The sequence below is a fragment of the Lepidochelys kempii genome, chromosome 17 (genome assembly GCF_965140285.1).
Source record: "Lepidochelys kempii isolate rLepKem1 chromosome 17, rLepKem1.hap1, whole genome shotgun sequence".
Classification (NCBI taxonomy): domain Eukaryota; kingdom Metazoa; phylum Chordata; order Testudines; family Cheloniidae; genus Lepidochelys; species Lepidochelys kempii.
Genome location: NC_136396.1, coordinates 20,882,167 through 20,954,255, shown reverse-complemented (window position 1 = coordinate 20,954,255; position 72,089 = coordinate 20,882,167).

Genomic DNA, 72,089 nt, shown 5'->3' with positions numbered 1-72,089 from the left:
AGGGTGCTGGGGAGCAGCTGAAACCAAAGCACTGAGACTCAGGAGCCAGGCCCACTGCCAGGAGCTTTCTTGACCACATCTGCATGTGAGGCGCTCACTGAAAGGAATTTGTCCCTGGAGTGGCTCTGAGGCTGGGGGTGGGGGTGGAGTGGGAGGAAGCAGTTTCCTCCTCTGTTGTTCAGGAGCAGCCAGGAGCCAACTTAGTTCCTGGTATAAGTTAGAGCAGCCCTGGGGTTACTCTGGAGCACTGCAGGTCTGCCTTGGCCACACTCCCTCCTTCCTTGGGCCTACCCTGCTTCAGCCGTCCTCTGGAATCCCCTCGGCATGCGCTAGGGTGAGGGACGCTTATAGGAAGGCCAGCCAGGGACCTGCAGAGCGAAAAGCAATTCAGTTTCCATAACTGGAAGGCTAAGCCACCACCTAAGACAAAAGGAGTACGTGAACCCACCCAGAAGATTTGTGGAGTATTGTTTTGGGTGGGTGGAGGTGAGAAGACAGAATGGATGAAAACTGGGCAAGATGGAGATACAGAAAAGGAAGTCAGAGAGGAAGAAAAGAGTGCTGTGAGCAAAACAAGCTGGTTCCTGTTGTGTGATCTTTCTGTCTTCAGAGACACGGGACTTGGTACATTCTTTGTAAATAAAAAAAGTGCATCTCAGAAATACCTATCACTCATTTCTACCCCATCTGGAACGTCCCCAGGGCCCCAAACTTTGACTAGCTGCTCAGGTCGACAAGGGGCATCAATACATTTCCATTTATGTGCATGGTGCTATACAAAACAAACACAGACAGAGTTCCTGCCCCCCCCCAAGTGTATAGAGAAAGAGGTTTTAAGACATACACGCACACACATCCATGCATGCATATGCATGTGAACACTCTCCTTTGCACTCATGCAAACACATGCATTCCCAAACACACACACTCATGCAGACACACACCTACTCATATACACACACACACATTCACAATCACTCAGGCAGGGGCACACACTTGGGCACACCCCACATCGCATGAATATGCATGTGTGACCCTAACAGCATCCCGGTGCAAGAGAGTAAGGGGTTCGCTGTTATCTGGTAGTGAGTACAGCTGGCCTTACCCATTCAGTGGACCCCAATTCATTAATGTCATAAACTGTGTCCGAGATGTGTCATGTATGCTATCATCAGAAAACTAATAACTCGCTGATCATTGGTGTGCCTGTGTGGTGTGGTTACAGAAAATGCCCCAGGGATCATACAAATTTGAAGGAAATGTAGAACTAAAACATGTTTAACAGACAAGTCTGGGAAGTGGGTAAACAGGTTTCTCCCAGCCAAAGGACAAACCATCAGTGTCAATTAGCAGTCACGTGTCAAATGGCCATTCATTTGCCTCAGCGAGGACAAGGACAGATTAATTTGCATTTTAGCAAACACCAGCAGGGGAAGAAACCAGCATGGAATTTCCTTCACCAACAGACTCCATGTCTCCATCCTCACACCTTGAATGAACTTAGCTTTGGGGGTAACTTGCAGAAGAATCTATTGGAAAGGCTCATCGAACAGTAACAGAAGGGGCAAAGAATCCTAAGATACCGTTCACCTGAGAACACCAGGAAGTGAGCACTTTGGACTTTGTGGGAAATCCTGATCAGATGGGTGTTCACCTGAGAACACCAGGAAGTGAGCACTTTGGACTTTGTGGGAAATCCTGATCAGATGGGTGGTCAGCTGTGGTGCTGGAAGGTAGATTGATAAGGAAACTACCTTGAACAAAGGCCTACAGCCTTCTTGTGCTAAGTCTTAACCACTAGAAAGTGTTTTTCACTTTGATTTGCTTGTAACCATTTCTAACTCTACCCTTTGTACTTGAATTCACTAAAAATTCTCTCTCTTTTTTTAAACATACTTGTTTTACTTTTCATCTAAGCCAATCCCGTGCTCTATTTGAGCTGAAATGATTGCTGACTCCAGATAAAGTCATAAGCTGTGCAGTTTGTCTCTTTGGAGGAGCAAACAAACCTTATTATTCCTCTGAGATTGGAGATTGCAGAGCACACGGTTTTGGGACAATTCGGGACTGGAGGGAGTTGGAGTCATTTGCCAAGTGGAACCAAGGCTGGTGGAGACCAGCGTGTGGCTGGATGTAGCGAGCAGGCGGCTGGAGTCACAGCTGTTGTTCCTGGGTAGCTTATCATACAGACACTCAGGGCATGCTTGTCTGCTGGCTGGAAGCATCCGGACAAGGGAGCTACAGCAGCAGAGGACACAACCCCTGACTGGTCTGGATTGCACCCAGAATGTGAGAGCGTGCACACACGCTGGTGCACACATGCCCATGCACACAACACCCATACACTTGCACAGGTACACGCATTTTAAACCACTGCAGACCAATTAGAAGCAGCAGCTGCTTCGTGGCAATCTCCCTTCAGTGCACCTGTTCGAGCAGGCATTGCTATGGAAACACACCAGCCCGGGGGAGGTGGGAGATGAGTTGCCAAGTAACGCAATGCTGAGGACTGCAGAGCCGACCCCAGGTGCTCGAATCACCAACTTGGGGAGTGATGCTCCTCATTGCAAAGAGTCAGCAGGGGAGAGAGGAGACAGGAGGAGAGATGATCAAGGGAGAGCCACTTGCCCCGCTGGATGGGAGGCTGACAAACATGCTCTGACTAGTAGGCCTGATTCCCTCTGTGGCTCTGGAACAACTGGCCACTGGAGTCAGTGACTGATGATCCATTTCATCCAGGAGCAGCACAATCCCTCCGCTTCCTTCCCCATGCCTGGGAGCGGCACCTGGCGAGTCAGAGGAAATGCACTGAGGGAAGAAAAGTGAGTTGGGTGTGGCTGCTGCAGTGAAGCTATTTAAAGGAAAAACGACCGTGTCTGAAGAGTAAAATGTCAGTAAATAGGAGGGACGGGTGAGATCGACCTATAGAACCGGTTAATAAATGACAATTAATTTTCACAGAAAATTTTGAAGTTTTTTTTTTAAAAATTTCATGGAAAAATATCATTTTTCAAAAATAATTTTTGATTGAAAACTGGTTTTTAATTACATTTGTTCAGGTTTTAGATTTTTTGGTTTCTGGGTTTTTCTATTTAAAACCTGAAACTTTTAAAATTGAAATCTGAAGTTTTTTAAAATCAAGTTTTCAAAAACCAACACTTTTTTCTTTTACTCAGAATATTTTCTTGGGGGGGGGGGAACAGGATGAAAACCCAGAAAATGTCAACCACAATGAAAATAGAGGATGAAAACAGTTGGTTTTTGTCCAAAAGCTGCTTTTTGCTGAAAAAACGTTTGGGCAAACCAGATTCAATCAACTACAATCAGTACATGCCAGACACTTTGCTGAGGGCCCTGTCCTTTTCTACCCAAGCAATCAATCCCCTTCCAGTACTGTCAGTTCAGGACCCAGTGCCAGTTATTTCTGAATGGAAACGAAGCCAGTGTTGGTTATCTAGCCCTTCTGATGGATGGGGTAGATCCTGTCCACCCCAGGTCCTCAGTGGTGTTTGAACCCAGGGCGTTCCGCACCTCAGCACAGACTATTGCCATTTGATCAAAAGAAGCAGACACATTAGCTGGCCGCAATAGTAAACTGCAATCCACCATGCGGCTCGGTCATAGCCGGGGAGCAGACACTCATTCTGCAAGTGCATTTCAATGGCATTTTAACTTGAATGGAAGTAGTCACAGTTTGAATAGATGAACCCAGATTCCCCACTAGTATACACTGGCTCAGCTCCTTTGGAGTCAATGGACCAGATCCCATCTCTCTAGGACAGAGACTGCATATCACTGTGTGTTTGTGCAGCACCTGGCACAATGAGGCCCTGGTGGAGACTGGTGCCTCTAGGTGCTTTAACGTGAAAATACTACACCAGTGAGGGCTGATGGTCTGCAGACAAATCCCCTGAGGACGCTCGCCGGGGCTCTCCCCCGGATTCTGAAGATGACTTCATTTTTTTAAGATGCCTTTGACGGATGTAAATTACCAATTGATTTCTGGGTGCTTTGGCTAATGAAGAACTGAGCTGAATAATTAATTACTTCTGAGTAAATAATTCATAGCTGGTTGTGATTTTGATGGGGGAGCAGGGAAACGTTTTATTTATTTGAATCTTAAAAAGAATAATACATGCCATTCCCACTGCACACATCCCTTCCCCCTCCCTGCGCACTGTCGTAGCCACAGAGACATGGATTTTCAGGCCGCAAGAGAATGTTAGATCATCTTGTCTGACCTCCTGTCTAACACAGACCAGGGAATGTCGCTCAGTTACCACAGTGTTGAGCCTATAGCTTGTGCATGACTAAAGTGTCTCCTCTAGAAAGACCTCTGGTTGTGATCTGAAGACCTCAAGAGATAAAGAATCTACCACGTCTGTTGGTAGTTTGGTCCATTGGTTAATCACTCTCACTGTTAAAAATGTGGAACTGATTTCTCATTTGAAGTTGTCTGGCTTCAGCTTCCAGCAGTTCCTGTATTTATTTGGGGGCTACTCAAAGATTCATAGATTTTAAAGCCAAACAGGTCCATTAGATCATCTAGGCTGACCTGTATATCACGGGCCAGAGAATTTCTCATAGTTATTCCTGTATCGAGCGCCATACGTTCTGGCTGAATGCAATATCTTTTACAAAAAGATCCAGTCTGGATTTAAAGACTCATCGTCCCTTGGTAAGTTGTTCCAATGCTTAATTACCCTCACTGCTAAAAATTCATACCTTATTTCTAGCTTGAATGAATCTAAGCTTCCACTTCCAGCCACTGGACGTTGTTAGAACCTTGTCTGCTAGATTACAGAGCCAGGGAAGTGCTTGGCGGAGCTGTTACAAAAACAACAAGAAAACCCCCAAACAAGAATGAAACTTCTCCGTTCTTTTCCCTGCTTTTCACATTTTGATGGAAATTTTCCAGCCCTCTCCTGTCATCAGTGGTATGGGGCAGCCCTAGCAATGCACGATAGAGCAGAGTCCTCTACAGGCCGTGTAATGTAGCTCTGTAAAGGGCCTCATGGAAAAGAGGAGATGAGAGCTAAGACCCACAAGAAAGATTATATAGTCCACTCCTGTTTCCTGCCTTCCCAAGAGCTGTACCCAGAGTCCAGGTAGTACAAAAGCCTGTTCAACTTCTTCCCCCAGCTAAATCCCTTCTCCTTGCAGGAAGGTACACTCAGCAGCCTCCTATATGTGCTCGGAGCTGTACATACACTTAGTAAGTGACAGCCCCTGCCCTTAGGAGCTTGCAGAGAGTACAGCCTCCCCAAGACAACACTATTTATTTATACCACCCTGCTTTGCATAAACCCCACAAAGCAATGCAGAGTGATCTGGTTGGCATCATGAGCAACAACGTGCGGGTAAGAGCCCCTTATCTAATGGAGCCTTTTGCCAGCCTGTCACCATGATACATAAGAACGCTAGCAACCCCCTTCCCGTCTCCTGCTCCCTCCTCCCTGGAGCTGTTCTGCATTTGTCCAGGAATGCTGGCCAGGCTCCTTTCTGATGTGTCCCCTCCATACTTGTTAGTAAAGGATGGTACAAGCAACAGTCATGTTTACGCAGATGGCTCTGTTAAAGAAAGTACATTATACCCCTGGGGAAGTTGGGAGCTTCAATGGGGTGAACCCTCTTTTTCAAGCAGCCAAAAAGCATAGTAAAACTTTGAATAGAAGACAGGTAACACCTTGGCTTTCAGACCAGGATGCTTACGCTTTACACAAACAGGCTCGAATACGTTTTAAAAGAAACAAGACCATTGTTTCAGATGTGGATGCGCAAATGCAGGCAGATTTGGTGGATATGCACTGGTTCTCCAAACACAACAGCGGTTTTAAGTATATCTTAACAGTGATAGACATTCTATCCAAATATGTCTGGGCCTTAGGCCTAAAAGACAAGAAGGGCAGTAAGGTATCCAAGGCCTTTAAAGCTATTTTCAGTGAAGGTCACGTGCTTCAAAAATTACAAACTGTTCAGGGGAAAGAATTTTTAAACAAACCTTTAAGCAGATTGCAAAAGTGGCATGGCGTTTACCATTTTGTTACTCATAATGAAGTCAAAGCAGGGGTTGTGGAGCGATTTAACAGAACTTTTAAATCTAGAATGTGGAGATATTTTACAGCCCATAACACCTTTCACTACATCGACGTGTTACCTGAGTTTATAAAGTTACAACCAGAGCTTTCACAGAACCATACATACCAGACCTGCTGATATTAATTCTTCAAATTCTCTGAAGGTATGGAAAACGGTTTATGGAGAGTTTAAAATAAAACCGGTTGTTGCCCCTTTTAGAAAAGGCAACCACGTGAGACTATCTAAAACCAAAGGAGCTTTTGAAAAAGGTTATGAACAGACGTTTGCTGATGAGATATTCCCAGTGGATGAAGCCTTAACCAGGGGACAGAGACCTGTATACCGATTAAAAGATTATGAGGGTGAGACAGTTACTGGATCTTTTTACCCTGAAGAATTACAAAAAGTAAACCCCAAATGAGACAGGATTTAGAGGATTGAAAAAGTTCTAGCGGAGAAAGGAAAAGGGAGAAAAAAGCAGCTACTGGTGAAATGGTTGGGGTGGCCCTATAAGTTTAGCAGGTGGGTGGAAGCTTCTCAACTCTGTAAAAAGAAAAGAAGGACTTGTGGCACCTTAGAGACTAACCAGTTTATTAGAGCATAAGCTTGAAGTGAGCTGTAGCTCACGAAAGCTCATGCTCAAATAAATAGGTTAGTCTCTAAGGTGCCACAAGCACTCCTTTTCTTTTTGCGAATACAGACTAACATAGCTGCTACTCTGAAACCTCTCAACTCTGTGACATTTAGATGCAAAAAAACCCAATTCCTCCTACAAAGAGAGATAGAAAAAGAAAAATGAGCAACAGTTGGTTTTTACATCACTTTGCTCAGCAATGCCGGCTCTGGGGTTTTCTCTTCACACAGCTACACGTGTTTTTGGTCAGCAACCCCGGCTGTTAAAAAGGTCCTGCTGATAATTAATCTCTTTTTATACCCAGCTGTTGTTCTTTTCAAAGTATAAACCACTGGCCAGTTTGGAGGGAAAGACCCACAGGCACATTGATCCCAGGGAGGGTCTGATGGTCGTTTTCCCTTTCTGATGCCAGTTCGGAGGCTGAGTGCTGTTGCTGGAGTTCAGCTTATCTGCAAGGCAGGAAAGGCAGATATTTTTATCCCGCCACTGTTGTTCTAACCTCTCCCTCTGCTCCTTTCCATATGCGTTGCCAGGTTTGGCAGTGCAGTGCGTAGGAACAATTCACTCGACCTAGCACCACGTTGGATAATGAGCCAGAGCAATCATCAGCAGAACAATATTTATTAAAATCACCATAAGTGTTGTTATTGATAAAGAAGTACATTATGGTAACATCCAAGGGCCCTGACCTGGGTGCCACTGTGCAGACACAGGGAGAGAGACAATCCATGTCCTGGAATGACCCCAGGCTAAGTCGTGGTCCAGCATTGTTTGCAGTCAATAGGGGGATGGGGTGTTTCCATTGGCTTCATTCGGCCCTAGATCAAGCCCTAAGCCAAAAAGACAAAGGGCTGTGGAAGGGGCTATAATATGCAAGACAAAGAGTGCGGTGAAGAATTGGCACTGGGCAGATTAGCCAGGGTTGCCCAGTTACGTGGCTGAGGACCAGGGTGAGATCCTTTATATTGTGGAGGGCTGCTCAGTGAAGCTGCCCCAAGGAACTGTCTGAGATATTCAGCATCTTTCCACACACTGGAGGTGGTTTTCTGAAGTGCGAGGCTTTAAGAGCATTTTCCGCCCTTGCAAAAGCAACTGCAGAAAGTGTGTTGGCCTTGACTGGGTAAGGCGAAATCAAAATAATACATTGCACTTATGATGCATTTCTCCAAAGATCTCAAAAGCATCTGCAAAGGTGAATGAGTATCACTATTTTTCAGATAAGGAAGCGGAAACTCACATAGGGTAAGGCCAGTGTTTTCACACTCAGGTGCCTAAGAATTAGGCACAAGACACGTTACACGTTAACAGTTCCAATGGCCTTTGAGGGGCTCGTTACAGGACTCCGGCCCCCATTCTTCTGGGAGCAATACAAACATAAAATACACCCCAAAGAGCTTACAGTCTAAATAGAGGTGAGGAGTAGGACATAAGGGAGTTAGGGGAAGTAGGAGGCAATGTAAAGTTTCCATGTGAAAGAGAGCAGAGCTTGCCTTTAATTCAATAAGATCTGAATCCCCGAATTGTCCCACCCCCCTATGAATCAGGGTTGTCAACTGTAGAGATTTCACCATATTTGGTATTTTTATTTCAAGCCCTAGCTCCTGGAGTCAGGTGATGGTGCGAGACTCTCGGCTTGCATTACGAAAAAGAAAGAAAGTCTCCAGCTCTTGTGGTTGTGGCTAAAAACTTGGAAAACTGTGACTCCAAAGGCTCAGACACAGGCAGGTAGAACCCCAAATTAATTATTTTTAAAATCACATGATTTTTAGGTCAGTCAAATGATCTTCTTTTACAGCCACTTAACGCTGCCCAGAGCAGAGGCTGCTCTGTGCTCCAAACAGGATTCACAGCCCTGAATCCTTATATGAAGGGTGACCCTTTAATAACAACCTCTAGCGGTAACCTAGCCCTTTTCATTAGTAGATCTCAATGGTAGTCAGGATCATTATCTCCATTTTACAGATGGGGAAACTGAGGCACGGGTGTGACGCAATTTGCTCAAGGTCACCCAGCAGGCCAGGGGCAGAGCCAGGAACAGAACACAGGTTGTCCGAGTCCCACTCCAGAGCTCTGTCCACCAGGACCCTTTGGATTCCCTAATCACAGCTCACCCCCATCAAAACCAGTAACAGCTGCTCCATATACCCACGAGGTGACCGATTTAAAGGTGCAGCGCACAGAAAGAGAATGTAGCCGCATCCACTCTCCACTGCTGCTCTGATGTTCCAACTGGCAGCACGCGACAATCTCCAAGTCCCATGTGGTCATGGATTTGTTACATTCCCATCACCATATCCTCACACTGGGCATCACAGGGGAAGGGCAGTGCCGAGAGAAAAATGAGTCATTCTTTGTCACTGTGTCAATAGGCCTGTGTAGCCAGGAAAAGAGCTCCAAGAATGCGATCAGTTATACTTACTTTTTGTAGGGCTTTAGAATTGGAGCTGCTAACTCGGCGGTGTCAAAATCCATAGTCCCACTTGATTGCCTCCTCATGCTTTTTCTCAGAGGACTCTCAAGTGGGACTGACACCCCCAGAGGCTGAAGCCCCAGTTTATCCCTGGGACGGCTACATCACCGACTCGCTTCCCTGACCCTGCGCCTTCACCGTGCTTCCAGCCCTGTTCTCAGGGCGTGTTCAGCCCCCAGGGGGTGTTCTGAGAGCACCAACCAGGGGGCCAAGGGGCCACATGTTCAGGAAGATTCAGCACCTCGTGTGCCTATGGGGCATCTGCTCTGGAAATGGACAATTACCCTCTTTGTAGCACGGGTGGTGGTAGGGGTTTGCCAGGTGGACTGGGAATGGGCTGGGGAGGATGAATTCCTGCAGAGGGATACGGGTGGGCGGTCGGTTACCATAGTGCACTCCCTGCAGAGGGATACGGGTGGGAGGCCGGTTACCACGGTGCACTCCCTGCAGAGGGATACGGGTGGGAGGCCGGTTACCACGGTGCACTCCCTGCAGAGGGATACAGGTGGGAGGCCGGTTACCACGGTGCACTCCCTGCGGAGGGATACAGGTGGGAGGCCGGTTACCACGGTGCACTCCCTGCGGAGGGATACAGGTGGGAGGCCGGTTACCACGGTGCACTCCCTGCGGAGGGATACAGGTGGGAGGCCGGTTACCACGGTGCACTCCCTGCGGAGGGATACAGGTGGGAGGCCGGTTACCACGGTGCACTCCCTGCGGAGGGATACAGGTGGGAGGCCGGTTACCACGGTGCACTCCCTGCGGAGGGATTCAGGTGGGAGGCCGGTTACCACGGTGCACTCCCTGCGGAGGGATACAGGTGGGAGGCCGGTTACCACGGTGCACTCCCTGCGGAGGGATACAGGTGGGAGGCCGGTTACCACGGTGCACTCCCTGCGGAGGGATACAGGTGGGAGGCCGGTTACCACGGTGCGCTCCCTGCGGAGGGATACAGGTGGGAGGCCGGTTACCACGGTGCGCTCCCTGCGGAGGGATACAGGTGGGAGGCCGGTTACCACGGTGCGCTCCCTGCGGAGGGATTCAGGTGGGAGGCCGGTTACCACGGTGCGCTCCCTGCGGAGGGATACAGGTGGGAGGCCGGTTACCACGGTGCGCTCCCTGCGGAGGGATACAGGTGGGAGGCCGGTTACCACGGTGCGCTCCCTGCGGAGGGATACAGGTGGGAGGCCGGTTACCACGGTGCGCTCCCTGCGGAGGGATACAGGTGGGAGGCCGGTTACCACGGTGCGCTCCCTGCGGAGGGATACAGGTGGGAGGCCGGTTACCACGGTGCGCTCCCTGCGGAGGGATTCAGGTGGGAGGCCGGTTACCACGGTGCGCTCCCTGCGGAGGGATACAGGTGGGAGGCCGGTTACCACGGTGCGCTCCCTGCGGAGGGATACAGGTGGGAGGCCGGTTACCACGGTGCGCTCCCTGCGGAGGGATACAGGTGGGAGGCCGGTTACCACGGTGCGCTCCCTGCGGAGGGATACAGGTGGGAGGCCGGTTACCACGGTGCGCTCCCTGCGGAGGGATACAGGTGGGAGGCCGGTTACCACGGTGCGCTCCCTGCGGAGGGATACAGGTGGGAGGCCGGTTACCACGGTGCGCTCCCTGCGGAGGGATACAGGTGGGAGGCCGGTTACCACGGTGCGCTCCCTGCGGAGGGATACAGGTGGGAGGCCGGTTACCACGGTGCGCTCCCTGCGGAGGGATACAGGTGGGAGGCCGGTTACCACGGTGCGCTCCCTGCGGAGGGATACAGGTGGGAGGCCGGTTACCACGGTGCGCTCCCTGCGGAGGGATACAGGTGGGAGGCCGGTTACCACGGTGCACTCCCTGCGGAGGGATACAGGTGGGAGGCCGGTTACCACGGTGCGCTCCCTGCGGAGGGATACAGGTGGGAGGCCGGTTACCACGGTGCACTCCCTGCGGAGGGATTCAGGTGGGAGGCTGGTTACCACAGTGAACTCCCTGCGGAGGGATACAGGAGGGAGGGCGATACCATGGTGCACTTGCTGCGGAGGGATACAGGAGGGAAGTTTACATATTTAACATCTCTGGGGCGAGCAGGAGGGGCATGAAGAGGACGTTCTGTCAGGCAGTTCCTCAGGGCGCGGCAGGGAGGGAAGGGTTTCACCCTGAGATCCCGCCTGTGGAACGAAGCTTTTGGCAACGGCGCCAGCCAGACATCGGGGCTGCGATTCCCTGCACTGTGTCAATCACTCCCTGATTACCTACTTGTCTGTCCTAAAAGGGACCCGAAGCATAGAACTGAAGCAGACTCCAGAACTGAAGCAGACACCGAGTGGCCCACTCCCGTCTGATCTTCAGTCTATCCTGTGCTCATGCTGTTCCCGCTCCCTGACTCTGCATGTCACCCCTCACTCCGAGTCACTGTAGCCACCACACCTCGGAGCACTGGTCAGCTTCACTTTACTGAGTCTGTTCTTCACTAATTCCTCTTGTGTCAGAATATGTGATATTCCACTGGAGAGGGAGATGAGGGAGAACTCCTTTCCCTGGGTCCTGGGACTGCAGCATCAGGAGTTTTTTTCCTCCTCCTCCTTGACTTTAGGGAGCAGAGACATAATGATGACATGCAGCCAAGTGGCCTTGACTGCTCTTGGTGACTCTTTCCCTCAGCAGAAGTTTGCAGTGTGATGCTGCAGCTGGAGAGGCAGACGCTGCTTTGCGAATTGAGCAGAGCAGAGAGGATGGTCTCCTCTCACTGCTTGTGCAGATGCAAAGCAGCCTGGGCCCTGCTGTGAATGCTATATGGGGGCTTCACGAACCCCCAGCTAAAATCAAAGTCTGTCTTAGGTACTTACTGGCCCAAAATTACCAGATAGATGAACACCTCACAATCTTGAAAGGATTTAGCCTCCCTGTGAGGCAGGGCAGTGCTGCTCTCCGCATTTTGCAGATGGGAAGTGAAGCGCAGAGAAGCTAAATGACCCACCCAAGGCTACACAGGAAGTCTTTGGCAGAGCAGAGATGTAGACCCAGGTCTCTCAAGTCCTACGTGCATGCCCTAACCACTGGCCCACCCTTCTCTCATAAATTTTGGCTCAAGGCTGTTGGTGTCAATATTTTCTCAGTATTAATTCATGGGGCTTCCCCAGTGCACGGGACCCACTCATCCCAAACTGTGAGGAAAGTTGCTCTCTGGCTCTGCCCCCCGAATGATGTAGTGTGGATGTGTACATCGTTAGTGCCCCCCAGTGGGCACCTAAGGTACAGCAGCATTAACAGGTTTCCTGTCTATTCCTTCTCCTTCTACCATGCGTCAAATTTTAAGAAGAGGAGAAGAGGGAAGTTTGTTTTTTTAAAAACAACTGAACTGTTTGAACAACCCTGGCTGGGAGAAAGACACTTGAAAGCATCTTGAGTCTGGTTAAAGCTGGTTATCCATCCTGATTTGCATAATGATTATGCAAATGAAGGTTTGCATAATACAGCTATGATCTGCAGTTGCTTTAGCTTTTTATTGTGCAGGAAGTCCACAGAGAAGAATTGAACAGCTGCCCATTCGTCCAATGGCACCTCAGCCTCAGCAGCACATGTGCTGCTGGTTATGCAGCCATTTCCATTTCTAGCAAGCCATCTTTGAACCTCAGAGGGCAGGGGAACCATTTAGGTGGGGGGGCAGTTGTCCCCACCATGCTTCATACCACGTGTTACCCCGCACACCTCCATGGGTCAAATCCTCAGTCTGGCAGAGCTGTTCCCTCCTCCTGCCATGGTCCATTCACGGGCAGGGGGTCGGGCAGCACCTGCAAAGGCCCACCCATGGAACCATCCATCCCTTCTGGGGTCCTCCCCCAGAGACCAGCTGTGCTCACAGCCCTGCTTCTTTCTGCACATACTAGACCCACCTCCCAGGGGGCAGAGAGACCTCCACTGAAAGTTGCCCCTGCATTGAAATCTGAAATGGTGCTGCTGTGAAGGGGCTTGGGTTTTACTCTCTAGTAGCCCTTGGGTGTGCAGTAGCCAGGTGCACTGGACACTGGCGGTTTCCCATTCAATGCTGCCTCACCTCAATGTTTATCACAGCTGTGGGGATCCTCAGTTTCCATTCCCAGAGGCCTAAGCTACTTCACTTGGGTTCACAAGCGGTGAATTTCAGTGGAGCAATCACGCAGGTTGTGGGGAGGACCAGGAGTGAGAGGGCACTGGGTGTACAGCCAAACTGAGAAGGAACAATTAATAATAACTAGGGCTGTCAAGCGATTAAAAAAATGAATAGCAATGAATCGCACTATTAAACAATAATAGAATACTATTTATTTAAATACTTTGGATGTTTTCCACATTTTCAAATATACTGATTTCAATTACAACACAGAATACAAAGTATACAGTGCTCACTTTATATTCATTTTTATTATAAATATTTGCACTGTAAAAATAAAAGAAATAGTATTTTTCAATTTATTTAATACAAGTACTGTAGTGTGATCTCTTTATCATGAAAGTTGAACTTACAAATGTAGAATTGTGTACAAAAAATAACTGCATTCAAAAATAAAACAATGTAAAACTTTAGCACCTACATGTCCACTCTGTCCTACTTCTTGTTCAGTCAATCGCTCAGACAAGTTTGTTTACATTTGCAGGAGATACTGCTGCCTGCTGCTCATGTACAATGTCACCTGAAAAGTGAGAACAGGCGTTCGCATGGCACTGTTGTAGCTGGCATTGCAAGATATTTATGTGCCAGATGCGCTAAAGATTCATATGTCCCTTCGTGCTTCAACCACCATTCCAGAGGACATGCATCCATGCTGATGATGGTTTCTGCTCAATAACAATCCAAAGCAGTGCAGACAAAAACATGTTTATTTTCATCATCTGAGTCAGATGCCAGCAGCAGAAGGTTGATTTGCTTTTTTGGTAGTTTGGGTTCTGTAGTTTCTGCATCAGAGTGTTGCTCCACACCCCATCCCAATCAGCTTTTGGAAGGCTCTTCAAATTCTTAAATCTTGGGTGGAGTGCTGTAGCTCTCTTTTTAGAAATCTAACATTGGTGCCTTCTCTGGTTTTGTCAAATCTGCAGTGAAAGTGTTCTTAAAATGAACAACATGCTGGTTCATCATCCGAGACTGCTGTAACAAGAAATATATGGCAGAATGCAGGTAAAACACAGAGCAGGAGACATCCAATTCTCCCCCAAGGAGCTCAGTCTCAAATTTAATTAACACATTATTTTTTAACGAGCATCATCAACATGGAAGCATGTCCTCTGGAATGGTGGCCAAAGCATGAAGAGGCATACGAATGTTTAGCATATCTGGCATGTAAATACCTTGCAGTGCCGGCTGCAAAAGTGCCGTGCGAATGCCTGTTCTCACTTTTAGGTAACATTGTAAATAAGAAGCAGGCAGCATTATCTCCCGTAAATGTAAACAAACTTGTTTCTCTTCACGATTGGCTGAACAAGAAGTAGGACTGAGTGGACTTGTAGGTTCGAAAGTTTTATATTGTTTTGTTTTTGAGTGCAGTTAGGTAACAAAAAAATCTACATTTGTAAGTTGCGCTTTCACAATAAAGAGTTCGCACTGCAGTACTTGTATGACGTGAATTGAAAAATAGTATTTCTTTTGTCTACCGTTTTTAAAGTGCAAATATTTGTAATCAAAATAATATAAAGTGACCACTGTATAATAACCCCTTGCTTTTATCTCGCACTTTTTCAGCCACTGATCTCAAAGTGTTTTACCAAGGAGGTCAATATCTGTAACCCCATTTTAAAGGCGGGGAAATGACTTACCCAGGGTTACCCAGGAGGCCAGCTGGCAGAGGCCAGAACCCAGATCTCTTCAGTGTGAGTCTGTCCGCTAGGCCTGTCCCCCTCATCCCCCTGTCCCCTCCAATGGTTGCATCTCTGGTGAGTTTGGCTGAACTAATCCCCCCAAAACTCCGAGTGACCCTCCCTCAGAATGGTCATGGCTCATGCAGTCTCCACTCCAGTCTCAGGCAGCATCTGGAACTCATCCACCTTTGGTCCAAAAGCTGGTCGAGGCACACTCCACCCCCAGAGTCCCGGCTTCGTTCAAAGTTCAGCCACGCTTCTCCAAACCGATCACAAACCTCCGAGACTGTTTTGGTGACCAAGGTCTGAGCTCCGGGTTTTCAACAAGGCCCAAAGCCGAGCGAATTGTGACCAGTTTTTGTTATGTCCCTATCTGGCATCTGCCTTCTTGAACCTTGAAACCCCTCTGGTTCCTACAGTGTGTTCTCCTTTGTGGCACCGCCCATAGTTTCCCTATAGGCATTGTCTGTCTCCTTAAAATGCAGCTGCATACCTGTCGAACATGATCGTCTGCAATCATACCCTGATCTCACCTATCCCACTCGTACCTGGTGCTCTGTCCACCAGAATACTGTACAGTGTAAACCTATTTCAATGGACAAGTTGGGACCTTGACTCTTCTGGACCTTTGTATCCCAAGCTGCCTGCTTTCCCTACTGACACTGGTTCCAACTCTGCCGTCGCTGTATGTTGACACCATTCTGTGGCCTATGTTGAAGAGACAATGTCTACAGAGAAGCCAAAGGGTAAATGGGCGATAGAGACTGAACGGTCCACTCGGCCCTCCATCTTGCTGTTCCCTTCAGGTCATGTGCAGGACACATTCCCATTCAGGGGAAGGAGGACTTCTTCCTCCAGAGCTATGCATCAGGGAGTTCAGTTTTTGAAAACACCCTAGACTCAATTCTGGGCACTGTTCTGTGGACTGCCATCTCGGGTCCTGGAGAATGGAAACAGAACATCTTCGTCAGCAGGAAACATCTTATTGCCTGAGTATAGTGCCTCTTATGCAGTCTCACTGACTTCCTCCTGTCCAGAAATAGCAACGATGCCTGGCTGCTCATAATGGCAATCAAATGCCATTCCCAAGCCAACATGATGAAGCAAAAAGAACGATTCTGAACTGAAGAGTAATGGGGTGGAGAGCATTGCTCCAGTGGTTAAGAACATGAGATATAGATACTCAGGGGAAGATCCTCAGCCAGCCTAAATTGGATTCAATGGAGCTTTGATGGTTTATACCAGATGAGAATCTGGCCCTCAGTTTTTTTCTGACAAGTATATTTAATTTCAAGGTAGTTATTTCTGATTGACACCTGTTTGAGATCAGAATCAGGGGCCACAAACTGATATGAGGGTAGACAGATAGGGGACATCAGCCATGTTCCCTGCTCCAGCCCTGATTACTCCAGCCTCTTTGCGGTGCAATTGTTCCAAGAAAAGAAAATGTTTGCTGAAGAGATAGTGTCTGGAAGTCTCTGGGAGACAGACCAAAAGGGGATGATTTATTTAACTGTTTAATTTATGTTAAAGCAGACCACAGCCTTTTTTGGTTAGTTAGGCAGCATATTAAGTGCATGTTATAGATGGATAATCGCAATAACTGCAGAGCAATAAATAAAAACAAAGTAGAAAGGAATAATGTCTCGGCTTTAATGGCTTCCTCGAGTGGATGGTGGGAGGGGACGGGAGTGAACACAGCCCTGGTTTATTTTCTTTACTTTGTTTGCCTCTCACCCAAATGTATCCTCAAAGTGCAATCATCTGCCAAGCAAAGTTCCCAGCTGCAGTTCCCACAGCATGGTCCCAGTGTCATGGCCAGATGTAGTTCCAGTCACTGCTCCCGCATCACGGTCACTACCCACCAGACACAGTCCCAGCAAGCCAACCACTCTTCTGATGTCACAGCCCAACGCTCTCACATCCTGGATGCCGCTCTGACATCACGGCCATGAGATGCCTGCAACCGCTCCAACATACCAACCACAACCCACACCAAGCAAATGGCTACCAAGCAAATGGCTACCACTCCGACATCACAATGCCAGTTAGCCAGCGAGCGAATGTAAGAGCAGGGGAGAATGACGGGGGTGCTTATCTATTTCTTTGTAGTGAGGTAGTGCCCAGAGTCACTGTGGAATGAAAACTGCCAAGAATGAAGGACCATCCCAAACCTCACAGTCTTCTGCTCTGAGAGCAAGTTGCATTCCTTTGACATTGCCTTCTCTAACAAAGATATTATTGAATAATATCATCATAATAAATAATACTTAACCCTGACCCCCCAAACTCTACCAAAACAAGACTTCTGCACATGCTTCTCCCCACCTGGAGATAGAATAAGTGACTAAACAAGTGACAGTCACGTTGCTTTATGCGCAACTGGAAGGTGCTCTGATACTACAGTGATGAGCAGTGTAAGAATAGAATAGAATCCCCAGTCAGGATAAAGGCCCTGAAGATGCAGTTTAATATTGATCTGACTTCAAACAAAGCATTTCAGGTGGTGTGAAGTGCGAGCAGTGTGAGAAGGGAACTATTTCTACCTCAAACGGTCCTAGTGAGTGGAGTTGCTGCTGGTTTTATTATTATTTGTATTCCAGTAGCACAAGGCCGCATTGTGAAAGGTGCTAGTGGCTGACACCAGGTGGATCTGAGATCCAAAGACAATCAAAGACCTCGTTAAAGCCAATGGCTGGGCCAAGAGGTGTCATTCAGGCTCATCGGTAGACACAACCGAGCCTCTGCATGTCAGAAAACCAGCTACAGACAACGAGGCTACAAGCTGAGGCTCTGTGGCAGCTTGGAGCTCAGCTGTGTGGATGGAGTGGTCCCCGCTTGTGAATGCAGGGGCTAGGATGTAAGTTTCAGGCTGTGAGCGTCAAAGGCAGAAGGAGAGTGTGACTTCAAGAGGCAGCAGAGAGACAAGACTTCTTGGGCACAGAACCCAGCTGGAGGGGCAGACCTGAGGATTTCTGATCAGGGAGATGTGCGTCACTGATCATTTCTAATGCATCCAAGGAACAGGAACACTCTTTGTAAATCAACAAGATTCCATCAAGAACAGACTTGAGTCGGATCATCCTGCTAACAGAAACAACCCAGCAAGTCCCCCAATATTGGCAAAACCACTCGGGCCAAAGGGGCAACGATACACGCAGTGAGAGATGATCCTTGCACCAAAGGGCTTACAGTTACAGGGGCAAGAGAGGGAAAATCAAGGAGGGGACTCAGAGGCACAAGTGAGGAGTGACATGCCCAAGTGACACAGCCAGGCAGTGGCCAAATCGGGGACTTTTTTCCCTTGCCCCGTGCTGCGAATGTCACATCTTCACTGACCCGCTGCTTGTCAGCTGCCGACCTATTGTCACAATATGTATTCTGGGCAGTGAAAGACGAATGCCGATGGGAAGCAAGCAAACGTGGTAAAGGGTTGCTGCCACTCTTAATAAGGTGGAATCCAGCCAGGTGCCAGATGTTGTCATGTGCAGATCTTGAGGCCTGTGTTTCTTTTCCCCTCCTGGCTGATTACCAGGGTGTTTGCATGTAAAGAAATTTGTGATCCTAATAATTTAGACTGGAATTTTCCATGGGGTTGGATGGATCTGGGAGCTCAGCTCCCTGTGGGGTTGGACCCCCATCTCCCTTCATGCTAATGTTTAGTGCTTTGTTGTGGATAAGGGTGTGACCTGCTCTACCTGGCCCTGGCAGGGAGTAAGGAGGCACCAGTACCCCCTTGCTCCTCCTGCATGGCCTCCTCACAACTCCGGTCTGTGCTGGGGGGTGGGGGCCATAGGATCTGTGAGACCGCTGCTACCTGACCCCACGTTGGTAGGAGAGGAGTGGATGGAAAGGGGTGGCGAATGGGTGAGATCTTGGCTCTGGCCTCCTGTGTCCTGGTCAGCCCAGCTGAGCTGGTGTGGAGAGTGGAAGTGGTGTGGGCACTAGCAGATCATTTCCCTTCTGGAGCAACAGGGTAGCCAGGGAAGCAATTGTGGCTCTCTGAGCCAGTATGGGAGGCTGTGTGCTCTAGTGGGTAGCACAGTGGAGTGGGAGGCAGGAGACATGAGTGCAACCACCCTACTCCAAGATCTGCCACTGACCATCTGGGTGCCCTTGGGCAAGTCACTGTCCCGCTCTGTACCTCAATTTCCCCTCCCACCGTTTCTTTCTCTTGTTCTATTTAGTCTGTAATCTCCTTGGGACAGGGACCATCCCTAACTCCGCATCTGTGCAGCGCCTAGCACAATGCGGCCCACATCTCAGGCGGAGCCCGGAGACACTACCACGGTACAAACAATGGTATGGATCATCCAGGCTGCGGTTCCCCTTGCACAGGGTCTCCCCCCTGCCCGTTAGCAATACAAACACTTAGTCCGTGGCCAGGGCCTCGGTGTGTCAGTAACATCTGTCACTTCTGCAAGTCTATTATTAAAATGTACCTGACCATGGAGCCGCCCCGCTGGGCATGGGACAATCCCGATCTCACTGGAGAGTCGCCGAGACGAAATGGTACCTCCCTGCCAGTTCTCCGCCACAGCGCCGGGTGGCGCAAAGGCTCCCCTCACTGCCTGTGCATTACACCCCCCACCCCCCTGATCCTCCCCAGGCATCCAGTTCTTGTTTGATCCCTCTGCTCCCATTCCCAGCAGCTCCCTCACTCTGCCAGAGTCTCTTCTCACTTCAAAGCTGTGCAAACAGAGATGCCAGTCTGCAAAACTTTCCCCAACTTCAAAAGCAAATGTATTTTTTTTTCTTTTTTTGCACAGCATTAGGGAGCTACTGGGATGGGTTTTAAGGAAAGTGAGATCCTGGCAGTCTGACAGTAAACTCCCCAGCAGGGATAGAAAACCAAATAAAGGGATGGGGAGAAAGTCTGGGGTTTCAGAATTCTGCTGTTTTGCCTGATGGTGTCTTCAGCCCTAACCTGTTTAATATTTCCAATTCCATTCCAGGGGAGTTTGCTGAGTGCACCCAAGGGGAACTGCAGATGGCTATGGAGGACTGGCTCAGCCAGTGGAAAATTGAGGTCCCCGGGAAGATGTTTTATTCAGCTGCCTGACTATGACATCTCCAAAGTTGCCGAGAGGCGGCTGGACCCTGGTGTCGGCTCTTAGAAAGAACACCCTGGAAGGAGATGTTTCCTTTTCATCTCCATGCCTGAAAGGAGGATCTCGCTTGGCTGGGTGGACACGGAGGCCTCCCTCGGGGAGAGGTCATGCTGGAGATCAGGAAGAGTGGCTTCCAAAATCCTATTGCCAGGATTGTGGGAGTGTTGCGGAACTGGACCGATTTCCAAACTCCTCCACGCCTAGACTAACTGCTGAGGGCAACCCCGGGGGCCCTGAAAGGAAGCCAGATATGATCACCCTCCATGCAGTCACTCTCTTTGTATAACTATCACCTCCAGGTCAGAGTGAAGACGCAACAAAGCCTCAGCAAAGCAGCTCAGGCTGTGATGCTGAGAGAACAGAGAGTAGAGGAAACAGACAAAAAGACTTCCCTTTCCTCCATGGCCTCAGGAAGAAATATACACCGCATCACCCCAACTCATGTAATGGTTCAGGTTAGGGGGGAATCACGGGCTATGAAGAAGGGTTTCCCTTGCTGCCAGTCCCCTCTCTGTGCTGCCACTTCTCCTCCCTCCCTCCCTCCCTCTCCGTAGCTGTGAAGACATCTTCCTTTGATTGAACTTCTCTCAGTTCAAGGCCAACAGAGCAATTCCTCTGGCCTCTCCCCAGGCCATCATTCCCAAAGGCGTCAGAAAAGAGGAAGAATCCCAAGGAGGCTGATCATGTCAGAGGCCGTCAGTTCTTGGGGATGGATGCGGTCTGTCACTTGTCTGGCACCTTCCACTTTGCCTGGGTCAGATGGGCGCTCAGGAGATGGAATGACAGAGGCAGATTCCAGGTGAGGCTAAGCCAGGGGCTGCCAGGAATGAAGATGGATAGAAAGAGAACAGAAACATATGGGCTCTGCTGACAGCTCTCATCAAGAGGCTGAACTTTAACAAGGCCAATGACTGAGCTGAACAGACGATGGTGGGAAATGTTGTAAGTGTGGGGGCTGCTTCTGAGAACCACACCAAGCATGGCAGGAACTGATCCCATCTCCTCTGGCCTCCCTGGCATTTTCATTCTACAAACAAGCTCCATTCCCCCAAAGGTCAGGAAGCGAGATCTCCTGTATTCTCTTCCATGACCGTTGCATGGGGCAGGCGTACAATGCCTGGTACTGTACGTCTGCTAGTGCTTCCTTGGGGAGATGTAGTCTCTGGGGGGTAAAAAAACACGAGAGATGGTCAGAAATAGGGGGATTTTTTTCCCCTGGAAGAGATATTCATCCAGTTTTTCTGCAGAAAATTTTGACTTTCCGGCAAAATATTTCAGCCAAAATACAAAAAAAATCCTGTTTTTCCATAAAATAGCAACATTGACTCTGGAAAGCAAGCAATTTGTGCAAAAATAAAATAAAATAAATAATTGACTTGAAAATCCAACTCTCCATCAAAGCAGTTTTGATGGACGTTTTTCAACCACCCTAGTTCTCCTCAGTCCTAAGAATCAGAAGAGCCAGATTGTGAGCTCTATTGTTGTGGATCTGTTATGTGATGCCAGGCACCTCACATGGGCCAACAGTTTCCAAACTGGTCACTGATTTTGGATGCCCAGGCTGAGACTAAGTGTTTCAAACTCAGGCACCAATAATCAATGACCTCTTGAAAATGGGTCTCTTAACCTCTCTCTGACTCTTTCTTAAGTGCTGGGCTGGCTGGTTCCTTCCCACGTGCACAGAGACTAATCAGTCACCATATTTGGGGTTAGGAAGGAAATTTCCCCCAGGGATGTGGTTTTGTTTTGTTTTGTTTTTGTTTGTTTATTTGTTTTTACCCTCCCTTTGCGGCCTGGGGCATAGTTCACCTGTGGTGGGCATATGGATGTATCTCACCCAATCAATGTCCTGCCATTGCAGAGGCTCTTGCATTGGTTTGCATTATTCTCTGCCTGTGGTACACAATAGTTTAGTCCCCTGAAGGCTGTTGTACTTTGATCCTGTTCTGGTTGTTGGGCTTGGTGTGCTGGTGCCGGGCGGTGTTGGTGGCCTGTGATGTACAGGAGGTCAGACTAGGTGATAGAGTGGTCTCATCTGGCCTTAAACTCTATGACTGCATGACTCAGTTTCCCCATCTAACAAAACAGAACTTATCCCTCTATCTCTAGCTAGTTGCTCATATGCCTGGCATCTGTCACTGTAGTGTTTGGGCACCTCGAGATAACCGTGCAAGTCGTTCTAGTTACCCTTGCAGTGATGGACAGACCCCTCCCATGGGGAACCACACACCACAAAGTAAACCTTGTGCACTTTTCAAGACATCATCCACTCTCGTAGGGCAGCAATGAGGGATCACAAGGCGGGTGAGGGGCTAGGCCGACAGGAGGGGTACCCATGAGACAGAAGGTGATAAGGGGGAGAGGGGAGATTGAGGTGGCTTTGATTTCCTCCCTCCTGTCAGTTGCTTTTCCCGCTACACTAGCTCAAAATGGGAGTTACTCCAGGGTGATGGCACAGGGGGGCTGAGCCAGCGCCACGGACAGGGGGCCAGAGGAAGGTGTGCGTGATCCCCAGTTCCCGCTCCCTTCAACTCCCCTCTGAACTGGGCCCAGGGTGCAGGAAGGAGGGGTTCCTCCCAGGTCTGGCTCCATGCAGCCAGAGCAATGAGCTTCTCTCTGCACTTGCCTCTGCCCGTGTCCAGCATCTGCACTGATTTATCCACCTCCCCCAGCAGCCCATTGCTGTCCAGCCCCCAGAGGAGTCGGACGGCAGCAGTTCACACTCAAGTGATGCCTTCCAGCTTGGGGGCGAAGGGCCTGCCATTCCCATCTCATCCCGTTGGCCTTCCCCCTCCCTTTCCTTTGCTGACAGGAGATCAGCAGAGTCCGGTGCCAGTGGCCAGGAAGGGGAGATGGCCAAGAGGACCAGACGGCTGAGGAAAGCGACGGATATTGGGTTTGACTGGATTCCAGGGAGTCATGTGTCAAGAGAGAAGACAGCGGGGATGTGTGTGTGAGGGGGTGGGGGACACAGAGCCAGTGTGTGAGGGGAGCTTGAGGGCGTTAAAGGCATCAGAGGAGTTGCTCCGGCTAAACAGAAGAGAAGCCAGCTTGCCGTGCAAGGTCACCCGGCCTAATGAACAGGAGCAACGAGCAATCTCAGAGGGCTTTGTGGAGGGGTGGGAGACTGTGAGAGGAGCCAGGGGCCCCTTCCATCACTCCTCTCACTCCCAAAGGGAGAAGGGCTGTCAGTCAGACCAGACCCTAGTCTGACAGCATGTGGGGAGTGAGAACTCTGTGCCCACATCTCACACATCACCCAGGAGCTTAAATGTTTGTTCATGATCTTCTGGGCGGCTGTCTTTGCTCCCACGGCTGTATGGTGTATCACTCTGACATGTCCTCACCGCATAGCCAGCTCCTCGCAGAGTCATCTGCAATCGCCTCCATGGCTATGGAAGCCAGGCCTCTCCTTCCTTGCTGCTCGCCCCGACCTGAAGAAGAGCTCTGAGGAATAATACCAAGCAAATGGCTACCACTCCGACCTCACAATGCCAGTTAGCCTGCGAGCGAATGTAAGAGCAGGGGAGAATGATGGGGTGCTTATCTATTTCTTTGTAGTGAGGTAGTGCCCAGAGTCAGTGGAATGAAAACCGCCAAGAATGAAGGACCATCCCAAACCTCACATCTGAGGAGCTGGACATCTGACATCTGAGGAGCTGGACATCTGAGGCGCTCCAGAGCTGGTATCTCTTGCCACCAGAAGTTGGTCTGATGAAAGATATTACCTGGCCCACCTTGGCTCTCTCTTCTTCCTTGTGTATCATTGATAGGTGTGCAAAGCACTCCTGAATCTGAGCTTGCCACTCCCTCGCATGAGTGGCAGCATGTTTCACCCACCTTGCACAGGTGATCACAGAGGGAAGACGGCAGGAGAGGAGCAGGACCGCTGTTCCCTCTAAGCTGGGTGCGTGTGCGCACGCACACAGATCCTAAACCCCGCGCACACGGCAAAACACCGCGCACACAAAAATTTGCACAGAAGAATTTTTTTGCACACATGGCCTGCCAAAAATTAGAGGGAACAATGATCAGGACCCTTGTATAGTGGCACTAGGCAGCGCAGACTGTGTATATCAGGGAGCTAGAAATTCAGAGAGACCTATAGGATCTGCTTGTGTCCAGCAGCCACAGTAGAGAATCCCCTTTATATTCACTACTACCAAGGCCCATCCCCAGTCTGAAGTGAGATGAGAACAAAAGGAGGCAGAAACCCACTGCTGGGTCCCCTGTGTGTAGTGAGCTACAGGGCAGGGGAAGATGGGGAGGGAAGGACTTTCTGATGCTCTCAGGTTTTGTGAGTGACTTGGGAGTGGAATAATGCCTTTTTCAGTTGACTGGCAGTTCCCCCAAAAATTGGGAGGGGGAGGAATCATTTTGGGTCAACTCAAAAATAAAAAGTTTTGCGGAAATTGTCAGCGAATCAAAAAGGCAAAAATAAATTCTTTTTGGGCAGAATGAAACATTTTGTGAATGTTTTTTGTATGCTTTCGCATTTATAAAAACAATTGAAGGAAATTTCAAAAACAAAACCCCCAACATCCAAAATGCTTCATTTAAAAAATGTCAAAACAAAACATTTTGACTTTGGGAGATTTTGGGGGTGGGGCCTGAAACAAGGATGAACCTTGGGAGGTTGCAGGGGAAAAGGTCCAAGAAAGCTCGGGTAAGAAGATGCCCAGGAAAACAGCAGCTAGGAGTGGGTCTGAGCAGACCTTGACTGCCAGTTAGAGGCCCCTGGGCTGGAACCCGCTGTAGAGGGATGGCTCAGGTTTCTCCCACCAGCCATTTGAGAAGGTGGCGTGAAGACCCAGAGAAGGGGATAAGGACCAACGGAGAGTTCTGAGAGAAGGGTGTGAGGACCACAGGGACCAGAGTTGGAGCCAAAGACCTTTGGGCAAGGATGTTTGGATTGTTTATTTGCTGGACTCTGTTATCTGGAAGGGGCGGACTAATGCGTGCCCTAGCTGAAGAGCTGAGTTATGGGAAGAGAGCTCACTGCAGTCTTGGAGTGATCGTCTGCAGTGGGTACGAGATGGGGAGAGAGCTGCTATGCCATGCACGGTCACAAGGAGGTGCACTAGCAGAGAGTGAATGCCTTCACAGTGTGCTTTATTTTCCTCTACATTTTTCTTCAAAAGTTTTGGGCTGATAAAAGCTTTTTTTTTGCAACTGAGAAATTTCAGCCCAAATCTGATTGTTTTTTTTTCATTTTTTTTTTTTTGTTCCCCCAAACCAAATAGTGCTGAGCACCCACCGTCTGAAAACCAGGCCCCTTTAAGTTGTCCCAAGCAGCTCCCGGAAACAGTGGCATGTCCCTTCTCCGGCTCCTACATGAAGGCACGGCCTGGTGTCTCTGCGCACTGCCCCGTCCACAGGCGCCACCCCCACAGCTCCCATTGGCCGCAGTTCCCAGCCAACAGGAGCTGTGGGGGTGGGGCTTGAGGCGGGGGCAGTGTGTGGAGCTCCTTGGCTGCCCCTAAATATAGGAGCCGGAGGGGGAACATGCCGCTGCTTCCGGGAGCCACAGCACACATGCGCAGAGTGGCCCCTGACCTTGCTCCCCAGCTGGAGCACGGGAGCAGGGCAAGCCCCAGATCCTGCTCCCCAGCGGAAGCTCGGGGGCCAGATTAAATCGGCTGGGGGGCCAGATGTGGCCCGTGGGCCATAGTTTGCCCACCTCTGCTCTACACTCAAATTTCTAGAATTGGGTGTGGTAGTTTTGGGTATGCTCACTAGGTTCCCAAGAGCTGGACTCAGACTCCGTGAGGGTAAGCAGTCAGGGCAACTGCTTTGCAAAAGGCCATGTGCCCCGTGTGGGCTGGGAGAAACTGAGCTCAGGAGCAGAAAGCTGGCTGTTGTCCCCTAACTCTGAGACATTTTGCAGCAGGTTAGTGATATTGTTAACCCCCCAACAGGGAAAATTACTGAAAGCGGAAATTGGGAGGGGAAACTCATTTAGTTTCTTTTACTTTTATACTTGGAATGTTGTTTGATTTTAGCCAAAGCGTAAAATTGTCTCAAGTCTTGCGAGTCACCAACTCTTCTTTTATTTAAATGTGTTAATGCAGAAAGAATTATTTATTTTGCTATTCACGGTTTGTATTTTTCTTGTGCCAGGGATTTTTAAATTTGTCTACTTAACTGGGTGGCTGGTTAATCAGTTAGCCGACTAGCTGACTGAGCGAATACAGCAGAAGAGGAGGAAGTCTGTATGGATTCCAGCTGGAGAGTCCTACAAACAAGTGGAGGGAAGACACTACTTTTGACTCTGCAGACTGTCCAAATTTGGTGATCAAAGACTAACTGAGACTCAGGTGAATTCAGCCTAAGCTTTAGGGAACTCTGAGTTTGTTCTCCCTGTGTTTCTGTGGGGACTGACCTGTTTAGATTTAATTTGTTTTCTTTAGTTATGTTTATGTATCCCTGTGAAGATAAGGTATGTGGATTATAAAGTAGCCATAGTATGTTGTAAAAATTATTATTTATTATTTTTATTTATACGATTTTATAAAGTTGGTACTTAAGAATTAATTTCATTCTTTTTGTTCTTTTGGACTTGAATGTGGGAAAGCTGACCCCGGTGATCCCTGCTGGAAATCCTCAGTGACTGAAATCTGGGTCTCCAGGTGCTTTTCTGTGGAAGTTGGGGGCTTTTAGGCCCTGGAGAAGGACAATGATGTAAACTCTAGACCTCCGAAAGGTAACACTTGCATCTCGCCAAGTGCCCAGCATTACTGACCCAGTGCAACATGACTCTTGTCCTCTGAGCCCTGCATTCCCCTGGCTTTCAGCAGCCAGTGACCCTCTCAGCACACTCGTCCCGCCCCTCCTTTTGAATCTCAGCATGGCACTTGACTCTTTGAGCAAGACGCTGGTGTCTCTGGCCCCTGCCTCAGCCTGGTTTTGCTTCTCTCTAACTTCTCTCCCTTTTTTTTTTTCAGTGGATGCTGTCCTTCATACCCTGGGCCAGATCCCTGTACTGGCCTCAACTGGGGTAGCACCCCTGGAATCAATGGACCAGCTGAGGATCTGGATTCCTGACTCGAGACCATGAGTTCTCCACCTGCGGGTCAGGATCCCAAGAGAGGTTAAAGATAGGTGACACACACACACTTTCACATACTGCTAATTAGGAGGGGAGTCACTACGTGCTACACTCCATCTGGATGGGATGGAAAGACTCAGCACAGAAAAGACTAAGAACCACTGCTCTAGATCTTACCCTGCAGATCTCCCATGACATTCGGCTATCCCCCTTATCCCTTGCAGAGTTGGAAGGGGAAACCCTCTCTAACTTTGATCGCCCTTTTGCAGGAGCAGTTGGTAAACCTGGCCCGGGCGGTTTCAAAGGAAAATGGTCCCACTGGACTTCTCCCCCTGTGCGTCGCTTGCCTGTGGAACCTCAGACCTCACCGCACGGGCTGCTAACAGTTTGTGATGTTTGCTTTCGGGAGGTGCAGGCGTGGTCTCTCCATTAAAAGACAGAGCCATCAGTTATAACCAGATCGTTACGGAGTTACAGCATCCAGACACACATTAATGCCATTTTTAATCATTGCCGGCCCACCAGCCACTCAGCATGCTCCATTTCCCAACTCTCTCAGCATCTGGGGCCAGCGTGATCCCTGGTGTAACTCTGCCGAAGCCAGGGGGGCTGCTGCAGGGATGGGTTTGGCTGAAGGTAGTATGAGATGGGGAGATCTGATTAGCCAGGGACCTCTTTTAAATACCAGAGGAAGTGGGGGGAGGGATAGCTCAGTGGTTTGAGCATTGGCCTGCTAAACCCAGGGTTGTGAGTTCAAACCTTGAGGGGGGCCATTTAGGGATCTGGGGCAAAAATTGTGGATTGGTCCTGCTTTGAGCAGGGGGTAGGACTAGACGACCTCCTGAGGTCCCTTCCAACCTGATTCATAGATACTAGGTAAGAAGGGACCATTACGATCATCGCGTCTGACCTCCTGCACAATGCAGGCCACAGAATTTCACCCACCCACTGATATTCTATGATAAGTGGAGACTACCCTGGCATGTGCCACTTCCATCATTTCTGTGGGGGTGTTGGGCAGTTCCACACTAATTCATGTATCCATCCAACTGGCAGTATAGGAGAGGATGGGCCAGGTTTACACTGATGGAACCTCACCAATATACCCAGTGGAGCAAGATTCTAAACTAACAGGAAGGCAGCATCTTCTCTGTCTCTCTTATGTACTTATATGGCCCTATCAGCACCGTATCCTGTACAATCTCTAATCTTTACAACACCCTCTGTGAGGTTGGGAAGTATTATTATCCCCGGCAACAGATGGGAACGGAGCTACAGAGGGGTTAAATCACTTGCCCAAGGCCACACAGGAAGTCTGTGTCGAAGCAGGGACTTGAACCCAGGTCTGGTGCGTATGAAGTGTGTGCATGTCTATATGCTGTATGTTTGCAGTATGTGTATTAGCGTGTATGATGTGGGTGCATGTGGGCAAGTGTGCATAACGCATGTGAATGAGTGTATTGGTACGCAGCCTGTGTGTGTGCATTGATGTGTATTGTGAGTGTGCAGGCCTGTCAGTTCATGTACCCTGTGTGTGTGCGTGCTTTGCAGTATTGTGCATTTGTGTGTATGTGTCTGGCTGAGTCTGTGAGCCTTCAGTGTTGTGATAACCGACAGTACAGACCGTCTGCAACTCTGGCAAAAAAGCAGCAGATTTTTGGCAGGGCCAGAAAGGCGAAGTAACCTTGTAGATTTGGCTCTGTCTGACTATTCTGCCAAGCCCCGTTGCCGTGCTCCAGCCTCGCTTGATACGGCTGCCGACGCTGCCCCTTTGTCTCGCGACGCTATCGCGGCAGGTGTCTCCCACAGCGACACCCTGGGCTCCACAGAGTGGCCTGCAAAACGCAAAAGCCGAGCGACAAAATGATCACCTTTTGGGGGGAGCAAATGGTTTTCGTTAATTATCCTCCCCGGCGAAAACCTGGCTGATGTGTGGCCGTTGCTAAGTGCTCTCCAAGGAGATTAAGTGCTGGTGATTAATACGAGATGCTGGGATAACCAACTGCTCAAGTGGCACAAGCTGGTGATTTGTTGGGGTTGTGCAGCAAGCACCAAGGCATACGTGTCAGAGGAGGCCAAGGTGCCTACCTGTGGGTACATGGTAAAGGAGCAGGGAAAGAGTGCGGAGTTGGGCAAAACCAGAGCCCCACTGAGTTGCCATCTACACCCCAAACATGGTAGAAATCACTTCTGAGGTTCAAAACCGTTCGGTCAAATGATGGGCTGGATTCTCAGCCCAGAGTCTTCTCCAAAGGAGGTGTGAGACAGGCCGGGAGCTGACCCAAAGTGCTTGGCCCCAGAACATGAATGTGGCATGTGCGTGATCTAGAATTGCTCGATTAGAAGACATCCACCTGCCTAGCCAGGCCCAGATTCTCCCTTAGGCAACTGCCTCTTTGTGCCAATTTGTTGGCAGAAAAGGGCCAGAAATCTGGCTTCACGAGCTGCCCGCAGCCTTGCGCCGCTCCATCCCATGGCTCAGCAGTGGGAAGATGGCTGTGGCTGGAGCCCTGCAGGGCTCTGGGCAAAGCACAGAACAAAGAGATGGTTGCTGCCCCAAAGAGTGTAAGTATAAGACCAGAGAGAACAGGTGGATGCAGACAGACATCAATAATTGTAAAAGCCCCACCCCCTCCCCATTTATAGCGGGAAGCTGAGATACTGGGTAGATTAAGAACATGTCTACACTATAATCAGCGGTGTGCTTGCAGCTCGACTAGACATACCCGTACTCGCTTTAATCTAGCACGCACGGCTAAAAACAGCCAAGGCGACATGGCAATGTGGACTATACAAGTCCACCCGGATCCCTGGCTACGTACTTGCGTTCTTAGCCCATACCGCTGTGTCTTCACATGGTAGCCATGTTAGCCAGATGAAAGCTACCTGAGCTTCAGCCACACCATCCATTGCAGAGTAGATCTCAAGTACTTGCCCAAGGTCGCATAGGAAACCTCTGGCTGAACCAGAAATTGATGCCAAGTCTCGTAAACCCAAGCCCAGTGCTTTGACCACTCAACCACCCTGCCAATACCCTACAGAAACAAAATGATGGACTAGTCAAACCAGAGACTCCTGATTCCTGGGAGAATTTCATCTGTATAAGGAATGCAGAATCCATCCGCTATTAACAAGCTTTTGCCAAATCTGATTTCCGAAATGCAACTGGGTAAAACCACCGACATGTCAAAAATAGTCTCTTATTATGATCCATTGACGCTATTAATGCAATATCCTCTTCTTAGATTGCTTAGTTAGGTATTAATATTTTAAGAAGCTCAGCCTTCTACTTCTTCTTTATCCTTTAAAAGGTTTCACAGACTCTTCTGTATGACAAGATGTTGCTAGAGGATTATATTTTTATTTTGTAGCTCCGATCTGGGCTAAATACTGTGATGCCAACAGATGTGTGTTTTTAAAATGATGGTTTTTTAAATGATGACAGTAGTACCATAGATATATATTTACCTCTTTTTAAAAAAAAAAAAACCCTCTGTATTATTAGTTACCAACATTTAGTTATTGCAGAATTATTATGGCTTGTTATAAGTATCATGCATTTGTTTATATATCCTGGTTCTTAGTTTATGCCAACATGGAAAATAAAATATTAAAAATGTGGAAAGCAAACTGATCAGTGTGTCTTTGTTTTCTATTAACAGAGCTGCTTGCAACTAATAGCGCTGGTGAGACTGATATGGGAATTCTGCGTCCGGTTCTGGAGTCCATGTTTTAAAAAGGATGTTGCAACATTGAATATAAAAATGGTAAAAGCTCTCGGGAAAATGCCTTTGCAGTGAGAAGCTGAAGGAGCTCAGTCTGTTGAGCTGATCAAAAAGGAGAATGAGAGGGCATATGATTATGGTATAGGTGCCCAAGTCTGAATGAGTTTCAATGAGAGTTGGTCAGCCAGCTGCCCTTTGTAATGTTCTCCTTCTATGACTGCGAGCCACTATGCTTCTCCAAGCCTTGTAGTAAAGGTACCCGTAACAGATTGTCCCAGTGGCTTCTGTACGACTGCTCATGACAGCAAATCATAGAATCATAGAATCATAGAATATCAGAGTTGGAAGGGACCTCTGGAGGTCATCTAGTCCAACCCCCTGCCCAGAGCAGGACCAATCCCAACTAAATCATCCCAGCCAGGGCTTTGTCAAGCCTGACCTTAAAAACTTCTAAGGAAGGGGATTCCACCACCTCCCTGGGTAACGCATTCCAGTGTTTCACCACCCTCCTAGTGAAAAAGTTTTTCCTAATATCCAACCTAAATCTCCCCCACTGCAACTTGAGACCATTACTCCTTGTCCTGTCATCTACTATCACTGAGAATAGTCTAGATCCATCCTCTTTGGATCCACCTTTCAGGTAGTTAAAGGCAGATATCAAATCCCCCCTCATTCTTCTCTTCCGTAGACTAAACAATCCCAGTTCCCTCAGCCTCTCCTCAGAAGTCATGTGTTCCAGACCCCTAATCATTTTTGTTGCCCATCGCTGGACTCTCTCCAATTTCTCCACATCCTTCTTGTAGTGTTGGGCCCAAAACTGGACACAGTACTCCAGATGAGGCCTCACCAATGTCGAATAGAGGGGAACGATCACGTCCCTCGATCTGCTGGCAATGCCCCTACTTATACAGCCCAAAATGCCATTGGCCTTCTTGGCAACAAGGGCACACTGTTGACTCATATCCAGCTTCTCGTCCACTGTCAGCCCTAGGTCCTTCTCTGCAGAACTGCTGCCTAGCCATTCGGTCCCTAGTCTGTAGCGGTGCATTGGATTCTTCCGTCCTAAGTGCAGGACTCTGCACTTGTCCTGTTGAACCTCATCAGATTTTTTTTGGCCCAATCCTCCAATTTGTCTAGGTCCCTCTGTATCCTATCCCTACCCTCCAGCGTATCTACCTCTCCTCCCAGTTTAGTGTCATCTGCAAACTTGCTGAGGGTGCAATCCACACCATCCTCCAGATCATTAATAAAGATATTGAACAAAACCGGCCCCAGGACCGACCCTTGGGGCACTCCGCTAGATACCGGCTGCCAACTAGACATGGAGCCATTGATCACTACCCATTGATCCCGACAATCTAGCCAACTTTCTACGCACCTTGTAGTGCATCCATCCAGCCCATACTTCTTTAACTTGCTGACAAGAATACTGTGGGAGACCGTGTCAAAAGCTTTGCTAAAGTCGAGGAATAACACATCCACTGCTTTCCCTTCATCCACAGAACCAGTTATCTCATCATAAGAACCAGTTATCTCATCAAATGCTACACCTGGTAACAATAACAATACCTAGCTCTCATATATTAAATCTCTTTGCTTTACAAAGGAGCTCGATATCAACAGCCCTATTTTACAGATGGGGAAACTGAGGTACAGGGAGGGGGATGTGACTTGCCCAAGATCACCTAGCATCAGAGCAGGGAACAGAGTCCATGTCTTGTGTGTCACAGTCCAGCACACTAGCCACTAGCTCACACTGCCCCTTAAGAAAGTCTAGACTCTGATTCAGCAAAGCACATAGAATGGTAGATGTGACGGGTTCCCCACAGAGTGCCCCCTGGAACTGGAGTACCACTGAGCCCACCTTTTCCACCAGCCTAGGCTCCCTTACACTGTCCTGCTGAGCCAGGCCCTCAACCCTCCTCCAGCACGCACACAGATAGGGACACACCCAGCTGCAGAAACACACCGACACTGAGATCAGCTCTGCATGGGAAAGCTCAGCTAAGGAACTGCCCAGCACTCAAGTGCACACCCCCTCTGGAGTGTAAACCCAAAGCTATATCGTCTTGTGCTGCACAGAGAACGGTACAGTGTAAACTCACAAAATTTGCTCCCTCCCTCAATGTGGAAGAAGATAGGCACAGCTCTTTGCCCCCCAGTTACGAATTTCACAAACTGGTTTTAGAGAAAACCAAAACAAGCTTATTAACTACAAAAGATAGATTTTAAGTGATTGTAAGGGTTGGCAAACAGATCAAAGCAGGTTACCTATCAAGTGAAACAAACATGCAAACTAGGCTTAAGATAATAAAGAGACTTGTTTTAGCAGATTGCAGAGGGTCTTAAAGACAAGCTGCTCTTGCTTGCAGCTTAAAACTCCAGGTGTTTCTTTCACAGGCCAGGCACCTTCCCAGCCTGGGCTCAGTCCTTCTCCCCATTCCTCCCTCTGCGTCCTTGTTTCTTAGAAGTTCACAGCAGTCATCCTGGGCGGGGATTCAGTGAAGAACGAACCTTGATTATCTCCCTCCCCTGCCTAAAATAGGTTTTAAATATGGCGGGAACCCTTTGTTTCCCAGTGTGGTTCCCTCTCCCCACTGTGGAAAGATACTGGTGTTCTATCATTGAGTCCAGTACCAGGTGACTCGATCACATGACCCTGCAGTGTCAAAGCAGCCATGAGTCAGAGGCTGTTTGTAGCATCCCAGGAAAGTTTCTCAGGAAGGTGAGATATTAGCATCTTCAAAGACCTATTGTTCTCCCTAATGGTCTATTGACTTGTCCCAAGCTTACCAGCCAGACTGATTGCATTTTGTCTAGTGGGCATTCCCCAGGTTCAAACGCTTTTGTAGTACAGATGTATACTCAACATTCCTAACTTTAGATACAAAAATGATACATGCATATAAATAGCATAATCATATTCAGCAAATCATAACCTTTCCAATGATACCTCACATGCCTTATCTTGCGCAAACATATCATAGTTATGTTATAATCATATTATAACAATATTTCTATCAAGAATATGGGATGTAGTGTCACCGTAGGACTGGAAGGGACCTCGACAGGTCGTCCAGTCCAGTCCCCTGCACTGCGGCAGGACTAAGTATTAGCCAGACCGTTCCTGGGCGGTGTTTGTCTAAGCAGTTCTTAAAAACTGCCAAGGAGGGAGAATCTACAACCTTCCTAGGCAATTTGTTCCAGTGCTTTTTTAATCACCCCGACAGGAAGTTTTTCCTAATGTCCAACCTTAACTTTAAGCCAGTACTGAAGCCCTTTGCTGAATCGGGGCCACAGAACGTCATCCGTGCATGGATGTTCCCTGCCAACATGGAAGGAGGAGTTGACCAGGAGACGTGGCCCATCCTCCCTTTCTGGAACTCCAAGGGGAGCCATGGGAGCAGAAACGGGGTAGCACTGGGAGGTCAGGACACACACACACTACCCTGTGATGCCTGAAAGGTAACCCAGCCCCCTGCTTTATGATCTTTGCACTGAGCCTGCTCTGCACTAGAGAAGCCAGGGAGATACTAAACAGCTCTAATGATGCTACTCCAGCCACTGAAACCTCATAGCCCCTACCATGCAGTGCAGCCTCCATGGTGCCTGGGGGGCTGAGGGTGGCATGCAGAGCTGCTGATCTCCTCCCGAGGCTGCGTTGCCCCTAACATGCCATGCACTGCCTTCTGCACTGGGCAGGGCAGTCTGTAGGTGACCCAGTCCTGCACATGGTGAAGTCATTTTCATTAGTAGTGCTTTGCAGCTGAGGATCTCAAAGCACCGTGCTGGCATTAATTAAGCCTCACAATAACCTAGTGAAGTAGCATTATTAGCCACCTTTACAGATGGGGATACCAAGATGCAGACAGGGGACATAGCTTTCCCAAGATCACATAAGGAATCAGAGCCAGGAATAGACTCCAGGAGTCCTGGTCGTCTGCTCTAACCTTTACTTCACACTTCCTCTTATCTAATTAGCATACATAAGTCCAAACTCCTCTTTTACTTGTTCTAATCACTAGATCACACTGCCCCTTGTATCATTAATATCCCAACTCCCTCTTTACCTGTTCCAAATAGAAGTCCATGCTCACTCCTCTATTAATGCCCAACTTAAGTGAACCTGGTTTGCATGTAGCTGCTGTATTTCCCTGTCCCATTGTAAGGATGGTCCGAGACTAGTGTTGTTTATTGAGAGAGGATAGCACGGCCCAAATGTGCATCAGCCAATCGCAGCTCACGTTTTCCTAGAGCCGCCCCCTCCATTTACACACATCGCTTGAGCAGTAGTGATTGCTCCATTTGCCTGATGAACAGGAGTCCTTTCCTTCTAGAAATTTGATGGATGGTCCCAATTATATTTTTCCAGCCTTGATTTAATGTAATGTTTTATTAATGGCAACAATCAGAGGAAAGCAAACAGCTTATTCTGAGCACGCCATTCTAATTTTGCTTTCATTCCTCTACGTTCAGATGCACTCCGAGCCCTTGATGTCAAGGAATTAAGGGTGGGAGGGGAAACCCACAATTCACTGAACAGGGAAATAGCTTATTAGAACCCTCTTGACAGAATTAACACAACGGTAACAATGTTTTCTTCTCTTTCTCTCTCCCTCATTCTCTCTATGTTTTGGCGGGGGAAATTGGAAATTGCTGGTTTGTTTTATTGGAAATTAAAAGGCCAGTCTGCAGCTTCTGATTGCAAAGCGGAAAAATAATCTACAAAAGAATTTAAAAAAAAAAGAACAAAGGAGCGAACATAATAAATAAATCACAAGCATTGACTGTGTGAAAACAGAGGTCTGAGCAGCCCTGCTGCTGAGCATCAGAACCATTCCGCCTTGATCTCAGGCAAAAGGCTCATTCCAGGTTGTTCTCCAGCTGGATGCGTAGTTTGTCAGCAGTTAACACCTTTTGTGAGTGCTGAAGGGGAGGGGAGAAGCCGGAAGGGAGGCAGCTGTAGAACACCTGTTGGGAGCATGATTCCTCGCTATTGGTAGAGCCAACTGAAATTCTATCCAGTGAGAAATTTGATTTTGACATTTGTTTTCATCCTATGTCAGGACAAAAGGCAGAAATACCAATATTTTTCATGGAGTGAAAAGTTCTGAAATAGGCCTCGTGGGCCAGGTTCCCTGGTTAGACTACATCTCCCATGATGCACCTTGCAGCTCAGTTGGAGGGGAGACTGTGATGCGCCACGGGAGATGTTGTCCGGCCAAGGAGCCTGGCCCATAGGAGAGAATGAGGGCATTAAGCACTTGAACTTCAACTCCCATGAGGCAATGCAGCACCTTGGGCAGATGCGCTCTAATGTCAAGCAGACGCGAAACAAAACGTTTCAGTTCAACAAACCGCAATGTTTTGATTTGGGCTGAGCCAATCAGAAACAAAATATTTTGTTTAGATTTTCCTGGCAAGAAAAGCAAAAATCTACAAAAACTAAATTTTCTGACAAAAAAAATTCAGTTTGGTGTGAGCTGCAACAGACTCCAATGAGAGACTGCTGAATTGGAATTAATTTGCAAACTGGACACCATTAAATTAGACTTCAACAAAGACTGGGAGTGGATGAGTCATTATACAAAGTAAAACTATTTGCCCATGCTTATTCCCCACCCCCGCCCCCCCCCAGCTGTTACTCACACCTTCTTGTCAACTGTTGGAAATGGGCCATCCTGATTATCACTATAAAAGGTTTTTTCTCCTGCTGATAATAACTCACCTTAATTGATCACTCTCATTATAGTGTGTATGGCAACACCCATTGTTTCATGTTCTCTGTGTATATATATATCTTCCTACTGTATTTTCCACTGCATGCATCCGATGAAGTGGGTTTTAGCCCACAAAAGCTTATGCTCAAATAAATTTGTTAGTCTCTAAGGTGCCACAAGGACTCCTCATTCTTTTTGTAGTCAGAAAGAGTGTCAGACCTCACTCCAAAGCCCATTGAAGTAAATGGGAGTCTTTCTATTGACCTCCTTGGGTTTTGGATCCAGCCCTTATTGCATATACAAACCAAACACTAGGTTCAGGGTCTGGAGCTACACATTAGCAAGGATCCAGCTAATCCAGCTTCCTCTTCTTCTTCCCTGGATGTAACCCATTGGCCAGTTTTCTCTGTCTCCAAGTACCTCGGGGCTCACTGGTGGACTGTGGGGTTCTCCTCCTCTCCTTTTTTTGACGTTTCCACCACTGTTCTTCTGCCTGACAGGCCTCTGCCTGAGCCAAAGGCCCAACTCTCAAAACCACTCAGGGCAACATTCTGCCAGAGGTCAGATCGGAACTTCGGGGCTTGAGTCTTTCTCTATTGTGTGTTCCAGGAGGGATGGCTGGCCGAGGCTGTGCATGCTCCCAGGGGGTGCTGTGAAGGTGGGAAGGCAATGCCTTGCACTGGTTTGCAGCCTCAAGGCTGGCCTGTGAAAGAAGCTCCTCTCATAGCCTCAGGAAGGACACCTTCCTATGCAACGGGCATAGCTACTGACTCAACACAGGGCCATCACACTGTTGGCAAGGACAAGAAAGTCACAGGGATAGCAGAAGGAAGCCACAGAGAAAGCCTATCAAGTCCAAGTAAGGGACAAATAGAGGATGGATAGTCTTATGTTTAAGTGACTCTGGAGAGCTAAGTCCAGTTCCCGGCTCTGCTAGGGACTCCTCGTCTGCCACTTAGTCAGTCTGTGTCTATTTCAATTGTAAACTCTTCAGCTTAGGGGCTGATGCTCATGGTGTGTCTGTGTGGTACCCAGCACACAGAGGCCATGTTCTCAGGAGGGGCTGTCTCTCACTGTGTGTCCGTACGGTGCCCAGCACAATGGGGCCATGGTCCCAGCCCCTACACTCTACTTCTAGGCAAAGAATAATGGTGCATGGTATACAGCTGATTTGGGAAAAAATGTTTGGTCCACTTTGTTCCCTTTAACCAGACAACTATGTTCTTTTTACAGGAAACAGGGTCTCCTGTAACAGGATTTGTCTGGATAATGGGCCCAATTTTCCACTGCCTTGAACACGGTGGGGTCATTCACCCTCATGCAAAGAGTGAAAAATGCTAGTGAACCAAAAGAGTGGGGTAGATGACTATTCAGGGGGCCAAGAAGCAGAGCAATGGGCCCAGTGAGAATAACAGCCTCAGCGTATCTAGTTAGGATTATTGTTTATAAGGGTTTATAAGGGAGATTTCCTGTCAGGATCCAGCCTAGACATTTCTCTGCTTGGTAAATGCTTGCAAAATGGCTCATTTAAAATCAAAACCTGGATTTCATTTTATATTAAGCAAAAAGAAAAGGAGGACTTGTGACACCTTAGAGACTAACAAATTTATTTGAGCATAAGCTTTCGTGAGCTACAGCGCACTTCATCGGATGCATACAGTGGAAAATACAGTGGGGAGATTTATATACATAGAGAACATGAAACAATGGGTGTTACCATACACACTGTATGTTTTAGCCCACGAAAGCTTATGCTCAAATAAATTTGTTCGTCTCTAAGGTGCCACAAGTACTCCTTTTCTTTTTGCGAATACAGATTAACACGGCTGCTACTCTGAAACCTGTCGTTTTATATTAAGGTTTCAGTTGTAAAAGGATTCTATTCTAGTCTATTCTGGTTCATTACACACCTTCATCACCCTGGTGTTGGAGGCCCAGATCTTCACATCAGATTGGGAAATGCCACTGTGATGCCTCATGGTTGTTGTAGTTTGGGTGCCTCATATCCTCATTCTCCTCTATGAACTGGGCTGCCTCGCCAAACTACATTTCCCACGATGCACTACAGTCTTCCCTTTTGTTCAGTTGCTGTGGTGCATTATGGGAGTACTATTGTTGCATCATGGGAAATTAGGCGCCAAAAGACCTGTGAGGAGCAGGGCCTGAGCATGCCATGACTGATATCTGTCACACGTGGTTCATTCTCTCTTATCCTGTCCCCAGGGGGAGAACTGCGTGTGCAATGGAGTATTTTGTTTTGGTGGCGTTTTGGCTTGGGGTTGGTTTTCACTGTCCGTACAGCTCTGTGTTGATATCAGGGTGGAGACACACGCTTGGCACTTGTAGCGGAAGTGGTGAGATTTGGGATGGTTCTGAGTTCCTGTGGAATTTCGTTCCGCCATCTAGGCTCTGCCCCTGAAAAAGCCCTGTCTCCTTCACAGATGAGGTTTACCCCATAGTAGGGTTATAAAGGATGAATAGGTATTATAGGTATGTTGCAGACATGAGTAGTATGTATTTCAAATGGTTACAAGCACATCGGTAAGAGGACTTGGTATAAGATGTTTGTAAGCCACATATTGACCAGTGTGACAGGGCAAGGCCAGATGGCTATAGAAAAGTAGTGGGAGATAGATATATTAGCTCCAGGCTAAATAAATCCCTGGTACGAGGATATGTGAAATGGCAGCTGCTCCAGGTCAGTTAAGACCCCTGGGGCCAATTAAGAACTTTCCAGAAGGCAGGGAGAATGCTAGGTTGATTGGGACACCTGAAACCAATCAGGGGCTGACTGAAACTAGTTCAAAGCCTCCCAGTTAGTCAGGTGGGGGTGCATGTCAGGAGCTGTGGGAGGAAGTTGTGCTGTTGGAGAGACTGAGCAGTACACACCGTATCAGGCACAAGGAAAGAGGCCCTGAGGTAAGGGTGAAGTGGAGCTTGAGGAAGTGAGGGCTGCTGTGGGGGAAGTTTGCTGACAGGCTGCTGTGGTCAGAGTCGCTGGACCAGGTCTGTGGCTATCCATAGACACTCAGGATGGGACCTGCCTGCTGTCTGGCTGTTTATGAGGAGCCCAGGATGGGAGCTACAGCAGCAAACCATTGTGTGGCACTTGCAGGGCAGGGTGATCTGGATTGCGCCCTGCAAAGTCATAATAACTATGTGTGATCATTAATTAAGCATTTCTTAAAACATCCATTCATGCATTAACCTTTATAAACTATCTATAAATGGAAACTTAGTACAAATTGTGGTCAAAACAGTCTAAAGTTCAAACATTTTGCATATTTCTATACAAAGTCTCTTTCTTTCACCCCTTGATTCCTCTGCTCTGCTTTATCCACACTCATTCACCTCTCTGCCTACTCTTGCATATGAAAATGAAAAAGAACTATTCTATTGCAACAATAAAAAAAACCCCACTGTATAAGGTCCCATCAAGGCCAACAGTGATAATCTGAATGGACAAGAGCTTTAGTTAGTTTATTATTTCAGTTTTTGCTCCTGGCTCAAAGATGCAATTTAAAGTTCTTTTCAATCAAAAATGCTTTATATTGTGGTTAAATGATTTTTTCCCCCAGGAAACCATTAATCAGACACATGATTTAACAACTCTCCCTCTCGTTCTTTATTACTAAATCCTTAAAAAAAAAGTGATTAAATGGAACAGGTGTCACATTTATCTTATTTCCATCACAAAATAATAATCAACAAGTGCCGAGCTAAAAACGAATCCCCCTAACTCAAATGGCAAAATGTTCTCTAGATAAATTGATGCTGGCTTTGCTCTGTTTGTTTTTAATTTGCAGATGTCCTCTGATTACTTCTGTCCTGCAACACCACATTGGGATTACATCATTGGAACAGACTCTGAAGTGGAATTGCTTCTGTTGTTCTGCATTGTCTGTGTGCTAGTTTCCTTTTCTCTTTTGACTCCATCTGTCTGGCTTATTAATATCAGTCCTTACAGACACTTTCCAAATCATAATATAAGACCTAGTCTAAGGACCAGGGAAGTCAATGGAAAGATCCCCAGTGACTCCAAGTGAAGTTGGACCGGGCCTGTAAAGAACAATCTAAAACTTTGAGAGCTGGGGTTTGCAAAAGTGGGAGGGGAGAGGATTCATTTGCTCCATTTCTTTAGTTCTCACCGAGCCTGATTGCCCCAACATGCAGGGCAGGAGAAATTCACCCCTGTAAAGAAGATCTGCGCAAAGTCTATGTGTCACTTAAGTCCCATTTAAACTGAGGCCTGGTCTACACCTAAAACTTACACCTAGCTACATCACTCAGGCATGTAAAAATTAGGTGTTGACCTAACCCTCACTCTAGATACCGCTCGGTCAATAGAAGAATTCTTTCATTCAGCTAGCTAATGCCTCTTGGAGGGGTGGATTACCTACAGCAGTGTTTCCCAAACTTGTGACACCGCTTGCTCAGGGAAAGCCTCTGGCGGGCCGGGCCAGTTTGTTTACCTGACACGTCCGCAGGTTCGGCCGATCGTGGCTCCCAGTGGCTGCGGTTCGCTGCTCCAGGCCAATGGGAGCTGCTGGAAGCGGCGGCCAGTACATCCCTCGGCCCGCGCCGCTTCCCGCAGCCCCCATTGGCCAGGCACAGCGAACTGTGGCCAGTGGGAGCCGCGATTGGCTGAACCTGCGGACGTGGCAGGTAAACAAACTGGCCCGGCCCAGCAGGGGCTTTCCCTGAACAAACGGCATCCCAAGTTTGGGAAACACTGACCGACAGTGCTGGAAAAACCCCTTCTGTAGATGTAGGAAGCGTCTACACTACACTACTACAGTGGAACAGCTGCAGCGCCATGGCTGTGCTGCAGTAACTGCAGTAGTGTAGACATACCCTTAGTACTGAAGACTAGTGGGACTAAAGTGGTGTCTAGACCTTGTGCTGGTTATCTCTCAGGGGTGAATTTCACTTGAAACGAGAAATGATGTTAATGAAAGTTACTTAGGGCTGGTCACAAATTTTCTGTCAGACTGTTTTTCAACATTAAACTGCATCTTTCTGAATCACCCTATTGCCTCGTGGAAGTTGTCATTCGGAAACCTCATCCTCACATTCTCTCCTATGGGCCACGTTCCCCACCTGGACTAAATCTCCCATGATGTAACATTAGTACTCCCATAATGCACCACGGCAGCTGAACAAAAGGGGAGACTGTAGTGCATCATGGGAAATGTAGTTTGGTGAGGCAGCCCAGCCCATAGAGGAGAATGGGGATATGAGGCACCCCCAAACTAAAATAACCATGAGGCATCACAGTGGCATTTCCAAATCAGATTTTTTTCACCATTTTTTTTTTAAAAGTCACACTTTTCAGTGAGAAAACAAACAAGGGGGGAGGGATAGCTCAGTAGTTTGAGCATTGGCCTGCTAAACCCAGGGTTGTGAATTCAATCCTTGAGGGGGCCATTTGGGGCAAAAAATTGGGGATTGGTCCTGCTTCAAGCAGGGGGTTGGACTAGATGACCTCCTGAGGTCCCTTCCAACCCTGATCTTCTATGATAAGCTCTAGAATGACTCTTATTTGTGGAATGAGAACCTGCTGTTCTGATTTAGCTGGTTTTCAAAATTTGTCTGCATTGAAATATTTTCCCCACAGCTTTGTCAGGCCTCAAGAGGCAAAAATGTGCCAGTTTCCCCCCTCAAACATTCTTTAGGAAAATCAATAAGGGATCTGATGAAAAGTCAATGGCAGATGTTAATAGGGTTTGATTCAGGCCCTAAAATCCTATTCTGATGGAAGACATTGGAATATTGGTTATGAGTAGCACTGGGCAGAAGTTATTTTGGTTAAAAATGCAGATTTGGGGCAACCAAAACATTTTGCAAAGTGTTTCAATTTCAGAGAACTGTTTCAGTAAAAACAACAACAACCACACCTAGGAAAAACCAAAATGTTCCATATTTTCTTTCAAAATGGCTGTGATGGGATCCCCTGGGGTGCAGCCTGGGACCATGGGACCGCTGTGCCCCCTTAACTCTCTCCAATCTGGGCTGTCTCTCACAATGCTTTCCTAGTGACCAGCAGCAAACCCCTCCAGGCTCTGTGATCACTCAGCACAACCACAAGTGGAGACCCTGCAGCCAGCTAGATTGCATGAATGCTCCCAAAGCCACTCACATGGCATGCTTTATATGTAATATCACAATTATATACAGATGAGGAATATGAGGGGCTACAGGGTTCTCCCCTCAGGTACAGAACGTCACAATGGCCTTTCATTTTAAAATTCCTTTGGATTTTATTTTTAAAAATGTAAATCCTTAAAGAAGCACAGAATCTCAGGGCTTGTCTCTATGGACAGTAAGCGCACAGCACACTGGATTATAAAACTACCCCGCTTTGAAACAGGAGTACTTCAAGGGGCACTAGTGAACTTTTAGTGTGAGTCAGCAGGGTCCACATGGACAGTTAGTGCACAGGAAGCCAGTGGGAGGTAGATTTACAGCCTAGCTTGCCAAGCACTAACTATTTATGTAGGCAAGCTCTAAATAATTTCTTCCCCACTTTTTTGGAATTCCAGTGAACAGAAACATCCATTTTTTCCACTGCTCTGAATGTGAACCTCAGAACATATCCAACCCCGGATGCCTATGCCACCTGTCTTCTAAAGTCCTTTAAAAATTAATGGCATCTTTTGGTCTTTTTAAAAATAATATTCTGGCACTCCAAATGCCACCAACACGCTGCCGCTTGAAGGTGACCTATTACAAGACAGCACCCTCCCTTCAGCCTGTCTCAAGCCTTAGTGCAAATATTAAGATTTTTGTAAGAGTCTTGAACAGATCATTTCTGAATTCATTAATTAATTCATTACATTTCTAATTCGTCTAAGTAGGGTAAAGTGGGACTTAAGTGGCCTCTAGATTTTGCATTGGTACTCTGCACAGGAGTGAATTTCACCTAATGACTGAAGATCAGCCGGGCTTATTTCCAGGAGACAATTATCAGCTAACTGCAAATTGTTTACACTCAGCCCGGTATACAGAACAGGAATTTATCAGATTAGCTCTAGATGCAGAGAAAGCCCCGTGTCGTTTGCCCACTGTGCATGGCTCTGGAAAGGCAAAACAGCCATGAACCTAGTTTAAGGAGGCAGTTATGGCTAGTTTGCATCATTTGGGTCTGACAAAGCACCTGGAGAAGAGCATGAGGTTCTGCAGGGATGGGACTAGAACCCAGATCCAGGGGATGGCCACTCCCTCCACGCATGCATGGTAGGGCCACATGCATTACCACATAGACCATCTGGATATCAACATCTCAGCAAGTACTGCTTTGGGAGGCCAGACTGACAGCTTCCTTCATGGCCCCTGATTGGTCCAGGCACCCTATTTATGCCCAGGAGGAGTTCCAGGAAGTGTCTGTGCAACGAGGCGCACTCCCCTGCCAGTGGTAGCAATGGACCTGCCTCTTGGATTCGCTGTTGGAATTCTGACTCTGGCTTTTGACCACTGGTTTTGGTACTTGGGCTCTGACTTTGGCACTTGACTCTGGCTTTGCTCCTTCAAGCCTGGGCTCTGTTCCTGCACCCTGGCACCGGTACTAGGACCCTGACCCCAGGCTGCCTCTCTCAGACTCTGACCCCAGGTCTGAGCTCGGACCTAGACCCCTTGCCTCTAGCTCTGGTGCCGACCACCCAAGCCCTGGTGGTGACAAAAAGCGGTGAGTCTGGCCCAAAAGAGCTCCTATTTGCGTTTCATGACACAATACACGGGGACTAGTAATTTGAGACCTGAGGGAAACAGAGATTGTGGGGGCAAAGACTTACCCTGGAACACAGTTCCTCAGCACATTAATTCTGGCATAACGATGGGCTATTTGTTACGCTAGACAAAAGGTTGCATTAGGACTTAGGGGGTTGGGGTTTCGTTCCCAGTTGTGACACCAGTTCCCGGCATGCTCTTTATCAAGTAATTTAAACGCTCGCTGTTCTTCATCAGTAAAGTGAGGCTAATAACCCTTCTCTCCACTCTTTTACTGTCTGGTCTATTTAGATTGTAAGCTCTTCAGGGCAGGGCTGTCTCTGACTAGTGTATGAGTAGCACCCAGCACAATGGGCCTCAGTCCATCTCGGCACTGCCGTAATACCGATGTCACCCAGGTTAACGGTGTGTTGGCCAAGATGGTGGCCATGACACACGCGCCAGGAGCCAGTTTCCTCCAGGGTGGGGCTCCATGGCGCGGACCAGCTGGCAGGAAGGAAACTCTGGGATGTCTGTTGCATGATGAGAGCTGGCTGGGCTGGAGGGACCCATCTTCTCCTGCCCCAGCGCGTGGCCTGCTGACACCTTGATGCAGGAGCTGATTAGCCTTTGTGACAGGGACATTTAGCCGCACTAACGGGCCTGCCAAGGAAGGAATCACTGTTCCAGGTGCTGTTCCTGAAGCACAGCTGCCACCTCCATGTTTTATTCATGCACCTTGTCTGCAGGGGTCGGGGGGATGTAGGACAGCTTGGCCGAGAGCCTAGGAAAGGGAACGTGCTTCATTGGCATGTGAAGCACACCCCTGGTATGGCTTTGTCAGGCCTCTGGGTCCCGACCATGGGATTCCCGGAACACGCCTGCTCACCCTGGGCTTTTAGCGCCAATCCCTAGCAAGCCCCCGGCAGCTCCCAAAATGCAGTTTTATTGGGGTCTTCTCCCCCTGCTCCTCCCCCCAGTTTTAAACCAGGGCTTCTCCCCGCTTCCTCATTAATAATTTGGTGCTCTTGAATCGGGGACAGAGCCAGGCAAAGTGCAGCAGTTGTTGCTCCTGGGGTCTTGTTCCAGACAGCTCCATGAATATATCCCCTCTGCCCCAGTTCCCCCATTCACACACTTTCTGCTCTCCTAATCTAGCCACCGCTCTGCCAATGCACCTCTGTCCCAACCTGCAAGCCCCTTGCTATTCCAGCCCTGGGCTGCTTCTACACAGCTCTGCTGAGGCCCCTCAATCCTTATCTGCAGTACCCCATTATTCTGTCCGGGGCTCCTAACACGCAGTTCTATTGCTGCACTCCAATCCTGACCTCCAGCCCCATTGCTAGTCCAGTCCTAAGCGCCCTCCCTCCATACTTCTGCCAACAAGCCTCAGTCCACATCTGCAGCAAGCCTCTGCTATTCCTGGCCTGGCGACAGAGTTCCGAGACCTGAAACCATGTTTTACTACACAGCGTACAGGGCTCCATGTATTATACAATTTCATGGTTGCATAGGTTGCCACATAAGTGTAAACCACACCTTCTTTTGCTCCCGAATTTATGCCTTGCTGATCCTTAGACGTGTAAAGATAACCTTAAAATGGGAACTCAGTTTACCCAATGCCATGATGTCTGACAACAGACTCGGAGAGGTGTGAACTATTCATCTCGAGGAGCTGTGAGCGATGATGGCTGATGGTTATGTGATTGTCAATACCATTATGATCATCATTTGTGTTCACCTATCGATCCAGTAGCTGCTAAATGCTGTCTACCCTAGCATTCTCCTCACAGGTCACCATGGTGTACAGATGACCTGCAACATACGAAGTGGGAAGGAAGAAAGCTGGACCCCAGAGCAGAAGTCTTGGGTTGAGTATGATGGATTGCAACATAAAGGGTTTTTTAAATTCTTATCTATGGCTATGCAGCCTCAAATTTCTCTGGGCAGAAACATGGGTGGGACAAACATTGGGCAACCACAAATGACCAGATGGATACCAGCTGGCATACCTTACTTAACATGTCACCCTTACGCAGTTAAATTGCCAGCACTTCTCTGCCACCCACCCTTATGTCGGTGCCCCCACAGTGCCCGATTCACATAACGGTCAGTATTAGCGAAGTGGGCAGCAGAACAAATTATCCCCAGCATAATTCCGGTGAGAACTTGCAACTAGAGATGAATGACCCTTTTTTTGAAGAATAGTTTATTTGCCCAAAAATGGGGTTTCGGGCTGACCAAAACTCTTTGCAGGTAGGGGTTGAATTCAACAAATCCTTTTGGCCAAAAAGAAAAAAGTAAGAGGGCAAAAAGTTTTGTTCCAGCACTTTTGAAATAAAGTGTTTTGACTTTTCATTTTCAAACGTTTCCTTTGGAAAGTTAGCTTGATTTATTGATCAAAGCAAAAGGGTAAAACCACCCCAAAAGGAAAACAAACAAACGAAAAGAGGAGGATTTTTTTTTTGAGTAAAACGAAACGTCTTGTTCAACTCAAAATGACTTTTTTGGGGGAGGGTGTTGTTTTCACAAGAAAAAGTTTAAAAAAATGTCCATTTTGGGTCAGCCTGAAATGATTTTTTACACTTATTTTTCAGTTCAGTGGCCAGACTGAAGCATCAGCTGTTTGCTCAGCAATGGTCTCAACTTATTCCAGCATTGGCAGGATTCCTTCAAACAGCCTGCTCTGGGGAGGGAAGGTGAGGGACCACCAATGTCCTGAGTGCCTTATTGATTCCGCTGAGGCCAGCAGATCTTTACAGCTCATAAACGGTATGATTACATTGATAGCCATGTTCTTACTAAGCGAGAGACAAGGCAGAGATTAATCAGACTCAGCCCCTCTGGCGAGGAGGGGAGGATTTTGGCATTGGCGGCAGGATCCTAAATCTTGGCAAGCTAATAAAGTCAAATCTTCCTGGGGAAAAACATTGCTCCATAAGCAGAGGCAAAAGTGCAAACAAAAGACATCTTGGCCCATCTCTGCACCCTGGTCAGCCCTGCGATGATCCCCCAGTGGGGAAGTAACAGGCACTGGTAATGTTTATGAAGAGAGGGGAGAGGAGTGCACCGAGGTGTATGTCCAGGCTGTGCAGCAAACAGGGGACCCAGTGCCACAAAAGAATGTGTCCAGCTGTCGGAAGCAATGGATGAATGAACTCCCAGGAGATGCTGAGCACTCCCAGCTCTTGTTGATTTCTGTGAGCACTCACCACAAACAGGGATTAGCCCTAAGGCTAGCAGTATTTGTGGCTGATTCCTAGACCTCTTGACAGCTAAGGGGGAGCGCTCAAATGCCAGTGTACTGATAGGGGATGCCCTTCTTCTACAGCCAACAGGACATCCCCACCCAAAGCCTAGTGTGGACTCTGCTGGTGAAAAGATACATATGCAGGATATGGGAGGGAGTCAATATGGAATTAGAATGTGTGTTTAACAGGAGCGCTTAAATCGAGGCTGCTGGGAATTTCTCCCTATGATTCTGCTCCACTGTGAAATATTTTCTTTATTTCTTTTCTGACAGCAAACAGATTTATGCAAGTAAACTTTGATTTACACATGGGTTAGGGATGGATCCTGACTTCACTTGCATTGGTGTCTGTTATCCTGGTTTGACTGCATGGGTTTCAGTGGAATAACTCCTGATTTGCACCCGCATGAGATAAGAATCACTATCTGAGGACTTCAGTAACTCAGCCAGAGATCAGGGGTCTATTCCAGGAGTGGGGGGAGCGGGAGGATCTGTGGCCTGTGAAGTGCAGGAGGTCACACCAGATGATCACGATGGCCCCTTCTGGCCTTAGAGTCTGTGGCCATGTATACACTACAAAGTTAAGTCAACTACATTTTTTCCACTCCATGCATCTGGTGAAGTGGGTTTTAGCCCACAAAAGCTTATGCCCAGATAAATTTGTTAGTCTCTGAGGTGCCACAAGGACTCCTCTTGTTTTTCTGTAAGCTGATATTGAGCCTCCGATTTAAGTAAGTTGATCTTGTATGTCCACGCCACGCTCATTGTGTCAGCCGAGGGAGTCCTCACTATCAGGTGCTTGCATCGATGCACGGAGCACAGCACTGTGGGTAGCTATCCCACAGTGCAAGTAGAACAATGGGATTTTGGGTTGGGCTTGCAGTGCCTCATGGGACCAAAACATTGTCACAGGGGGGAATGGAAACATGGCTTTAGTCTCCCATGATGCACTTACCTTGCTCCCTGATATCAACAGCAAACAAACAAAGGCTGTTTCACACCTTTTTTCACAAGCCTGGGTTAGCCATGTGGATGCCACAGCCCGATAAGCATGGATCCCGCTCAGCTGTGCACTCTTGTTGTGAGCATTACAGACACCTCACGCCTTATCCTGCAGTATTTCCAGAGCCGAGACAGGAGCCACCACGTGGAACGTTGCGATGTCACGCAAACAGCCCAGCTGCAAGCCAGAGAGCGAAACAATACGCAGTTTTTGGTGGCAGTCGTGCGTCAGCCGAACACGGATAAGCGCCGTTTCTGGTCCCGGGAAACAAGCACTGACTGGTGGGGCCGGATCATTATGCAGCTATGGGATGATGAGCTGTGGCTGCAGAACTTTCGAATGCAGACGGCCACATTCCAGGAACGTTGTACAGAGCTTTCCCCAACCCTGAAGCATGGCAACACAAAAATGGGAGCTGCTCTGGTAGTGGAGAAGCGAGTGACGCTCGCTTTATGGAAGCTTGCAACGCCAGACTGTTAACGGTCAGTGGGGCATCATTTTGGAGCTGGTAAATCCACCGTGGGAGCTGTTGTGATCCAAGCTTGCAGGGCCATTAATAGACTTCTGCTACGAAGGGTACTGACTCTGGGCAACGTGCAGGACATAGTGGATGGTTTTGCCGCGATGGGGTTCCCTAACTGCGGTGGGGTGATAGGCGGAACGCTTATCATAGAATCATAGAATCATAGAATATCAGGGTTGGAAGGGACCCCAGAAGGTCATCTAGTCCAACCCCCTGCTCAAAGCAGGACCAATTCCCAGTTAAATCATCCCAGCCAGGGCTTTGTCAAGCCTGACCTTAAAAACCTCTAAGGAAGGAGATTCCACCACCTCCCTAGGTAACGCATTCCAGTGTTTCACCACCCTCTTAGTGAAAAAGTTTTTCCTAATATCCAATCTAAACCTCCCCCACTGCAACTTGAGACCATTACTCCTCGTTCTGTCATCTGCTACCATTGAGAACAGTCTAGAGCCATCCTCTTTGGAACCCCCTTTCAGGTAGTTGAAAGCAGCTATCAAATCCCCCCTCATTCTTCTCTTCTGCAGGCTAAACAATCCCAGCTCCCTCAGCCTCTCCTCATAACTCATGTGTTCCAGTCCCCTAATCATTTTTGTTGCCCTTCGCTGGACTCTCTCCAATTTATCCACATCCTTCTTGAAGTGTGGGGCCCAAAACTGGACACAGTACTCCAGATGAGACCTCACCAATGTCGAATAGAGGGGAACGATCACGTCCCTCGATCTGCTCGCTATGCCCCTACTTATACATCCCAAAATGCCATTGGCCTTCCTGGCAACAAGGGCACACTGCTGACTCATATCCAGCTTCTCGTCCACTGTCACCCCTAGGTCCTTTTCCGCAGAACTGCTGCCTAGCCATTCGGTCCCTAGTCTGTAGCTGTGCATTGGGTTCTTCCGTCCTAAGTGCAGGACCCTGCACTTATCCTTATTGAACCTCATCAGATTTCTTTTGGCCCAATCCTCCAATTTGTCTAGGTCTTTCTGTATCCTATCCCTGCCCTCCAGCGTATCTACCACTCCTCCCAGTTTAGTATCATCAGCAAATTTGCTGAGAGTGCAAACCACACCATCCTCCAGATCATTTATGAAGATATTGAACAAAACCGGCCCCAGGACCAACCCTTGGGGTACTCCACTTGATACCGGCTGCCAACTAGATATGGAGCCATTGATCACTACCCGTTGAGCCCGACAATCTAGCCAGCTTTCTACCCACCTTGTAATGCATTCATCCAGCCCATACTTCCTTAACTTGCTGACAAGAATACTATGGGAGACCGTGTCAAAAGCTTTGCTAAAGTCAAGAAACAATACATCCACTGCTTTCCCTTCATCCACAGAACCAGTAATCTCATCATAAAAGGCGATTAGATTAGTCAGGCATGACCTTCCCTTGGTGAATCCATGCTGGCTGTTCCTGATCACTTTCCTCTCATGCAAGTGCTTCAGGATTGATTCTTTGAGGACCTGCTCCATGATTTTTCCAGGGACTGAAGTGAGGCTGACTGGCCTGTAGTTCCCAGGATCCTCCTTCTTCCCTTTTTTAAAGATTGGCGCTACATTAGCCTTTTTCCAGTCATCCGGGACTTCCCCGGTTCGCCACGAGTTTTCAAAGGTAATGGCCAATGGCTCTGCAATCACAGCCGCCAATTCCTTCAGCACTCTCGGATGCAACTCGTCCGGCCCCATGGACTTGTGCATGTCCAGCTTTTCTAAATAGTCCCTAACCACCTCTATCTCCACAGAGGGCTGGCCATCTCTTCCCCATTTGGTGATGCCCAGCGCAGCAGTCTGGGAGCTGACCTTGTTTGTGAAAACAGAGGCAAAAAAAGCATTGAGTACATTAGCTTTTTCCACATCCTCTGTCACTAGGTTGCCTCCCTCATTCAGTAAGGGGCCCACACTTTCCTTGGCTTTCTTCTTGTTGCCAACATACCTGAAGAAGCCCTTCTTGTTACTCTTGACATCTCTGGCTAGCTGCAGCTCCAGGTGCGATTTGGCCCTCCTGATAACATTATCATATGATAACTCCTGATAACTTATCCCTATCTTGGCACCAGACCCCCTTGCCAAAGAGTACATAAACCAAACGGGGGCTTCTCGGTGGTGTGGCAAGTGCTGGTGGATCACAGGGGCCGTTTCACCGACATCAACATGGGATGGTCAGGAAAGGTGCATGACACTCGCATCTTTAGGAACACAGGTCTGTTCACAAAGCTGCAAGCAGGGGCCTGCTCCTGCATATGCTGAAGCAGGTGGGCTTTCACAGGAGCAGCCCTGTAGCAGTTGATGGGAATAGTCCTGAAAGCAAAGTCGCTCCGAGGCTTCAGTGTGGGCAGGGTTGTGGTTGCAGACGTTAAATAAGATCTGTTAATGGACGCTTTATAGGTATATTTATTATTGAAGTGTATTATAGCAGTACCTAGGAGTGCCAATCATGGACTTGGCCCCTTTTGTGGTAGGCGCTGTGTAAACACAGTGAAATCTACACCAGAATTATTTTTATTTTGGAAACTGTACAATTGTCACAACACATTCAACACCTATCCATATAGTTATCTTCTGCTGTAGGACCCCATCTAACAGCTGATTTACTTTAATGGAGACCCTTCGAAAGGAATGATGGAGACCTTTACGGCATTGCCCCAGTTTTACATTAGTGTAACCTCATTGATTTCAATGTGTAAATCCAGAGTGACAGGGTGGCAAAACTGGGCTCTACTGAATTGTTATCATTGGCAAGAATGCTCATTTACTGGGCTAGGGGAGTATTTTTTGTCCTCTCAATAATGTATTGTCTAAGATTGAAATATTGATAAAGAGGGGAAATCGCAGGGTTTGTACTGTTTCCCAATCTGCTCGTTAGACATGACATCTCCCTGCTTAATGCTTTGATGGAATTGGGTTATATCAGCCTTCAACCAGTGCTTAACATTCTCTGAAGATGTTAAAACCAAAGCCTCCGCTATTTCTTGTAAGGGAGGAAGAGATGTTAGCGGGGAAGGAGACGGAAGGGTTTTTTTAAAAAAAGGAATACTTATGGCACCTTAGAGACTAACAAATTTATTTGAGCATAAGCTTTCGTGAGCTACAGCTCACTTCATCGGATGCATTCAGGCTTTTAGACACTTATATCGCACAGGATCCTACTTGCTTTACAAACTCTCTGCACACAGCACTGGTTGGAAAGCAGCCACACACAGCATTCTGCACGGGGTGGAGGAAAAGGAATTTTAGGGAAGGCTACTGGGGCTAATACCTGCTCTTAGAAGAAGTGCCATGATATCTACCTACTTTGTTAATGATAAGGCCCCAATTACCGTAGCATCTGAGCGCCCCACATTTGTTAATTGTATGATCTTCACAACACCCTGTGAGGTAGGGCAGTGCTATTATCCCCATTTTACACATGGGGAAACTGAGTCAAGGACTAAGTGACTTGTCCAAGTGTCTGTGGTGGAGCAGAGAATTGAACCCAAGTCCCAGGCTAGCACCCTAACCACTAGTCCATCCTTCCTCTCTATCTGGAATATGCAGCCACAGACCATTTTCAAAATGCAAGCTGAAACTAAAAATGACCATACGTAGTAAACTGTAAGGAATCCACTGGATATGCCTCAGCTGGAAGATCCATCTATCTCTCTATCTAGGTTTCTGTATTGTGATATCTGAATCACTAAATCCTTGTCGCTGGGATTCCCTCCTATAATTCCATGGAGCCAAGCATTGCTAACCTGTTGCTGTGAAAACCAACCCACTCCCTCTCGGATAACGTGAGTGGTGTGTCACAAACAATCCAGTGCTTAGAACCTAAGAAGAGGACATTGGGACAAAACTGTCCAACTTTAACCGTTCTAGTGTGACCAGTAATGGATTCTAGAGCACTAGATTCTGGGACCTGAGTTTTAAACTCAGGCTAGCTACTGCACTCCTTGCTTGTCAACTTCAGTGGCAGATTGCCCGAGAAAAGGCCAAGTTCCTCAGACTAGAAATGCAGCCAAACCATTCTAAAGTTGATCTTATTTGAATTTCCTTCCCTGAATTCACACCAGCACCAGGGAGCCAGTTAAAAATACCTTTCTTTGAAATATCAGGCTAATGCCACAAGGAGAAATGAAGGAGACTGTTTTCTAGTGTTAAGCGAGCCATAACTCTCCTCATCATTACTTTTCTATTTTCCAAATAGCTGCAGCAGTAATCAGACTTCTATATTTAGAACAAAAAACTGAGACAGAGCTTTCTTACTTACAGAAAAATAACACATCAGATATGATCAGTGATAGTGTTATTTAAAACGGGCGATGGAAAGTGTCAACAGTATGAACGGAAGGAAAGAAGGAATTTTTTAGGGAGTAGATATAGTAAAAAATTTCACATGAACACTTCTTAATTAAAATACTTTTTTATGAAAATGATTTCCCTCCCCCCCATATATTTTCATTGTGTTCATTTTTTCCTGTTTTTTCAACAAAACAAAACAAAAACCCAAGAATTGAAAACTGAAAAATTGTGGATAAAATTTTTGATTTTTCAGTAAAAACTTGGGCCTTTTGAAAATCAAACATTTGGTCATCAAAAATGCCAGTTTGTCAAAACTGAGATTTTTCACGGTAAAGGGTCAGTTTTGCAAATTTCTCAACTCAACACATTTTTGAAAAAGGAAACTTTCAAAATCATCAAGATGGGACATTTACAAAAATTTTTAAAAATATTTTTTTTTGGTTCCAAGGGACTTTTTGTTTCCAAATGTAAGCTTCTTATAATTTAATTTTTTTAATTAAAAACGGTCAACACTGAATTGAAATGTTTCAAAATTATCAAAACAAAACAATTTGATAGACCCAAATTGTGTTGTTTTTTTCTAGTTCACGACAATTTTCAAAATTTCAACTTTTTGTCTCTGCTCAGGATGGGAAAATTTGTTGAAATCTCAAATTTTAATTTTAATTAACGATTGGAATAGACTCCCACAGGGGAAAGTGGATTATCTACCACATTTAAGAGTCCTTAAATCCAGATTGGATGTCTCTCTAAAGCAGGTGCTACTGTTCATTGACAATTTATTGGACTCAATACACAAACCACTAGATGAGGCTCTCTGCCCAAGGTTATGCAAAAGGCCAGACTAGAATATCATAATGGGTCCCTTAAAATATGTGTGTGACGCTAGGAGACCAGGTGCTAGCTCAGACCAAAGTCCCCATGTCTCAAATGAACGCTGGCAAACACAGAGCTGGAATTAATCTGGCTCCCATGTGCGGTTAGTGCTGTCAAAACAGGTATTAGAATGATAAGAATGTGTTTAATGTTTAGACTTTACTGAATGCTTGTGAACTGCTGCCTGCATTCATCTCAGTTATAACATCTGTATTCCATATCCTAAGGTAAAATCTGAGAAGTTGAACTGTGAGCTTCTGTAACTGTACTAATCACCAGACAGGAAAGAGACATTAATTACTGTGACATGCTGACCTTCAACAGAAGACATTACAACCTGCCCAACATCGACACCAGATGGACTATTGTGGGATGTTAAAGAGGGAAAAAAATCTGTTGTTCTGGTCTCCCCACCCATCCCTTCCCCCCCCCCCCCAATGAGGATGAATCATGCAAAGGGAGTCCTTCGGTTAGCTAAACTTGCAGCTCAGAACACATGGCAGGAGAGGCATAAAACCCCCTAACAAGGAGGCACTGATTACCTTTGTGCTGCTTGGACTCTGGGGGGCAAGGTTTGTTAGACATAAGCAAGAAATCCTCAGCTGCTTAGCCTGGGTTAGCCCTAAAGGACATATAAAGCTTGCTGATTAGAGACGCTTCTATTACCTTTTGAAAATTAAGATTGTAACTCATTTGTGTATAGGTTTACCTGCTTTAATCTTGTAAATAACTCTCTAGTTTCCTTTTCCTATTTAATAAATCCCTATATAGTTTATTATAGGATTGGCTACAAGAGTTATCTTTGGTATGAGATCTAAGGTGTAATTGACCTGGGATAAGTGACTGGTCCTTTGGGACTGGGAGTAACCTGAATATTGCTGTGATTCTTGGTGTAAGTCACCATCTATCACAGGGGTAGCTCACCTGGGTGGCAAGATAGATTCGAGTACTCAGGGGGACTGTCTGTGACACCATAGTTAGGCTGTTTTAGTGGCTGAGGAGTTTACATCTGATAATTGGTTGGTGAAATCTAAGTATAATACTCACAGCCAATTTGGGGTTTGTGCCCTGATTTATAACGTCTGCCCTGAGGTTTGTGCTCACGCTCTTGAGTGACTGCAGACAGTATGACAGTATGTAGCCGTGACATTAAGACAATAATAACAGGGGGAAAATCTTTCTGGCAGTGGATATCTTCAAAGCAGTGAGGGGTGAGGGTGGAGAAGGAATATCAGCAATGGAGGGGAGGGAGATTTTGGAGAGGGGAGATGGGAGGGACGTAGAAGGAAAAAGAGCAAGGGACAGGATGGGACAGAAGGGCTGAAAAATGTGGGAAGCTCCAGTTCTGAGAGTGCCCGGCCTTGGGGATCTGCTTAGCATTGGCAGATGTAGGGGATGGGAAGGGGGACTTCCCCGCAGGGTTCTGGGAGATGTAAGGCAGCACGGACCCACCGAGGGCATTTGCTGTCCTGCGGGCATGTGCCTGAGCAGTGTCCCTCCAATGCAGCTGTGGGTATGGACAAACAATCCCCTCCCAGATCCCCGCTCAGCTCCAGAGCCCCGGGCGGTCAGAGAGTCAAGGGGTGAGAAACACCCCACATCACCTTCGTGGCATTTCAACCAATGGGACGGCATGATGCAAATGAACGGAAGAACACAGTCTGGTGACTGGCTGAGTGACGGTCCCTGGGCATCCTGATTGGTCCCTGTCATGATGGCATCCGGCTGGGAGACTGGGCAGCAGCTGAGCAGAGCATCGCACGTGGCAGCTGCGGGGCATGAATAAATGGGGGACAGCCCCTGTCACGCCGCAGGGCGGGGCCTGGGCAGGAGGTGTGAAAGGGATGGTGTGACGGGGCTGCCTGTGACAGCGGGCGACTGGTCTCAATGCCCCCAGAGGTCCCACCAGGAAAGGTAGGTTTGAAAGTCAGTTTGCTGGTGACGCCTTTACTCAACAGCCCGGGGTATGTAAAAGTTCACCTGAAACTCTGGGATGAAGACCATGGTCGACTACTTCACTCCTCTGGCACAACACGGCTCTCTACAGCCGGGGTAAAGCTCACCTGTGCAGGAGACAGAGCTCTCTGGAGGGACCATCCCAGATGGTGGAATGAACTATGCCAGGCCCATCCCAAACCTCTCTGCACCTTCTGCTCCAAGTGCAAGGCACCTTTCGGTGACGTGACTTCTCTAACCCAAACGTACAGCAACGTGTGAGGGTGTGAGTATCCCACCGAAACAAGACACGCCCCTGAGGAGAGAACGAACATTGGACGGATGGGCCGCATGTCGTGCTGTGCCTGACTGGAAGGCGCTCAGGTACTATGGTGATGAGGGACCGATGAAACCCTACGTAGAACAGGGTTCCTAGCGAAGGCGTGTCTGCATCACAAAACCCAGCACCTCAGCTGGCCCCCTGGAGGACTCGTTCAACACTGGAGCCAAGCACAGGATGAAGACTAAACTCCCCTCTTTCCTTGGAGGTGATCTCTCGAGGTCAGGGTTGAGGCCTGGCAGATGGGACAATCAGTAGGACACTTGCTGTTTGCCTTGGGGGGGCATCAAACTGGCAACATCCACCAGGCGCTAAATCCACATAAAAAAAGGATTGAGGATAGTGAAAAAGGTAAGCAGGAGAGGTGCCTCACTGAGAAACCTCCAGTGATTCATGTCTCCCCACACAGGCAAGGGGCATTAGATATTTCTAATGAAAAAAGAAGAGGGAAAGACAGATTGAGAGAAAGATACTCAGTAAAGCTTGCTTTAAAGACCTCCATTCCACCCTGGGGTTTGTTTTGACTGTCCACGCTGCATGTTAGATGTTTTCCCTTCTATTTACGATGATTATTATGGGCTGCTGCAGGATCCTTGAGTTCCCAGTGAGGCAGCCAGGGCCATTATTAAGGCTTTTTGTCTTTCTCTAAAAACACAGCACGACGTTCTCTACCCTCCTCCTGCTGCGTAATAAAATCTAAAGACGATACACGGTCGAGCAGGCTGCCCTCCAGACAGATCCATGAATAGCCTCATTAGGCACAATAAAGTGCTCCTATTAGCCCCAGGACTTCCCGTGTGGGCCAATGCAATTAGACCAGGCCAAGGGAAGAAGTATGCCTGGGAAGGGAGTGATGTTCTGTAGAGTAGACAAAGGCTGAGAGTGATCAGCCAATGAGCATATGGGGAAATGAGATGGTTCACTCAGGGCTAGGTCCCCGCTGCACTAACCCCAGCCAGTCAGGGGCATCTGGAAAAGTGTCACCTCTCTCCCACCCTTATCTATTTCATAAGTTTTGAGGAGCATCGCTCTGAAGCCTAGAATGCCTGTTGAGTCAGAGGTCTGGCTGGGGGTGCAGACTCTGGGGTGGGGTTGGGGATGAGGGGTTTGGGGTTAGGAGGGTGCTCCAGGCCTGGACAGAGGGGTTCAGAGGACAGGAGGGGATCAGGGTTGGGGCAGGAGGTTGGGGCATGGGAGGGGGTCAAGGGTGCAGGGTGTCCCCCCTCTGACTCCTATGTGAAGGCACAGCCAGGCAGCTCTGCATGCTTCCCTGTCCTCAGGTGCCACCCCCGCAGCTCCCATTGGCTGCGGTACCTGGCCAATGGGAGCTGCAGAGCCGGCACTTGGGGTGGGAGCAGCGTGAGGAGCCTCCTGGCTGCCCCTATGTGTAGGAGCCGGAGAGGGGACATGCCGCTGCTTCCAGGAGCTGCATGTAGCTATGGCAGGCAGGGAGCCTGCCTTAGCCCCTCTGCGCCACTGACCAGACTTGTAACGGCCCGATAAGCAGTGCTGGCCGGAGCCACCAGGGTCCCTTTTCGACCCGACCGTCTGGTTGAAAACCGGACACTTGGCAACCCTAGTACATTTGTGCATACTCTGGGGTGGTCTCTGAGAGTAGATACTCCCCTGTTTAAGGTGATTTGCTGGACAGATTTCACTATATTCCTGGTATTCTGCAGATGGCTGGTGCGCAAGGGTGGAACGCTCAAGCTGAATGGCATGGGTAGCTGGGCACCTAACTCTGTTAGGCCCCTTTCAGAATCCTAGCCTGTGTATTTCTTCTGATTAATTTCCAAGCAACACGGGGGAGGTGGGGAAAATCCTTCCTTCAGAGCCACACAAGGCTGTGTGTAAATCACTCACACAACCCAGCTCCGACCAAGTGGTGGGACGGCCCTGTGCTCTCTCACACATCACTGACCTCAGTGCTGCCGCCTGCCTGGAACAAAGCAGAGTCTGGATCACATCTCGGCAATTGCTGCGAATGGAAGCCAATCAAATGCACAATTAAAGTCTCCAGTCAGCAAAGAAGTATTTTTGAAATTAATTAGTCCAGCTGAAACTCTATTGATTAAAGACCCAAGGCCACAATCTGGGAAACCCTGAAGCATGTAATATTCTAAGACCCTATTAAATTTTCATGTTCTTTCTCGGTATCTCTACGGCTGTGGAGGCTTATTGCCCTGTTGTTTATGTGTAAACAGCTTTACTGTCTCCAAATAGCTTCTTTGTGCTGGCTGGGCCACTGAAGGTTGGGAGAGAATCAAACCAATCTTGGTCCTTTGCCCCAGACTGAACCAAAAGCAGATCCAAGGAGTCAGCTTAATTTTGTTCTTTGTTTTGTTTTTCACACACCTGGTCTGGACGCAGAAATATTGGAATGCCGTAAGGGAGACTGTGTGGTGGGAGGAACTCCCACAATTCTCACAAGGATCCCGTTCCCAGGAGCCTGCCACTGTATAGCGGAGATGGGGAGTCAATTCTTGACTACATGACACAGACCAGCAGCTTTCTTGGTGGTTCTTTCTTAGCTGATCAATTCACTCATCAAAAGTCAGCATTTGCCACAGACACTAGATTGGTGTAGGAATAACCAGAGAGGGGTGGCTGGTTAGAAAGGAGAGAGTAGGGTGACCAGATGTCCCGATTTTATAGGGACAGTCCCCATTTTGGGTCTTTTTCTTATATAGGCTCCTATTATCCCTGTCCCCCCATCCCGATTTTTCACATTTGCTGTCTGGTCACCCTAGGAGAGAGCAACAATGCTAATGAAAATGTGGGTGTGGAGGGATGGGAAATAATGAAATGTACTCGTTACATAGCACTTCACAAGTCAGATTCACTAGTGTGGACACAGACAGGTGTAGATTATTTCTCCTACCAGCCTTTTCTGCCATAAGGCAAGTGTGTGTGTGTATGTGGAGTGGTGTCTTGCCATTAGCCGGGCTCTGGTTCAACTGGAAGTTATGGGGCTCAGTGCAGGAATCCCTGGTTGACGTTCTCCGGCCTGTGTTCTGCAGGAGGTCAGACCAGATGATCATACTGGTCCCTTCCGGTCTTGAGATCTAAGAACCCATCTCTAAGAAGAGCAGGTTGTCTCCATTTTTCTGGAATCAGTCCCACAAGGTTTGCAGCTTTAGCTTGCAGTCGTGCTACCAGCAGGTACACTGCTGAGGGCATGTGCTAATTCTGGACACACCCCCTGGCTAGCTAGCATCACCTGCATGTTTGGCTGTCCTGGATCCCTGTTGACTTCCTCATGCACGTAAAGTTGTACTACTGCAACGTCCTGATCTTTGAGGGACCCTGCACTAGTGAAAGAGGCTAGGGTAGAAAGCTGGTGGCTCACTCCCAGGTTCATACTTATTTTGCTACTCCTCACTGGGCAGAGGACAGCTAGCCCGTGTTTAGGACTGATGGGATCTGGGTTCGAGTCTTTGATCCGCCATAGACGTCCAGTGTGACCTTGGGCAAGACACGTAGCCTCTCTGTGCTTCAGTCCACCATCTAGAAAATGGGAGCAGTAATACTTTCCTATCTCACGTGGGATCTGTTAAACAATCAGACGTGGTTAATTGGTGTCATACAAGTACCTTAGACAGCAGTGCAAAAGAATGCGACTGTACATATAAAATATGTATGTATTTTAATTAATAGAGTAATTCCTCAAGAGTTGTTTGTAACGTAACAGAGAGAGTCCTGAGAAAGGATCCTCTGTGCAGGGGACTAGTGACAAGAGCACGGCGGGAACTGGATTTTCATAGGAAATGCCAAAATTTCCACACAAAAAAATCCAAAACAGAATGCAAATGAAAAAAAATTCCAACAAACCAAACTTTGGAAATGTTTCATTTCTGGTCAATTGAAACATTTAGTTTTGACCAAATCAAGGAATTTTGTTTCAATTTTGACCCTCTTAAACTTTCTGACTTTTTTTTTTAGATATAAAAGAATCTTTTGAAATGAAAACTTAAAACATTCCATTCCAAACCTGTTAAATTTGGGCATTTAAACATGATTGGAAATGCCTCCATTTAATTTTTATTTTTCAAAACATCTCAATTTCAGTGAAAATGGCATTTTCTGTCAAAAACAACGTTGTGACAGGGCCGGCTCCAGGCCTCAGCTTTCCAAGCAGGTGCTTGGGGCGGCATTCAGAATGGGGCGGCATCCCATGTCCCTCAGCGGCAATTCGGCAGCAGCTCCGCCACTGTTGCGGCGGTGGCAATTCGGCGGCGACTGCTTGGGGCGGCAAAATTGGCAGAGCCGCCCCTGCTGCTGTGCACCTCAAAAGGATTCCAGGACTTAAAATATATAAGACTCCATAGGCTCTAATTCTTTTCTTGAATTTCTTTGGAGAATTCAGAGCACAGATGGATCTGAACCAAGCTCTACGGTCTGAACGACAACTGTTCAGGAACTTTTCATTAAAAATATTGACTTTTTGGCAAAATATCAAAATTCAAATATTTTGGCCAAAATCTGAAATATATTTATTCAAAATGAAACTCTGGTGCCTCAGTGGATTTGTAGGTGGATGCCCTATTCTGCCCTTCTCCTCAGGGCTTGCTGACCAGACTACAGATCCCATGATGCACCACTCTGCCCCTCTTGGCGAGGAGAAAAAGAACATCATAGGAGTGATGACATGGTACATCATGGGATATGTCGTCTAGACAGACAGCCTGGCCCATAGACAAGAATGGGAATATAAAGCGCACAAACAACAAGTCTGATATGGCACTGGAATGCTATTTTGAATCAAAATATTTCAGTTTTTGCCAGAAATATTTTGGTTTTCAGCCAAAAGCTGAAAATTTTTGGTTCTCTAGCATTCATTTTTTAATGAAAGATTGAATTTTGTCATGGCAATCAGACACTTTTCATGAAAATATTTGTTTGGTTGAAAATGCAGTTTTCTGTCAAAAAAACCCCAGTTTTGAAGGAAATTTTAACTTGCCCTGTTCCAGCAACTCCTGAACATTTGACATCAGCTCTAAGACTTGACTTTGGCAGCTCTTTATCTTTATAATGGGCATGTCCAAACCAAAGGCCCTCCAATGGTGTTCTCCAAAGCTGGATCCAAATGTTGCAGCTTGTGCTTGACTCTAGTCTGGAGAACTGGTTCCTGTAATCCAACTGCCTCTGGAATTTTCTCTGAACCTTTCGCATCTACAAATTCAGATTGAAAATGGGAGGAGTAACTGCTTTCTTCTGGTATCAGAAGGGTAGCCGTGTTAGTCTGGATCTGTAAAAGCGGCAAAGAGTCCTGTTATAGACTAACAGACGTATTGGAGCATAAGCTTTCGTGGGTGAATACCCACTTCGTCGGATGCATGGCATGCATGCTTTCTTCTGGAATGTCCACTATGCCTTGCTAACCAATTCACTGGAGCTACCAAGATGATGGCATTTCTTGGGATATTTTGGAGCTTCCATGTCCAGTGCTGGTGAACCCAGAGTGTTCATGGAAATGAGGAAAGGACAAGCTAACCATTTTCAAATCTAAAGACAGGGTCAGGATTTACTCTGAATTTTGGGCAAAGGTTGGTTCTTATTTACTTGCATGCTCTGCAGCCCCCACCTATCCCCAGTTTCAGTTTCACTATGCTCCTTTGCTGACTCTCAACATTTCCCTTTATCCTAGCATTTGGGCCCCAAGATGGGTTTCATGTGAAAGTGACACTATGGCTCCTGTAAATCTGTCCCAATGCTGGATTGCTTTTATCTTTATTAGAACCATTAATTTGCACCCTGCTCTGCCCCAAGCATCTTTCTGAAGTGTCTTCAGTGACTCTGGCAGCTCCTGTTATATCCAGAAGACAAATTGTTGGTTCTGTCCATGAGGGTTTTTTATTTTTAATAAAACTTTCTTGTGCTGTTCCCCCGGGGACTTGTTGAAGTTGCTGAAGTTAAAGATAAAATGTACTTACTGCTGTTCCTGGAGAGAAGCATTGTGTGTTCTATGAAACTCATTTAATGAACATCTGTAAAGGGTCGAGACAGGATTAAAGAACAACCTCGGGGCCAAAGCCCCTTGAATTTAGCAGACATTCAAATCCAGAGCCAAATCTATACTGTACAGATGTCCTCTGTCTCCATACTGGTTTGGAACAAAACCAGGATATGAACGTCTCTCCCCTTGGAGAAGTTCAGATCCATTTCTGGATCCAAATCCGTACTTTGTGGCTCTCCTCTAACTCAATGTTGGTCTGAACCAAAACCAGGTTCTGAGCAGCCATCCCAATATAGTTAAAGAGATACAATCACCACTAGTATGGATGCATTTTATCCGTATAAAGGTGACTTATCCTACAGCCAGTCCTGTAAAGGAAGGAGAATAAACTATATCAACATAAGGCATCCTTATACCCATATAATTGCACCCATATGATAGGTTGTACTGACTTAACTTTTTTGGTAGAAAAATCACAACCCTAAATTAAACCAGTATAAAACCTACATGTAGCTATGACCTCACACCATAAGGCTGCACTCAGGAACATGTAATTAGAGCTAAGTGATTCTCGTTTCTGCAAGTAGAAATTTCATTGAAAAACACATTTTTCAGGCCTCTGAAATTACGAGCAAATTTAGGTCAAATTGGACAAATAGTCTGGACCCAAAAAACCCTCTCTTTTTTTTTTTTCAAAATGTTTCATTTCAACCATTTCCAAATATTTAATGTTGGGGTTTTTTTTCATTTAATTTCATTTTCAAATTTGGCCAATTTTAAGCAAACAAAAGAAAAGGGTAAAAAACCCCCAAACTCGCCAGTCAAACAGAAGAAAAAAAAAACAGTTTCAAGTCAACCGAAATGTTTCAAGCTGATTTGAAGTGACATTTTTTTTTTTGAGTTTTTCAATTTGAAGAAAAAACTGGTTTGGGTTGGAATTGAATTGGATTTCCCCCCCGGATGTTTCAGTTCACACCTGAACTGAAAAATCCATTATTCACTCAGTTCTCCATATAATGCCATTATAGAAACTGCAACAGTGAAGCCCGGGAGCCTTCCTCCCAGTTAGTGCTGGGGGAACCTGACAATGTCTGGAGACTCAGGTTGAGATAAGGAACCCAAAGTCTGGACTCTTATCTAGTTGTTCTCTGAAAATCTCTAAAACTCTCACATTTACAAATGAGGACTGGAAAACAGGCTTTCTCAGGGGATTTCAGACACTTTCCATTTGCAGTCAGGCCAAAAGCACTTACTTGCTGTGGAGAATTATTCATTAACTTTTTGGATCAAGTCCATCCAAAATAGAGAAAGGACAGGTTAAAGAATATTTAGATAAGTGAGATGTATTCAAGTCGTCAGGGCCTGATGAAATTCATCCTAGGGTACTTAAGGAACTAACTGAAGCAATCTTGGAACTGTTAGCAATTATCTTCGAGAGCTCATGGAAGACGGGGGAGCTCTCAGAGGACTGAAAAAGGACAAACATAGTAACTATCTTTAGAAAGGGGAACAAAGAGGACCTGGGGAATTGAAGCCTATCTTTGATACCTGGAAAGATGCTGGACCAAATTATTAAACAATTTGTAAGCACCAAGAGGATAATAGGGTTATAAGGAGTACCCAGCATGGATTTATAAAAAACAAACCATGCCAAACCAACCTAATTTCCTTCTGTGACCGGGTTACTGGCCCAGTGGGTAAGGAGAAGCAGTAGACATGATATGTCTTGATTTTAGTAAGCCTTTTGACAATGTCCCACAATACATTCTCATAAGCAAAATAGAGAACTGTGGTCTAGATTAAATTACTATAAGGTGGGTGAACAACTAGTTGAAAGACTGTACTCAAAGAATAGTTTTCACTGGTTTGCTGTCAAACGGAGAGGGTGTAACTAGTGGGGTCCCACAGGAGTGAGTCCTGGGTCCAGTACTATTCAATGTTTTCATTAATGACTCGGATAATGGAGTGGAGGGTATGCTTATAAAATTTGCAGATGACACCAAAGTGGGAGGAGTTGCAAGCGCTTTGGAAGACAGGATTAGAATTCAAAATGACCTTGACAAATTGGAGAATTGGTCTGAAAGCAAGAAGGTGAAATTCAGTAAAGACAAGCACAAAGTACTACCCTGAGGAAAAGCGAAGTAGGAAATAACTGGCTATGTAGTAGTACTGCTAAAAAGGATCTGGGGGTGATAGTGGGTCACAAATGGAATAGGAGTCAACAATGTGACACAATTGCAGAAAAGGCAAATATCATTCTGGAGTGTATTAACAGGAGTGTCATACGTAAGACACAGGAGGGAATTGTCCCTATCTTCTCAGCACTCATGAGGTCTCAGCTGGAGCGCTGCGTCCACTTCTGGGTGTCACACTGGGTATCACAAAGATGTGGACAAATTGGAGAGAGTGCAGAGGTAAGCAACAAAAACGACCAAAGCTTTAGAAAACCTGACCTATAAGGGAAGGTTTAAAAAACTGGGCATGTTTAGTCTTGAGAAAAGCAGAGTGAGAGGGGCCCTGATAACAGTTTTCAAATATGTTAAGGCCTGTTTTAAAGAGGACAAAGGTAAGTTGTTTTCCATGTCCACTGGAGGTAGGATAAGAAGTAATGGACTTAATCTACAGCATGGAAGATTTATGTTCAATATTAGGAAAAACTTTATAAGGATCGTTAAGTTCTGGAATAGGCTTCCAAGGGAGGTTGTGGAATCCCCATCATTGCAGGCTCTTAAGAAGTTAGACAATCACCAGTCTGGGATGATCCGGGTTTACTTGGGTCTGCCTCAGCGCAGGGGGCTGGACTTGATGACTTCTTGAGTTCTCTTCCAGCCTGACATTTCTATGATTCTACCTGTGGCAATGTCTCAGCATCCCCAAGGTGGAAAGGCCTTGGTCTTCACCTGCTGTCTGTGACGCTAATAGGGATACAGGCCCCATCAATTCCCGAAACCTTGACCTTGGGCTGTTGTTTCCCAAACTGATCATCGAGATCCTTTGAGGTTGCTCTCTTGGGAGGAATCTATGCAATGAAAAGCATGTCTGCTGACTGTATTGAAAGGACTGATCCACCATTTGCCCTTCCCTAACTTCATTAGAGACGGCTGGAAAATTTCTCTCCCGCACTCTGAAAATGTCGAGGTTTTAGCAAAAAATCAAGAATATTGAAATATTTTTATTCTGCAATGTGGTGCCTCATGGGAATTATAATTCAGCTGCCCCATGCTCCCAGTCTCTCCATAGCATGTCCTCTTGTCTCTCATGATGCACTGTAGTGGTGAGGGGATGTACTGCATTGTGGCAGTCTCATGGCTACAATACCGCTGGGAGATGTAGTCCAGCTAGGGAGCCTGGCCCACAGAGGAGAACTACAACTCCCATGAAGCACTGCAGTAGCAGGGCCGAATGAAAATATTGCCGTTTTCAGCTGAAAACAAAAAAAAAATCCGTTTGAGGGCATTTGATTTTTCAATGAAGAACCAAAATTTTCCTGGACTGCAGACACCCTTCATGAAAATTCTTGTTTAATCGAAAACACAGTTTTCCATCAAAAATCAAGTTTCAATGGATAAAACTTTTAACCACTCTGAAACTTCATGCAAAATAATTAAAACCCAGCAGGACTCCCTGACCAGCTAGTATAAATCCCTTTGGATGCTAAAAGCAGATGTGCAGGAGGGAAAAATGGTTTTCTTGGCACCCAAATCTCTCTAATTATTATTCTGGTCATTTCCCTCCTTTCGCTCTTCATCTTGAGGAAGGAGCAGAGTTTCCATGAGTTTGAATTTGGATTTATTCCCAGCTTTATTTTTTGTTATGCTTCCCCGTTAATTAAAACTAATAAATCTGCACTACAGAGTTGGCAAAGCAGAGGGACAAGCCACAGTTATCTCAACACAGCACGGCCATCTCACACATTTCCCTCCACCGATTATCTATTGATTTAGTTATTCATTCTGTGCTTGAGCCATTTCCAGAGCTTGGCTGCTGATTAAAAGTTTACTCCTGTGGTGTCTGGATTTTTTATTTCACAATTTTCAGGTGCCGCATAGCTCTTAACTAGTGCTTTTCTCAGTAGAGCTCAAAGCATTTTACGAAGGAAGTCAGTGTCATTATCCCTATTTTACAGATGAGGAAACTGAGGCCCAAAGCTGCGATGAGACTTGCTCAAGGTCACCCAGCCATGACGGAGCCAACAATAAAAGCCTGGAAACAAATAGCTGAGGGAGCTGTGTTTTACAAAACCTGAATAGCCTTTCTCTCCACTCACATCTTGTTCCACTCACTGACACCATAATGATAAAGGTAAAGAAATCGCATGCTTCATGGCACAAGTCGATTCCTGCTTTGGTCAGGAGGAAATGTTTCCGTGTTCAGAATTGCACAGTTCATCTAGTGCATTATGAAGATTCTTGCCTTCCCTCTTTAGCATCAGGGACAGTTGCTACGAGAAAGAGAACCAATACCTTATGGGAAGTACTAGGACTAACTGTTTCAAAAGTGGCCACTGATTTTGAGTGCCCAACTTGACACTCGACGGGTCAGATTTTTAGATGCCAAGTATTCCCAACCCCAGCTGAAGTCAATGGAGATCTCACTCACCATATAATAGGGTGATTATAAGGAAATTATGCCTTCACTCTCCCTTTGTGTAAGAACCAGGGCATGGACAGTCATACCTAATGGTTAGAGTCAGGAGTCTAGAATCAGAGCCAGGAGTCCAGTCAGGGGTCAGTGTAGGAGCAGGGATCTGGAGTGGGGCAGGAAAGCAGGAGCAGACGCGGGTCTGGGATGAGGAGGGCAGGAACCAGGAATAGGCTAGGAGTTAGGAACCAGGTGTCAGGCAAGTAGGCAGGGTCCATAGTAGCAGCCAGCCTAGGTTACACCTACTGCCTCAGACAACTTTCTGCGCCTCTTTCTGGCTTAAGTAATGTGTCCCAGCCAATCGGTGGGGCTGGACGTCTCTTCCGATCAGTAGCTTTATGGGCAGGGCTCTCTGTGAGCTAGAGCTTCACTAGCCCCCTTCTCCGGGGATTCAGGTGAGCTGCCGCGTGGTGGCCACTGTCTGACCACTGCTGGGGACCCCCAGGTTTGAGGCTTGCGATACCTCACACTTTGGAAAGATGGTCTAGTTGTTAAAATTTAGTTCTGTTCCCAGCCTCCCACTGACTGTCCTTGTGACTCCACAATGGGGCTTGGGTGCTGTCAGGGTTCCCTTCCCATTCTGAACTCTAGGGTACAGATGTGGGGACCCGCATGAAAGACCCCCTAAGCTTATTTCTACCAACTTAGGTTAAAACTTCCCCAAGGCACAAATTATTTGCCCTTGGACGGTATGCTGTCACCACCAAGTGATTTAACAAAGAATCAGGGAAAGGACCACTTGGAGTTCCTATTCCCCCAAAATATTCCCCCCTATTCCCTCCTTTCCTGGGGAGGCTTGAGAATAATATCCTAATCAATTGGTTACAAAGTGATCACAGACCCAAACCCCTGGTCTTAGGACAATAGAGAAATCAGTCAGATTCTTAAAAGAAGGATTTTATTTTAAAAAAAGGTAAAAATCACCCCTGTAAAATCAGGATGGAAAATAACTTTACAGGGTAACAAAAGATTCAAAAACACAGCAGAACTTCCTCTAAGCTTAGTTTCAAAGTTACAAAAAAACAGGAATAAACCTCCCTCCAGCAAAGGAAAAAAATCACAAGCAGAACAAAAGATAATCTAACATGCCTTGCCTGGCTTTTACTTACAATTTTTGCCATATGAGAGACTTTTAGGATGGTTTATAGGAGAAGGAGTTTTCTGACTTGATGCTTCTCTGCTTCCCAAGAGCACATAAGAAACAAAGCCTTCCCCTACCCAAGATTTGAAAGTATCTTCTTTCCCCATTGGTCCTTTTGGTCAGGTGCCACCAGGTTATTTGAGCTTCTTAACCCCTTACAGGTAAGGAGGAATTCTAGGCTACCCTTAGCTGTATGGTTAATGCAAGTGCCTAACTCCCAGAGGCTCCTTTGAACATCCCAGTCTTAGTGTCTCTGCATCTCAGTGCCGCCCGCTATCTAATAGCATGGCCAGGAGGGTGTGAAGGTGCATGTGAGATGCTCAAGAACTGTGGTGATGAGTGGCACAGGAAAGCCAATTAATAAGTAATTTGCGCTCTGACTGAGAGATGGCGCAGAGGGCTGGGTCCAAGGAGAATTCGGACTGAAAACATGGGCTCATCCTACGGACTTCCAGAGGCAGGAGAAGTTTTCCTGAAATGGCTTTCAGTGTGGCGTCTGTGTTCTCCTTCTGCCTCTAAGTAATAAAGCTCCTGGTAGCCATAGCAACCAGACAGGCCTTATTCCCTGCAAGCCGTGAAACTTCGCAGAGCTGAGCTGTGCTGGAGAAATGGACGGGGACTATAGACGTGAATGACCGGCAATCCCTCCAATCAATCCTGTATGAATTTAAGACCATGGGTGTTAGGAGGGTGCATGTAAGGATAAGAAAGTGAATCCCAGCTTGACTGGACAAACGAAAAGGCTGGAGCAAGGGGCTGAGAGAAAACCACCTTGTTCACCAGTGCCCGTAACTCGGGCCCTCATGCTGGGCCTGGACGACGAGTGTCACCCACTGGTCGGTGCGTGTCACATCACATGTCCCCTCCTGGGTCCAAGGCAGTAAGGCTGCTGCAGCTCCCCTTGGCAAAAGTTGACTCTTTAGCTTAAGCTGCAGAGAATCATTTTTTCGGCTGGGGAGGCCAAATTCCTGGCGTTGGCCGGGATGGCAGCTGTCACACCAGGTCCCAGCTTCCACCCATGCGTGTTGTGGTTGCAGTCTCCTTTGCTAGCTGAGCGAGATTGGGTAAAAGTCCAAAAGCACCTAAGGAGCTTAGAAGAAGCCCTTGAATTCCAGGGGGATTTAGGCTGCTAAGGCACATGGGCACCCAGTGTCCCGTCAGCCCTTGGTCATATGGTACAGCCTGCAGAACTCTCAGAAGGGCTCAGAACCCACAACTGGGACCAGACTGGCTCAGAGCCCTGTAACCAAGACTCTTCTGAAAATATAGGCCTTATTGTGGTTCCCAGTTGGGAAATGGCACTAAGGACATGGCTCTGCTGATACTGTCAGCTGGTGTAACCTGGCGTGGCTCCATTAATTTTAAGGAAGCTGCACACATTTCTGCCAGCTGAGGATCTGACCGCTATCCTCTACGGTCTGTGGTTGAAATGGTCTCTTGTCTGGTCGGTGGGGTCAGAACTCCTCCCTCCCCGATGGACAGGCTGTCTTTTGTGTCTGCCTGAGATGATACGCTCCAGGTTAGTCTACGCTGCGAGTCAGTGAGCCCAGCACTTCATTAACGCTCACTAGGGAACTTTGAAATCACGTCAGCAGGGCCTACACGGGCCAGTTAATATGCAACATGTCGGTGCACATTAGAATGTAGCCCCCTGCGGTGCTCCTTGCCACACCGTGTAGCTAAGCCCTTAGATATAATGATGCAGTTGAAGAGTCTGATGATTAGGAATGGGTGAAGCCAGTGGAGTCTGGCATTTTACACGACTCTCCCACTATATTTCTGTGTTTGAAAAGAGTTGCAAAATAAATTTCACTTTGCAAACATTATAAGGGATCAGTAGCTCCACTATAATTACTCTGCAGCTATATGTTTTGATTCAAGTACTTCCACCAAACGCATATATTAATTCCCTTGCTGTTACAATGGATACAGAAATGAACTTGGCAGTAGTTACACTGTAGTTTATGCAATGCATGTACAATTCTGCTACCTCCAGGATACCAATATTATGCACCTACTTATCTCAATAATATGTATTTCTTACTCACTACTGTAATGTCATTATTCCTTTACTTCTGCATGCCATAGATAGATAGATAGATAGATAGATAGATAGATAGATAGATAGATAGATACTAGGGCTAGTTGGAACATTTTGAAATTGAATTTCAGCTACATCTGTGGCTGAAATTTCAAATTTGGCGGCAAAGAAACAAAAACAAGGATAAAATGTTCACCAAAAAAATTCATTCTGTTTTTGGACCAGCTATGGAGCTGGTGAAAAAATTACAAAATTAGAGAAATGAAATGAAAACCAAAAACAAATTCAGTAAAAGGTTTCCGTTATCAGCAAAAAGGTCTGGCCGCTAATTTTAGAAAATGGAAGATTGTTACCAAAATCCAATCATCTTTAGTGAAAACAGTTTTCAAAAAATGAAACATTTTTTGCTTTTTCTTTGAAAAATTGTTGGTTGTTTTATTCCCATTTTCTCCCTACACTTTCAGTGGAAAAATAATTGACCTTTTTCAACCAGCTCTGCCCTTGGGGGTTGATTTGTCATGGGGACAGCCACAATTCTTCTTTCACGGGCACCAACAGCTGTTACGGGAGGCAGCTAAGATCTTACTCCTGGAAGTGGTAAAATCTCATGACCTGCTGTGACTCTTGCACGATCAGCGAATGAGCCTTGGTCCATAGATTATAAATTTTCTGCACTTAAAGAAACAGTTCAGTAGTCTGAACATCCTCCTCTAAGCTCATCTAGGACCATTCATCCCCACCCGTTTATACTTATGACCCAATCTTGCATCCCTGTCATGCAATCACCTGAGTGACTCTATTGAGTTCAGTTGGAGATGCACTATTGTAAATCAAGCCACTTATTTAGGTGCTGAAACATGGTCTGGAAAGGCTGGCCAGAGCTGAGCAGAGACATGACATCTCCTACCTCCTTATTCAGGTTTTTCTAAAAGACCATTCTTATTCCATTTTCTATCCTCTGTTTCTTAGACAAGTGAAATTTTTTCTCCTGTCTGTCCCATTTTTCTTCACGTTGCTGGCTCAGTCTGCTGCTTATTACGCTGTATCGATCATCACTATGTATGTGGAATTTAGTGAGATATGATTGGTGCATTACCTGTATTCTGCCAATGCTGTGATCTCACAGTGCAAAAAGTCTCACCAGAGCTGGGTGCAATGTTAATTCCAAGATGCAAGGGGGCAAATACAGTAGAGTTTCCCCTACTTATCCTGAGACTTAATTTTTCGAGTTGGGTGGGAAACAGTTTTCCCATCCCATGAGAATTTTTGAGAAATGTTCCCATCCCAAATCAGGGCAAAAAGTCGAGCTCTTGAAAATTTTTGCACTCTGATAATCCAAAAATAAATAAATAAAACATGAGGAATGGCTCAACGACAATGCTTCATTTTGATAATTTGCAAACAGTTCATTTAGCTTTTGACCTTTTAAAACTATTTCTTTTCGTATAAATTTACTAAAAACAGAAAATTTCCAGCCAGTTCTAGTAATTTTGTTCAGTGTATAGATCCTGCTCTGTGACCAATGAAAGCAACTGATTGGGGCACCTTGATCCTTCCAGTGAGAGCCAAGGTCTATTTTTCAGGCCTGTTAATCATTTTACACTGTTTCCAGAAACTGGCAAATTGTGGGTTTTGCCTCATTTGTAAACCAGAGCTCCAGCCATGTGCTCTTCCTTGAGAAGATGGTTGGGCTGACGAGGATTCCAGGATGCATTGCAACTGTCTGGATTTAGCAACAAGTGGAATCCATGTTATAATGAAAGAAAGAAAGAACAAGAAAAACGAAAAGAGAAAATATC